This window comes from Genypterus blacodes, unplaced genomic scaffold (assembly GCF_046128005.1).
Source record: "Genypterus blacodes isolate CSIRO-AG114 ecotype Tasmania unplaced genomic scaffold, CSIRO-AGI_Gbla_v1 ptg000154l_1, whole genome shotgun sequence".
In the NCBI taxonomy this organism is placed as follows: domain Eukaryota; kingdom Metazoa; phylum Chordata; class Actinopteri; order Ophidiiformes; family Ophidiidae; genus Genypterus; species Genypterus blacodes.
In genome coordinates this window covers 1,431,738-1,503,826 of record NW_027466956.1, presented here as the reverse complement: position 1 = coordinate 1,503,826, position 72,089 = coordinate 1,431,738, and the positions used below count along the sequence as shown (strand labels likewise).

General features: G+C 40.2%; 1 protein-coding gene across 2 annotated transcripts; it reads left to right on the top strand.

Moving 5' to 3' along the window:
- Positions 1–26,199: 26,199 nt before the first annotated feature.
- Positions 26,200–66,328, top strand: scfd1 (sec1 family domain containing 1). Of its 2 annotated transcripts, XM_076166028.1 has the most exons (25): positions 26,200–26,307; positions 27,181–27,251; positions 27,652–27,740; positions 28,928–29,018; positions 29,158–29,280; positions 29,626–29,713; positions 30,710–30,799; positions 31,210–31,265; positions 31,366–31,451; positions 31,622–31,721; positions 34,489–34,628; positions 34,763–34,853; positions 37,534–37,607; positions 41,588–41,669; positions 42,868–42,964; positions 43,222–43,292; positions 48,958–49,037; positions 50,220–50,282; positions 54,036–54,111; positions 59,191–59,244; positions 62,870–62,922; positions 63,118–63,151; positions 64,410–64,475; positions 65,781–65,849; positions 66,109–66,328. In XM_076166028.1, exons 1-25 carry the CDS (start codon positions 26,277–26,279, stop codon positions 66,130–66,132), a joined length of 1,899 nt encoding a protein of 632 aa, XP_076022143.1. In that variant the 5' UTR covers positions 26,200–26,276; the 3' UTR covers positions 66,133–66,328. The 2 variants fall into 2 exon arrangements, with proteins under 2 accessions (XP_076022143.1, XP_076022144.1); XM_076166029.1 differs by lacking the exon at positions 26,200–26,307 and having other exon boundaries at positions 27,182–27,251; positions 27,632–27,740.
- Positions 66,329–72,089: the final 5,761 nt, after the last annotated feature.

The following is a 72,089-nucleotide window of genomic DNA, read 5'->3' as shown; positions in this document are numbered from 1 at the left end:
ACGGCAGCAACCATGCAGCAAGGTGAAAAGATGGGTGCCGGGTCAGGGGTGGCCTCCCCTAGTTCAAACTGATGGGACAAGGCTTTGGGCTTCGTCTTCCTGGAGCCTGGACAGTAAACCTGCCGAGAACCAGAGCCTATTCTATTCAACCACTTTGCTAACTGTATGTAGTTGTGACTGGTCCAAATCATGAAGGGGTACTCTGCGCCATCCAGCCAGTGTTGCTACTCCCTACAAGGCCAGCTCCATGGCCTGGAGCACTCTGTTGTTACGGGGAAAAATTGCACAGGGATGCAACTTGTTATCAGTAGGTGAGTACTGGGAGAGGACAGCACCTACCCCTGTGTCGGATGTGTCTACCTCCACCATGCACTGGAGGGCTGGATCAGGCTGCTCTATGAGAGGCAGAGGATACTTATTCCATAAAGTAATGTTGTTTAAACCCCTGAAAATCAATACAAGGTTTGAACAAGCCATCTCTTTTACCCACAGAGTAATAACCTGCACCCACCCGTTTTTGGATTGTTTTTTCATGTAACTGTTCTTCTGAGCCTATAAATGTGCTTATGCTAATTTAGACTTTGCATTTGTGCCATTATTTTCTTGTTCTCTCCTCTTTCCAGGGACAAACAACCCTGTGAAGTGAGGGACACACTAGTTTCTGCTAGACTCAGGCTGCAGTGTGTTAAACTTTCCTTCCTGTGCCGCTAGTTCCTTTGTGTGTCCTCACTTTCTCATGGGCAGATCAGCTCCCTTGCCCTGGGACTGAATCTGCCATCTTTGTTTTCAAACCTTGGCAAAAACAGGCTACACCCTTGTGGACTCAAGTTGAGATCCGGACATAAAGACTAGTTAGAATGCGGGCAAAACAGTAGAAATACTTCTCAGATGGCTGGAGAGAAACTAACTGGATAGCTGAGTCTACAATCTGACAAGTTCGGAGAGTTTGGGCCGTATTTAAGGAAAGAGAGCAGCAAATTATGTGCTTGTTGGCAGCTGGGGATGCTGGAGACTCGACTCCTAATCCTACAATCACACACACAGGCATACACACATAGGCTAGGGAGCAGATGGCATGACACCACCTCTCTCAAAAATCCAGTCTTTTTTGTTGTTTTGCCATTTTGTGATTGCTAGCTAATAATAGCTGTCTTGTTTTATCTGATTTTTGACCTGGGTCAGTAGCTGGCAATGCCCTCCTATGGCCAACCCCGGGACTATCTCTCACTCACAAACATGAAATAATGTCGGAGGGTTTTATCTGATTCAAAACATTTTGCAATGGACACACACAAGCCTTACCACAGACATGTTTGTCCAAGTACGGACACATTGATGACACACATACAGTAGGGAGGGAGAGAGCAACCATTGAAACCTTGACATTGTGGCGCCAAAACAGACTAAATGTTTTTTATTTCCCACTGAGACATTATTCCATTCATACCCCTTACACACACACAGTCATTAATGACACAGGGCTTTGAGGCGAGGCCTGAAGACTGACAGACAGCTCGTTAAGATCGTCATGCTGAGGCCTTGTTAGAGCAACACACACACACTCAAGGCCTCTATTCAGCTGTTGTAACAAAGCCGAGGGCCTCACTCCAACATAAAAACCATGTGCAGAACTGAACAGAATGCCTTTTAAAAATACCTTAGAACACTTAAATCTAAAGGGTCTAAGAAAGATGAAAAAGACCATAAACCATGTAATGCTGCATTAAATATGAATGAATCAACCTTTTTTCCTGGACATTCAAAAGGAAATGGAACAAGATTCTACCAAGATTTAAGATAAACGTTAATTAAGTCTCAAAATGTAAGTCTAAGTCAAATTTGAATGGCTAATTTTCTAATAGTGTGAAAAATTAAAACAGAACATAATGCTGCTCTCAAAAAAGAAAGTTTAAATCAGCAGGTTTAATTGATGTAAACCTACAGAAAGAACAAATTAACAAAATATATATTATCGTTAATAGTGTTGAGAAATAAAATTGAATTCTAATACAGTATCAAACGTGCATGTATGTCTCCCCATTTTTGTCTAATCGCAGCAATGACAAATAGTCGTCGCATTGAGAATTGAGTGCATGTACACGTAGTGATTGCTATACAGTACACTCACACACAGACTGAAAAACACACTCAAGTTTGGCATACTCTAACAAAAGACCTCTCTCTCTCTAATTGGATTGAGCCATCAGGAGGTGTCAATCAAACATCTTTACAAACCACCAATCTCTTCAAAAAGCCATTATCTACACTAACGGACCCTGGGGGCCAATTCACGCACACACTCACACACACACACACACACACACACACACACACACAGGCCAGCCTGTGAGAAGGGTTTCTTGTGGCCTGGAGGTGTCAGAAGCACCCATCAAACCACTAACAACTAATTATTGCCTCCCTTCTCACTCTCGTTTGTGTGTGCATACGTGTGTGTGTGCATGTGTGTGTTTCTTGACCATGATCCTGACACCTCAGGCCAGCCCGTCTCACTTCCCAGAGGTCTCCGCTACAGTCTAGCAGTTGATTTTATCCCCTGCTAGAGAACTGAACCTGTGCATCAGCCTTTCACTAGTTCCACACATGCTGTGAGGAAACAAATTTACAGAGAAATAGCTTTGTTAATGAATCTTCATGAGCAGTGCTTTCACATAGAGAGTCAAGACTAAACCAATTACAATCACAGCCACAGACAGGCCATCAGAAATGTTGACTTTGTTTGGAACTTTTGTGTATTATGGATATGGGTTAGTTCAAACCAGGCTGCCCAATTTTTGAAAATTTCCTCCTAGTGCACATTCTCTTCTTCATATAATGGACCCCTCTCAAATTTGGCCATCTTCATCCATCCATCTGTTGTCATCACGTGGTTGCACTGTGGGTTCAGTGTCACAAACAACCAGCCAGGATGACACGACACAGCAAATTAGTTTTTTTTTGTTCAATTTCTTTGTTCTGCCACATCATGGCATTTAGGAATAAGGATAAAATGAGATGATTCAAACATTAATAATATGAAAAGGAATTCTCATCGCTCATCTTACAATTTTAGTGAGCTGCTAAAACACTAAACCCTATTCTTTGAACTAAATGCTCAATGATTTGAAAAAAAGGACTTAGCCCTTTTGTCAAATCATTCAAAACCTTAAACAAGTTCGGGTCATTATGCACTATTTGCAATTCTCTAAACACATTTCACACTGTGATGCACTTGAGTTGCAAAATGATAAACACAGGCAGCAAAAGTTAAACACAATTACAACAGAGTTGTCATGGCGCACACACAACTCGTAATTTAGTTCACAGTGTTGTTCAGAGTGCACATGTGGCACAGGTGCATTAAATGGTGATACCAAAAATGGATGGAAACAATCTGAGAGACAGAGGAGTAAGAAGATGTGTATGAGGATGAGGACAAGGAAGAGCAAGACCAAGAACAGTCATTTCAAATGTGGGCAACTGGGATTGACCATGTTCTTGTTCATGGAATGACAATGAGGCAAGTAGGACAAAGACTACAACCTGGAGCTGAAGACCCAATGCATTCAGCTAGCTGTTATGGTAGACCTTGAGTTCAAAGAGAATGGCATTACTGTGATAACGCCACCCACCCAGACCACACTTTGGCCGCCTAAGACCCACACGCTCATATTGTATTTTGCTGTTCTGCCCAATTCTAGCAGTATTGCTTCTAGCACATGCATTTGCTTTCTTGATTGGTACTTTTGTGATATTAAAAGATCCAAAGATCTAAATCAGCTTATCTCAGACATGTTTTGCAAGAAACTCTCCTTTAACCCAAATATCCATTCCCAGGTCCCAGGCAGGTCTACCACTTCAACTTCAATTCTGAATCTAGAGGAGTTTCTATTTTAATCAATAAAGTAATAAAAATGTTACCTACTGATGTTATTGCTGATAAAAAGGGTAGATACCCTATAGTTACAGGCACTCTGATGCAAACCAAAGTGTTACTAGTAATTGTCTATGCATCTCTAATAGATTACTTGGTAATAAACCTCATTGAAACAAATGGCAATCTGCAGGTTCTGCCAGACTAAAGGCTTAGTTATTAAAAGCTATGTACTTTTTTCCCCTCCTTTTTTATTTTTCAGTGCTTGTTTTGTTGTGTTTTATTGCTTTGTAATTGAATGCTTCTTTTCAGCCCATCCGACCTTATTTCCAAATAATAAACTCTTCAATAAAATTTTTGTCATCTAGAGTACTTACAGTAATGACCTTATATAACAAAGATATAACAACAGTGATGTCACCTACACTAGCAGGGTCACAGTGATGTTGCCAGTGCTGGCAAAGGTTTCCATTCTATTTAGTTTTCATTCTCTTCCTTCTTTATGTGTCTGATTATAAATTACTTATTATAATTGATTTATTTCCTAAAACTCTCGAAAACGTGGAATATCTGTATAATTATTGGTATGTCAACTGATGCTGTCTTCAATAAAAATATATTACTATTAGTAGTATATAATATACTACTATTACTGTAAATTGAACTTTATTGTAGTGTATGTTAACATGTACATGTTGTGTACTTTTCATTTTGAATTGTCTTTGTTCTTTGGACTTACTGTATTTTTATGCTGTTCTAAATATACAGACATTCTATACCAGGGGTCTCCAACACGTAGCTCGCGAGCTACCAGTAGCTCGCCACCCATTTCTGAGTAGCTAGCTAAAGATTGAAAGAATACATACATTTGACCACCCAACTCACTTGTGTGATTTGGTTAACCTGTTTAAATTTCTATCCAACCAAACTCACAGACATCCCGCCCCCTTCTGTCACAAAAGGATGATATGGCAAAATAGCCCCAATCAAAGGCTAAAAAAACTACACTATTTTCATGAGGAATTAAACATTTTGCAAATGTGAATGACAAGTTTGTGTGACTCATTTGCGGTGCAAGCGCGTCTATCAAGCGTGTCTATCAAGCGCCACTTCAACAAAGTCCACAGCAACTTTTCATGGGACTTTGAGGGTGCTAGCAGGCTACAAACAAAGAAGGTAAAGGAGCTCCATTCGAGTGAACTGAAGTGGATACACTCCAGCAGACACTCTCTGTCATCTCACTAACATCAGAAAAGACTGAATGCATGTAAGGTATAGATGATATTGCAACTACAGGGAATTCCCAAAAATAGAGGGAATGTGAAGGGACATTCTGACAGTGATATGTGGACAGACAGAAAATATAAAATATATAAATAAAATAGTAAAATAAGTAACATTGTTTTGTTTTATATGATATGAAATAGAAAACGCGGAAAAAGTCTGATCTTACTAATGAGCGTCTAGATAACATTATTGCTCCATGTATTTGCATCCTCTGTTATCAGGTTTGTCTGTCTTATTTTTACCGCAATTCTTTGGCCTGATTGTTGTCTTAAATCGAATGTAGTTTGAAGATTTATTTTTGTGTTTAAAATGTTGAGAATACGGGTAAAGGTTTTGAGAAATGTCTGCAATAATGGCACTGTTAAAGAAAGGCTCTACCCTCACAATTCCAGGACCATGAGAACATACACTTCTTGAGTCTGTTTACATGTGCATCTGTATGTATGTATGTATGTAGTTCCATTTATGTGTGTATGGGAGAGCTATGTGTGTGTGTATGTGTGTGTCTGTGCGTGTGTGTGCGTTATGGGGCCACCTGCTGTGTGTATGCTTATTCAGCTGCTCTCCCACTGAGTCTGCAGCCAAATAATACTTCATTAAAATACGAATAAATACTCCAAAAATCACTCAAACACCCACAGAGAAAGAAACTTAATTAAAATACCAATAAGCAATTAACTCAATTTCATCACCCGATAAATAACCAACTTCATCCAAATACCAAGCGGGAGCCAACTTCCTTCAATGCACAGCAGTCAAATGAGTGTGTGTTGGTGTGTTTGCTGTTTGTGCAACATTATAGAGAAAGTGTATGAGTGTGTGCGTGTGTGCGTGCGTGTGCATGATTTACATGAAAATAACTGACGGTTTGTGCTCTAGAGGTTTCTCTACCCTAAAGAATGAAAAGATCCGCTTTATTCTTCTTCCGTTCATCCTACGTTCATCTTCATCTCACAGCTGGACTTTTGTCTCTCTATCTCCTCCCTCCTCTTCTTTCTCCTTTTTTTTATTTCACCCTCCCCCCTTTTTTTTTTGATTGGCTGGTTTGTAGGAAGTGGAGAGAAAGATAAAACGACAAGTGAATTAATAGATGTCACTGAATGGGAAAGAACACAGAAAATGAAGAAAAAAATTAAGAATAACTATCTTCGTCTGTTCTAGTTCTCTATCACCACAGGTTGTCCGGTAACAGATAACAATTATAATTTTACATATGTAAAAGCCCTGGAAAAGGGGTAGTTGAGGAGAGGAAAGACGGATTGACACAAACTTTGTGTGTATTGACACAGTAATTTCCTTCGGGATAATAAACTTTTATCTTAACTTATCTTAACCTAAAACTCATAACCATGTAAATACAAATGCCAGTGCAAATCTCACAATATGTACAATACAATACAGTATGAACAACTTAATACCTACACAACGAAAATATTACAAAAGTCAATAGACCGAAATATTACCATTGGAAATGTACATCAAAACATATATTCTGACACCTGGCATTAGCACTTGTTTTTATCAAACAACATTGGCTACTAGTAAAAGTAAACATAGTAAGATAATCATATTCACCGTTCCAGAAAATATAACGGTACTGTAACTTGGCTTACTTCTACTATTCTGATAATATATTGCAGCTCAAAATTTAGAACAGGTCACTCACTCAGTAACAGTACAGCAACATTAGCACAGGATAGCCTCCACACTACAGTCCAAGGCAACCATCACATCCGGTCAGCATTAGCAACATCATTCACCACATCATCACAATACACAAACATACTGTATTACGGCAATTATTTTATCGCCTATTTACGCTGTTCTTTTAATTATTATTATTTTGAAGGTCTGTTGCTCACTAACTACAAATTGCGGGCCGATTACGCAACTGTTGGGTTAGGGTTAGGGTTAGAAAACTCATCTCTCACTGGAGACTACTGGACATCGCTGGGTAACCATAATTACCTCGGAGTTACAGTGCATTATATTGCATGGCATATCATGTACTGTAAATCATATCATCATATCTCACATCGCTGGGTAACCATAATTACCTTGGAGTTATAGTGCATTATATTGCCTGCTTTGTCTTGTGCTGCAATTGTACTTTTGACCTCTGATATTTTCAACCTTCTACACAGACGAAAAGGGGTCAGGGTATCTACACACCCCAAAATTATTCAAGACTTATTTCAGACTACGCCTATTTGCACTTCAAAAGGTAGCTGCAATGAGGTTCTGTTTTCCCACATCAGGGGGTGAGAGGGAATTTGTGAAACTCAGGTGTGTTGGATTGTTGGGGAATGGCTGTCTTGCTACAAACTGGTGAAATATTTGAAATTTGGTTCTTTTGCAGTTTCTAATTGCTATAGCTGCTGTCCTCAAAACCTGCTCATGTTATATGCAGAGTGGAAAGTATGCCACCTTATAGTATATAAAAGCCACAGCGAGCCATCACTGAGTAATTTCCTTAACTGTTGAGTGCAAGGCACTCTGGAGGTGAGTGATGCCTGTCATCTGCCACAACATTTTTCAATTCTTACGAGTGAGAGAAAGCGCACAGCTGGCGATAATTGTGATTACTCTTTTCATTTCTGCCAAGTCCAATAATAACTTCTTAATCCAAAACATGGTATATTTATGTTCCTGCCCTGATATGTGCCTAGTCCAAATTAGCTTTACAGGTCATTTAACTGAGTTTCAGTTAGGCTCTGCTGTCAGAAGAAGGAGAAGGATTTCACACAGTCACATCTAGAATGTATAGCCAATATGGCGGACTCAGTTCATACCCAGAAGCGGCAGAGATCAACTGACAGTGAGGTGGCTGTCAATGAGACAAAGGAAGCCTTTTGCAAACAAAATGTTTTATGTACTTACCTTGTATTTAGATAATTTATTTTTGAAGTACAAATAAAAGAAACTTGCAGTGCAAAGTGCAGTTTTGGAATATTGTTGTGATGCATTTGATGATGGCGAGCCACTGTTATGGATCTACTGGGATGACTACTGATGATTGAAAGAAACTTTTTAAGTGCCTCGAATTGCCTGGGAAAGTGTTTGTTTTTGTACTCTCTCATCTCACAAGTTCCTCAGTAGTGATGAAGATGCTGTCTCATGCATCATTATTACTATTATCATTACTCTGATGACTAATTCCATTACTGTTATCGTTGTTGTTGCTGTGCCCTTTCTGTGGGACTCTCTCTCCTCTCTCTTTCTTTCTCTCAATCTCTCCTCTCTCTCAATCCAATTGGCCAACTACCTAGAGCGGGGTCTGCTTGAGGTTCCTTCCCCTGAAAGGAATTTGTCTTACCGCTGTTGCCAAGGGCTTGCTTATGGTGGTATGTTGGGTCTCTTAAAATAAAAAGTATGGTCAAGATCTACTCTCTGTGAAAAGTGCCTTGAGAATTTGTTGTTGTAATTTTGGCGCTATATGAAAAATAAAAAATAAATTAAATTTAACTGAATTGCATTGAACTTTGCCACCTGCCAGAGTGGTGGTATAAATGTTGTATGGGGGTGTGCTGTAGCCATACTTTAAGATTCACGACACGTCTTTCTTTTTTTTTTTAGAAAACTGTACTGCTGGGTCTACAAGGACCCAACAGTACAGTAGTGATCCAAGGGTCATGTGCTCCAATCCAAAATGCATGTACTCCCTTTGTTCACAAACAGACAGGAAAACTACAGATCCCAGGATTGCCATGGATCCACCCCAAATTCACACCTCGATGTGAAAGTGTCACTGACGTCCCTGTCGCCGTATTGGTCAAATGTTAAGCCTTGCCTGTGAGGTCATTTGGGGGTTGTAAAAGGGCCCAAATCTCTAAATTCTTTCTCTCCCTGCTGATCAACTGAGAAAGATAGGGGAGAAGATCCATTGCCCTTGACTTTTGTGCTGGTGAACACAGAACCGCAAAGACCTATACATTTGTTTGCTTTCATCTTTTTGTCTGACCAATTCCTTCAGGCCCAGGACCGAAGACTTGGAGCAAAGCGCACCACAACGGAACAACACATCGACACACAGCGCAGCATACACTCACTGGTCAGCCTCCCTTGACCTGGAACTGAATTCGCCATCTTGGGTTTAACCCTTTGTAATTCAGGACTCTACCCTCGTGGGGTGTGTCAGCAACTCAGGCACTTCCTCTACATGCACACCCACATTGGGTGATACACACACACACGCACAAACACTCTCAAGCTTACTTGTTGAACCCTTTATTATTTGAACTTCCTGTTATTGTTTGTACTATTCTGGTTTATTATATTCATGGTTGTGATTCAGAGTTTATAAATATTTTCATATTATAACAGAGGTGTCTGGTTTTGTTTGTTTTGAATCTTCTGCCACGTCAAGACCTCACTCCTTCCAGACTGATTTTGAGTGTATAAACTAATCCTTAATTTGTTCCCCTTTAAGTTGATCATTTTAATTGATAATTAAATCAAAATTAATGGTGAATCCTTGAGTCCTTGAATCCTTGAATTTCCCACTATCTTTCCCCTTGTAACAAGGGGTGGTTCCCTGAGGACTTTAATCATATTAAAGTTATTACTATTACTTTATTTTATTTTATAGCGATATTTGACAAAAAGAGATTTCCCTTACAGTACAATGAAGTTACCTTCCTTGTCGGTTGCCAGTCACAGGCTGCTTTGACGTACTTAGAAAAATGTTACATAATTTCACACATTGTGCTGCAATCTCTACCATCACTTTTCTTATTTAAATTCTTGGCCTCTCTGCTTCCCCATTCTCTTTTTCCTATCCATATTGTTAACCTGACGTAACCTGACACGCAAATGATATGTCAGGGAAGGCACATGATCAATCAAACGGGTGCAGGTGCAGCCCTTTTTGCATGGGCTGCACCTGCAGCTGCGCTGGTCTAAGTGAGTTTTGTTATTGTGAACAAACTTGCCCTTTTGGAAAACCTGACTACTAAAGACAGTTCTCTATAAAACTGGAAATTACTTTTGCCTTTCAAATTTGTTTCACAGTGAAAACATTCAACAACAAAAAATCTCCTCTGTAGGTGCAACATGTTGTTGAGATAAATTTCACTGCATTTCGATGATTTAGCAGACGCTTTTATCCGAAGCGACTTACATTACATTACCACCCATTACAGAGGGGGGAGCAGTTGGGGGTTTGGTGCCTTGCTCAGGGGCACCTCAACAGGGACTCCAACCAGCAACCCTCCGGTTCCCAAGCGGAAGCCCTACCGACTGAGCTACTGCCTCCCTGTCAGTGTCATTTCACTATCCAATATTAAATGATAACTTTCATAAAATTTCCAGTTACCACCCCTTTTTTCAAGGGGAAAGTATAGCAGGTGATTGACCTAGCCTCAAAGAATTACCATACATTTTGAATATTCTAATTAATAATTAAAATAATCAAATTGTGCTGGAAATTTAGTTGAAGGAACGGGGTCCAAATTCAATCTTATAACTGTGGGCTTTACAACACGCAGGGTCATGGTCACTGACAGTAAATGTGAAGTATGATGTGGCAGACGATTCAACAGGAACAACAACATTCAGAAACAAAACCTGACAATTCTTGTTATAATACAACAGGGTTTATTACACTCGACAGCAATAGCATATTGTCAAAACCATGGATATAAGAAACACAAAATAGGAAATATTAAATGGATGGATGTGTGTGGATGTGCGTGTGTGGATGTGAGCGTGACACAAAATGGCTGACAACCCACGAGGGTTGAGTCTGTGGGTTGCCACGGTGTAAAAACTAAAATGGCGGATTCAGTCCCAGGACAACGGAGTTGATCAGCCCTTGTGCACACAAAGGATCTGGCGACCCAGGCGAGGAGGTTGAAATGTAGTTTTGATATGTGTTTATCACTCAAAGGAGACAAAAGAAAAAAGAGATCTTGCGCATACAAGGTCTAAACTAATGAACTATTTTAGGCTCTGAAGCAGAACATAGTAAAAACCAAACTAAACACAGAATCACAGAGTGTCCCTAACTACATCTGCCCAGATGCCAAGCCTTACTTGAGGGAATCATGCCACACAACGGGCTGCATGGTCTCTGGTCAGAGGCCCTCTTCACCTGAAACATCAGTGCCTTAAAACTGTCCTGATGCTTTATCATGGTTTACTATTTGCATCAGGGTGCGGGTGCTTGGACCCCTTCATACTTAATACACTTCATACTTGTCTAGTGGATATTATTGAAACTGACAGTATAGTCTTCAGGTGTCTCAACACATACTTGATGGACTTCATTTAATCTATTTTGGATAGTTTGAAATGGTTGTGGATTTTGGATAGTTATTGTCTCATCCAAAAGTCCTGGCAATAATAAATGGTTTTCAGAGATGTTCAACAGTAAGCAATTTTACCGATTTCCTTTTCATCGAATCGATGTTCGGTTTGTTCTCTCAAAAATGTATTGTTTTTGTTTAACAAAAACCTTCCTATGCTTAATTAAAGATATAGTAGCTTATTTTGTATTATGTTGTTTGAAGAAATGGCATATGGCTTATTATGAGATTATATTGCTGAAAGAATCAGTTCCTTAATAACTTCTTGAAATTGGGACATTTTAGTGTCAGAGATTTTACCAGATTTTAGAGTAATTTTTCCTTTTCTAGATGGATATTTTTTCCAGTAGGTTTAAATAATGTTAGTTCATAACATTCTCACAATGTTATCAAAAACATTTCTAGAGTATTGCCACAGAACATTTGTATAATGTTTTAAGAACACATTGTCCTATGCTAAAACAATAACATTCTGGGTTTCTTAAAAGCTTGCCACTGAAAATATTTTAGGAGTGTTAGGACATAACTTTCTGAGAATAATATGAAAACATGTTTAAAATGGTCCCTGAGACTGTTATGCTAATGTCAAGAAGAACATTCTGGGAACATTAAAAAAAAAACGTTTTTTTAAATAGCTAAAACATTACTATAACATTGCATGATAATTTTCACAAAACAAAAAAATTCAAGCAGGGATAATGACTTCATCATCACCAAAATTTGATGGGTTCTTCCATGGATGATGTCCAACCTACCCACCAAGTTTTGTAAAATAAAAAAAATATAAAATAAAAAAACATCTCAAAATCTTTTGAGTGATCCTGCGGAAAAGACAAAACAACCTACAAATGCAAAAACTAGTAGGTAGTAGAGAGTAACAGAAAGACTACAGGTGTGGAGAAAGGGTGAAGTGAATGTAGGAGGAGATTATATTGGAAATATATTGGAAATTATCCAACAAACTGTTGAGAAATAGCACGTGCATACACACATGCACACACACAAACTACATGAAGTGAAATTAAATGTCACCGTCCCTTGTTATTTCCCCACACTTTCAATGTTCCTCTGACAGCAGGGAATATGTGTGTATGTGTGTGAAGGTGTCTATACTGTCATGTAGGTGTGTTTTAATCGTGTCAGTGGGGTCGAGAGTATCACAGCTCACCGACATGGGCCGATAATCAAGTCCTCACACGTTGTATAATGGAGGGTGGGGGTGAGAGGCTTATGGTGGGGGGCTCTGAAGGACGACTGCAGCTAATCTGATGTGGTAGAAGTTATTGAAGTCTTGGCTGTCCTCTGTGTATGCAGAGCTACAACAGGTAGAGGGAGAGTGAACACTGAGATTTGAGAGGTTACAAGGTTCATTTAGGATCTCTGAGTAACAATGAAGAAAACCAGAAAACAAACCTAGCCGCTATCATGTTTATTCTCGCTGACACTTACACGTTTAACTTTGAAGCACATTAGGGGATTATATTCATAATGGTGGAGTTCACCAATGATCCATGTCAAATTCATCTTATTGGTGATAAAGCACTGTAATTTCCTGGAATTGGGAAATCTAGTTTAAATTAGATTGTATCCACCCAAACAAGCCTGGTTCCCGACTATTTGGAGCCAAAATAAGACACATTTTATGGAAACTATACCATCAGATTTCAATACTTCCACAACCCCCAGTCTCCACAACAACCCCCAATAAAGGTGACCGTGAATTACTGAAAGTGAAAGCTGAGGGATTTGGAGGTATTGCAAGAATTGCAACAGCAGATAATACATCAACTATTGGACATGCAATCCTATTTTCCTTTATCTCTTTCTTCTGTCTCAGAGTCAAATGAGATCCTTGTTGTTTGGGTTGGACCTTTATTTCAAAGAGTGTGGGCATCTTAGCAAGGTCGCTGTGTCACAGATAGACTGACAGATCAATCTGTGTGAGAATGTACAATAATTCAACCTGTATGCTGTCAGTCCTCACACATGCTCTGCAGGAAACAACCTGATGTGATGGCAGGAATGTAGATAAAGAGGTTATGTGTGAGGACCAATTTATTTTTCTTGGCAGGGTGGAAGGACCTCTGAGACACTGTTCTCGTGTTCAGGTGACAGCGGAAGTCTCAGTAATGAAATCTTCTGAAACATTTATATCAGGAGACTCTGGGCTCCATTTACACCTGCAGCTTCAGATGTGTGTTCAGTCTGGATAATGATAGTCCTACATTTAATGTTTATTTGCTCTCACATTGTATTGTTATGATCACATCTAATTTTTAATGTGTCAAGTGTCTTGATTTGGCTTCACATTATTACATTTTTGTCCATTTTGTCCAAGTTTGTTTATTTTGTCATGATGTGACGCTGTCAACCCTGATACCAATTCTGCGGAAAAATATGTTGTGTGCTACATAAAGTAACACACAAGTGAAAACACTGCAGCTCAGTGACTGTACTCGCTGTTTCCTCACAGCAAGAAGGTCCCAGTTTTGATTCCCATGTCAGCTCCTGGTCCTTTCTGTGTGACTGTTGCATGCATCCCCATCTCCCCATGTTTTTGTGGGATTCATAGGGGTACTCCAGAGAGGTCGACTATGAAGCGAGATTATGGGGTTTCACATTTTATGTCTGTCCACATAAAACTGTAACAATTTCCCTTCACATTCCCTATAAATTCAGGGAATTCCCTGTAGTTCCAATCTCATCTGTACTTCATTACATTACATTACATTACGATCATTTGGCAGACGCTTTTATCCAAAGCGACTTACATTACATTACCACCCTTCGCAGAGGGGGGAGCAATTGAGGGTTCGGTGCCTTGCTCAGGGGCACCTCGGCAGGGACTCGAACCACCGCCCCTCCGGTTCCCAGGCGGAAGCTCTACCCACTGAGCTACTGCCTCCCCATACTTCACATGAATTCAGTCTAAATTCAGTCTGTTCTGATGTTAATGAGATGACAGTGAGTGTGGTACTGTTTTCATGAGGAATTTAAATAGTTTTGGAATGTTCTTGCAGTGAAGCACGTTATCTGACGTATAGTTTTGGAATGTTTTTCTGTTTGGAAGAATATACACTGGATTGAGTGGACTTGACGACCTACTTCTGCAAATTCTTCATTCTGCCTTTATGTTGTCACAATTGTTAAAATGCATCCAATGCTTTTTTTACAGCTGTCACTTATCTCTGCTTCACTCTGTCCTGCTCTGTACATGTAGTTAGACCGTCAGCACGCCCCGCCCCTCCCTTCTCGATGTTATGATCCTTGTCTGTCCCCACGTGAATTGGTCGAACGCCACAACATCAATTCAAGCGTCCAGTCCTCCCCGTGTTCATGGCACGGAGTAGTCCATCCTATCATTCTGTTGTATTAAGTTGCAGAAAAAATAAAAATGGCTCTCGGACGGGAGCCTGCTCCCATCGTTCACCTAAAAGAGCCGGTCGTTGAGCCTGCGCGTTCGCCCAACAGCACATTACGCCCTGCTGGCAGTGAAAAGTTGATGTGGACTGTGGTGAAGTGGCACTCCACAGATGCATTTGCACCGCAACTTGAGAAAATAGTATATTTGTTGCCTTTCTTTTGGGGCTATTTTCCACGGTCATCCTCAAATCCGGCGTGCGCTTGCAAGCCAAATGTTATCTGTTACGGTGTCACATAATCAAACTTGACAGCAGCGTCATTTGTTGGACTGACAGCTGATTGGCTTATAATCGTTTTTTGACAAAGGGGGGTGGGATGTCTGTAAATTTGGTTGGATAGAAATTTTAACAGTTTTACCAAGTGACGCGTTGTCAAATGTACGTATTCTTTGAACCTTTTGCAAGCTACTCAGAAACGGCCAGTGAGTGACCTGTTGGAGACCACTGATTTAAAGACATTAAAGTTTGTGGGAAAAAAAATTGTTTTGAAAAAAATAGATAGAGATCCCTCCTATGAGAGAGACCACTACTTCAGACAAGACAGCCCTACCTGCAGATCTCGCAGACATGAGAAACATCATGAAGACCAACAGAAGTTCTCCACATGCAATGGCTCATCTGATCTCATCTGCGTGGTTACAGACCTTCAGCGAGAGATTATACTCAGTGTGGACGCTCTCCTGAACATTGGGGGGAAAGACAGCGTTCTCCAACTCCTGGACGTGTACGTTTCCATTCTCCAGTGAACTCCAGGGAGGCAGTAGCTCAGTGGGTAGAGCTTCCACTTGGGAACCGGAGGGTCGCTTCGAGTCCCTGCCGAGGTGCCCCTGAGCAAGGCACCGAACCCTCAATTGCTCCCCCCTCTGCGAAGGGTGGTAATGTAATGTAATGTAAGTCGCTTTGGATAAAAGCGTCTGCCAAATGCTCGTAATGTAATGTAATGTAACTCCAAGGATAACCAGGTAAACTACCACTAGCTGACGATGGGGGTCAATTGCCAGCTAATGACTCTACACAGACCCAACAGCAGGAAATATATAAATACGAGACTAACTCAACAGAGACTGTTGCTCGGATGTGTCAAAACAATATATTTCTGTTGTGACATTGTTGTTCATGCTTTTATTGACAGTGGACCTGATGTATCAATTATCAGTGGGGAATTTAGAATGTCAACAGCTGCCCTCCGCAGGAAGCCGGTGGTGAAACAATTTGTGCCCCTCACTGGTGTTACAGGTGATCCGCTTGACACTGTGGGCACTATTTCAATTAACTTGAGCATTGCTCAGAAGCCTGTGACTCATGCCCTTCAGGTGGTAAGAAACTGTTCAAAACCTCTTATTTTGTGTTGGGATTTTTTTAGTGCCTAATGGCATTATAGTTGATGCACGAAACATGTCTCTGTTAATAGATGATAAAGTTGTACCATTGTAAACTTATGTCAGTATGCTCCTAAACTTGTGAATGTGGCAGTGTCTTCCTCAGTTAAAGTACCTGCATTATTAGAGATGGTCATTACTGCAAAATTAGATGCTCCTCTCAAAGGACTTGTGCCACATGGTTACGCTGGTGTGTTTGAACCACACTGCACTGATAATTCTAATACAGGTTTTGCATGGAAAGTGGAGAATGGTGACATACATGTTAAGGTCATTAATCCTTGGAAATGACATTGCATTGTGGGACTCTGATTGCAACTTTTCACTCTATATCAAGCAATGAACAAGAAGGAGTATACAGTAATGGGAAGCTCTCTTTGTAATGTTGACAGTCAGGTGCCTGTTTTGTCCACTTCATCAGGCTTGTCTGATATTTCAAACCCAGACCTCACTAACATTCAACAAAAACAGCTAAAGGATACATTGGACTCATTTTCAGGTGTATTTAGCCAGCACCCACGTGACTTTGGGAGGTCCACCATGGTCACACACAAAATTGTAACTAACTCCGACACACCCTTTTCCCAAAGAGCCTATCGTACCTCTCATAAAATAAAGGCTGAAATTCACTGCCAAGTGGAAGAGCTTTAAGCTCAAGACATTATTGAGGCACTAGTTCCTGGGCTAGCCCTGTGGTAATGGTGAAAAAAAAAGGATGGCACATACAGATTCTGTGTTGATTTTCGAAAACTAAATTCTGTCACTATCACTGATGCACATCCTCTGCCCAGAGTTGACGACCGCCTGGACGCCCTGTCTGGCTCCCAATTCTTCTCCACCATGGACATGTCAAGCGGGTACTGGCAAGTGGAGCTGGATGCTGCCAACAGACACAAAACTGCTTTCACTACTGGAGAAGGACTCTGTCCCTTTGCCGGATCAGAAGGCTTCTACAGTTGCGCAGATTCTGTGTGAACGGTACATTCCTGAACATGGCATACCTGAGGAATTGTTGTCAGATCAAGGTAGACAGTATGAGTCTGAAATAATCCAAACGATCTGTCAAAGACTGCATATTAAAAAGAAACAGACCTCGCCATATCATCCCTGTGGTAATGGCATGGTTGAGAGATTTAACAGAAAGAACAGTTGGCTAGTGTCATACATGCCTCAGGTGGTGAATGGGACCAGTACCTACCATCTGTAGTACTTTCTTTTAACGCAACACCCTATTCCAGCACAGGCTATTCACCATATTTCCTTGACCATGGTACAGAGCCTCGCTTACCTGCAGATGTGCATCTCTCCACACCAGCGGTGTCAGACACACCACAAAACTATGGATCAGAACTGGTGGAAAGGCTTGACACTGCTTTTCGCATAGTTTGCAACCTTCCTTCTTTCTGTCTATCTCCTCTTCCCCCTCTTTCTATATAAAAAATGATCTCCAAAATATCCTACAACTGTATGCGCAATGTCATGTACAATGTTTGCTTCAATAAAAACAAATTGCAAAAAAAACACACTGCTTTTCGCATGGTTTGCTCTCATCGTGACGAGCAGCAGTTGAAGCGTGAGCATTTCTACTGCTTTACAGGATATTGGATTTGAGGAACCCCCAAACTGATTTTAACTATTCATTATGATCATTTGAAGCCCTATCGGTCTTCTGGTGATACACGCTTTGCATGCCTCCCCCCTTCTTCAGGTGGACAATCCTCCACTCTTCACTACGGTGGATGGCCTAGGGATAATCTTCCCAGATATTCAGCATTATCAGGTGAGAGAACCTGATAATGCTGAATATCTGGGAAGATTATCCCACAGATTGTATCACAGATTTCCTGACACAAGGCCCTCTGCCCCTGTTTGCCCCTGCTGCGTAGACCCTCAGGTCCGGTCCCTAGAGTTACATCCCCCAGCAGTCGCTCCTTTATAAGCTGGTCGGGCGCAGTACTCTGAGACACACTCTACTCGTTCAGGGCGGGGGGTTCGGCAGCCACAGAGTTTAATGCTGAAAAAAAATTATTTCCAATTTAACAAATATATTCTGCAACTATTTATGGTTTAGATGTATTGTGGAAATAATTATGTTATGAGTGGTGCGTATTGTTTGAAAAACGAGGAAAACGAAGGGGGGAAAAAATGTGTTGTGTATTTTTTAGGTAACTTGTTGGAACTTGATCTGGTATATTGTCTTCTGTTTATGGGAAGGTCTGACATTAAGGTTGAATACCTGTTGTAGTGTACCTGTTTGTTCCACTTGACGTTTTTGTATCCGAGATTTATTTTGTTTTGATCATTTTGAAATGAGGACATTTTATTTTGAAGAGACTTTGATAGTTGTATTTCATTTAATATTCTAATTAACAATATTTATTTTGGTTTGTGATACATTTATAAGGGACTAGTTATTTGTCCATAGGGAACGTTAATTGTAGAGTGCTAAGGATGGGGGAATGATTTAGGGAAAGGACGAGTAAAGGTGAGCGTGGATGTACGTGATGGAGCATTGTTAATGCTGAGTAAATAAAAGAATTAAAGAATGAGAAGTAGTCCCGTGCCTTGCTTGACACTCAGCCAAAGAACAAGACCTTTGAAGATACTAATAATATCGATCCTTACAATAACATCAAGCAGGGAGGTGCAGGCCATGCTGATTTACCACAGGTACAGAGCAGGACAGAGAGAAGCAGAGACAGAGAGAAGTGCGATGACTGCAGTGGGTGAAAAGATGAGTGACAGCTGGAAAAAAGCAGCATTTGGGTGCATTTTAACAATTGTGAGAACTGTGCATCCAACAGTTCAGTTGGAAGAAAAAGGGCAGGCTAGCATGCCTGCTACTGTCAGTGCTTATACAACTGTTGGGATTAAAAAGCTCCACCCAGGCTCTCAATCCAGTGTATGTTCTTCCAAACAGGAAAACATTCCAAAACTACCTTAGTTCCTCATGAAAATAGTACCACACTCACTGTCATCAGAACAAACTGAATGCATGTGAAGTACAGATAAGATGGGAACTACAGGGAATTCCCTGAGTTACAGGGAATGTGAAGGGAAATGGTGACAGCGATATGTGGACAGGCAGAAAATTTGAAATATGAAAGGTATAGCATTAGTAAAATAGTAAAATAAGATATAACATTGTTTTGTTTTCTATGAGAATAATATGATGTGAATTTATTAGTACGAGCTTTACACACTGAAAAAAACATGCAGAACGCTTTGATACAAAATGAGTGTTGGATATTAACATTTTGTAAATGTTCACACAAAAGACGCTCATTTAGCTGGTTTGGGTGGAGAATCAGCCATGAGGATAAATGTTTCTAATAATGTAAAACACAAGTAGCTCTCGGACACTTTTGTTTTGTCAAATTAGCTCTCAGAGGAAAAAAGGTTGGAGACCCCTGCTTTAAAGTGAAGAGATTTGGTTGCAAGTGAGGACCCTGGATGCTGGTGTGTAGATGAAGGTCAGTTTGAAAACAACAAAGCACTCTAAATAGCACTTGCCTTTCATATGATATGCCTATAAAGATAATCTGTAGTGATTGATGCAACTTTAAAAACAGTTTGATCAAATTTACACATTTATTTAATGATATGAGTTCATGCAGCACTTCCTGCCTGGACCACAAATAACTGAACATGTGGTCACGTTGGCAAGAGTGTGAAAAATCTAGTGTGTAATTTAGTTTTTAATTAAGTTTAATGTTGCTTCCCTTTTCCCAAACGAGCTGGGTCATAACATGCGTTCTCATCAGGATCTACAGTATGTCCAGGTTGCTGAATCGAATAGGAATCGCACCAAATATTGTGGATCAGGCAGCTAAAATTATTAAAATGATTTAATACAAATTAGAAAATGTTTTATTTCCCAAAAAAAGATAAATAAAACAAATACCTGATGGCAACTGAATTGACAGGCCATTAAAAAGGGTCAAACCATAAGTCTACTGAAAAATAAGGTTAACAAAAGATCAGTAGGGTGACCTGAGGGAACATACAGTACATACTGGTAAATCAACCCAATAAACACACACAGGGAAGGACAACCTACCACAACTACCATTTTGTTTCCAGAAGCCACCCCTTTTATGGGAGGGCAGACATTACAGATTACAAAAGCCAATGTCAACCAAGCAAATTGATTACCACCGTGATGCCAATAAAGGCTGATTGCTATGTTTAGGTTTTGTCAAGCCAGCTAATGCAAAGAAAGCCTGGCTATGTTAAGCCTCCTTCAAAGTACACCCATAAGTTCCCCCACCCTCAAAACATGTATAAGGTGAATTCTGCTTATTGCCCTTGACTAAACCATAAGGCTGTAGACCCCATTAATTAGGTTGGGTCCAATGCAGATGTGTGAATAATATATGGTTAAAATGTCCAATGTGCTGTTTGTGTGTTCTGATTTTGTACCTGCAGCAGGTATCTCTCCTCTCCGTTCAGGTTAATAAAACATGCTCAGTTCCATGCTGTGACAGTGGGGGCGTGTTGGGGGAGTGTTTGGAGTGTCTGTTTGTATAGTAGACAGTGTGGAACATTGAGCTACAGTCTAATTGCAACTGCATGTAATTGCAAAGGCTGAAGGTAATTGTCATTCAGGCAGTCCCTTTTTGTATTTCTTTCCAAGAGACTGCAGTGGTGCCTGCTGGGTGCATGCTGACAGACAAACCAGGAAGCTGATTGGCTATAGTTTAGTTAGGAAGGCTGAGAGACTGCTTTCCAGTGTCTAGTTAGGAAAGCCAATAAGCTTTCCATGTATTTAGTTAGGAAGACTGGAGAGCCTTCTTGTGTGATAAAAGTACTTTGTTAGAAGTTCAGTTTGTTGGAGTATTTAGCACCATCAGGCTCTTATTTGAAGTATTATTTAATCCTGCGGTGAATCCTTCCCCTACAAATCTGTGTGTGTATGCACACCTCTTATGACAGGCATGTAACAAGCTTGTTGTTGCAACATAAGGCCAAAATATAAAGATGATGGTTTAACTGCAAAAATGTATCTATTTACAGAATTAAGGGGGTGAGGAAAATCAGGGAAAGGGTTAGGGTTCCCTCTGCTGGCGGAAGTGGAAGTCAGCCGGTCTCCGGGAGGAATGGCAGGAGGTTAGGCTGAGGACTAATTTGCACTCAGACTGCAGTTTGCGCCTTCAAGGAGCAGCTATCCAACCTGTTACACGTGCAAATTTAATAGACTTTTGTGGATACACATGTATACTGAGGTACTGCTTATATGAAGCCTTAAATATAATGCTTCTATAATACTGTCTTCTCTTGATCCACTGGAAGAGCTGGGCCAGCCAAAAAAACATTGATTGATTTTTTTCATTAGATTTAAAGGGTAAACTTATCCATGAATTCAAAGAAAAAGTTCACAACTCATCAACTGAGTGAGTCATCTGTGAGTATCCATGGAGATAGAGACAAATGTGTTCCACAGCTAATCTTGTATAGACCAGGGGTCTCAAACCCAGTCCTCAGTGGGACACCTGGTGAAAGTAATGGAAAAATAGAAAGTCTGCAGGGGTCTGGCTAGTGGATCTGCTAGCCTGCTAGAGCTGCACGTATGACTTCACTCTGTGATACCTGTGTTGAAGGAGTCATTGGTAAGCTAAACTCTGGTTGGGATCTGTGAAAAAGGCCTCGAGTTTCCAAGTCGGCGCTCTAAACAGGCTAAATAGTTTAGTTTCCCCACTGCTGTTCCATAGTACTCTTTCAAGTAGGAAATATTCAAGCTAGTTGTCTGGAACGCAGCATTTACAGTGTGGATGTTTTCTGTGCTGTTAACTTAGCATATTTGCAATTTTTTAAAGATTTGCAATTTTTTTTTTCAAAAAGTTCACATTGTCAGATTGAGGTAAAAATACCAAAGCCTGCAGTTACTTCACACATAACGTAGAGACACTGAAGAGTCAGACAGTTTGCTTGCTTTTCTGTTTTTTGTGTTGCCTCTGTTTGTTTGATTCTTAGGTTTGAAATCCCCCCCCCGCCCCACACACACACACACACACACACACACACAGAGAAAAGGTGAGTGCAAAAGCAAATCCAACCGTTGTCTTCAAACATCTTCACATAACTATCATGTAGCACCAAAAGTTTGTTTTTTCAGCTGGCAGGAAATTGCTGTGTATTGAAAGCTCAGAACAAATGCCAAAGAAAGCATTCCCCCACACACACACACATATACATATATCTCACCGTCCATGGTCTTCTACTCCATTATCAAAACCACCGTGTTTTTTGAGTGCTTGTGTGTGTGTTTTGTGGTGGCGGTGTAGCCGACACCCAGTGGGAGAGCCCAGTTGCCTCCAGGGGGACTGATGGCTGTAATTATGTTATTTTTACCTCCTCCAGGAGCTGTGCTGCCAGCTCAGGGAAATTAGCATCACACCTGTGTGTAATTGGCTAAATGAGTTTGTCGAATTGCAGGGTAAGTCAGAAGTGGACCATATATACTGCAAAAATATCCTCCATTAGATAGAATTCAAATATTCTATGATAGATCAAATCAAGGGTGCTGACATAGGACATTTTTAGAGATAGGCCATATTTTGTGAGTGCTTTTGCTCATGCACCACGAGTACAGGTCAGTGGCAAGATTGACACAGTTTTCTGCAAAATGTCTGCCCCTGCGACAGCTTTGCTTTAGAGTTTTCACTGTTTGTTGTAGCTTGCCGACTAACTTAACACAAATTGCTGCTGTTCGTGCGTGTGTATGGGCTTTTTTCTTTCCCCTTAAAAGCTAAAATAAATACATAAACTGAAACTAAAACAGACTAAACTAATCTTGAAATAAAACGTAACACAAGAAATGTAGCTAAAATGACCTTGATTCCAATGCTGCAAATAACTCAAGCAATTGATTAACTCAAGACCAAGTATTGTGGAAAGACTCCAATAATCAAGGGCAGATTGTGGTTGATAAAATTATCATCCTCAGAAGAAAAAGATTTAAACCTCATTAAATCTGGAAGAGTCAATTTCTGTTTTTGCAGTGCAGGTCTGTTTATACACACACACACACACACCTCATGTGTGTCGGGGAAGAGGCTGTCATGGGAACAACTTGAGTTGTCACAACTGGAAACAAAAATGTCACCTGCAGCCAGAGAAACACAAACACACAGTCACACACAAAAAGACAATTTAAGGACAAACTCTGAAGAAAAAACACAAAACAAACAGCAAGCAAAAACCAAAATACAGCAAAAGATCAACATACAAATGAAACAGATGCAAACGTAGGTGAGCATGTAAATTATCAGTTACTAAAACTGATATTAAGCAATTTTGTCTTTATTAAGGCTAAAAGTCATCATCAAGTTGATCAACAAATTGATTTGCGTTTTGATATACATATGTACACGTACATATATACAGTATATAAAAACAGAAATCAATTTTTTTCGGGAGTTTTCATCTTTCCCGGAGAACAAAAATGATTTGGTTACCAGGCACAGTGCGGGACAGTGTTTCCATCTTACCTTACCAGGGACCCATTGATGGACCAGTGGGCCCAATGCTCAAGACAATAAGTCACATGACCAGTGTTTAAATGTACTCAGCCTGGTGTGTGAGCAAATCCAGAGAGAACAGGACAGACCTTGATTGGTTGTTGTAAGGGGTATTGTTTGGCAGTGCCCGAAAGCACATCACTGAAACATGAGCTTGGTACCAAATAGCTGTATTATTCTCAAGTAAACAGGCAGAACAAAAGTATGTAGCAGAACAGCAAAGTAATCTCAATAACTAAATAGGAAGCTGTTGTATGAAGTGTTTCACAATAGAGATTGTGCTCTTTTCTTTCTTTTCTTCAGTGGACGTGGAGCTGATACTTTTTACCAAAAAGCTTTCATTTTGTTTGAACTATCCAAAGCACATTCTCCCAGAAGCATCCTGGCTTTCTCAGCCCCAAGTTTAGCAAACCTTTCAAAGGTGAGCTCGCTTTTATTTGGAAAGTGGCTGATGCAACCAGATTATTGTACCTTGATCTTGAAGGTCAACTTGTATCTGTTCTTTTTAGTTTTCCTTGTCTCTATTTCCACCATTCAAAATACCCTACTGTTCAATGTGGGGCCAATTTTCCTCTAGTGGCCACATCCAGGCAGGTTAGCTACTGTCGAGAGGAACTTAACTTAACTTAACTTTCCTGATAATATGAACAACTGTGTTCACAGGAACATTAACCTGTAACCTCGGAAATGATCCTTGTAGCCTTTACCTTGACAAAACTTTGCAATTCTTTACTTCCTCTTTGTGTAGGCTGCGTGACTGATTATATGACAGGAGACACCTGTGACACTTATTGAATTACTACAACTACTACATTGCTACAATGGAAGTATCACTTTATTCAGAATAATTATCACTTGAAATTTTGTCCAGGCAATTTTCCTTATTCAAAATACGTTACTTTGTAACGTATCATTATTTCAAATAAAACTTTTTTAATTGAGGTACCAACAGTTTTAGCCTTGACTGTATGATAATAATAACAATAATAAAAATAATTTTAGAGTTAGACAAACAACACCAAACTGAGGCAGTTCACCAACTCCATCTACATCCAAACCAAACACAGTTGCGCATCACAGCTCCAACTGTACCTCTATGGTGATGAATTGCTTTAAGAGGCTCATCTAAGTCTAAGTCTCATCACCTCTTGCATCCCTCTGATGCAAACCAAGGTGTTACTGGTAAATGTCTATGTGTCCAATTTCGATGGCGTTGAGTTCCCCAATAGATTACTTAGTACTATTCCTCACCCCAATACCCATCGGCTAATATTTGGTAGCGATTTCAATTGCGTACTGCAACCAATATTAAATTGTTCTCATCCCCGCACTTTATCCCTGTCAGCAATGGCCAAAGCTTTTTCTGACATTGGTTTTCAGAATGGTTTGGTCGACCCCTGGAGACTTCGCAATCCCTCGATCAAAAAGTTCTCATTCCTCTCCCAGGTACACAATTCATACTCTAGATTATTTCCTTATAGACAACTCTCTCAAATCCTGTGTCGCTTCCTCTGACTAGGCATCCTAATATCTGACCATGCACCATTATTATTAGATATCCAACTGTCTACATACAAATCAAATATTGCTATCAAAAAAAAAAAAAAAAAAAATTTAATTAAATTTCGCTCAGGGAACCACCCCTTATTTACAAGGGGAAAGAGATAGCAGATAATTGACCAAAGCCTCAATGATTCACCATAAATCTCAATTATCAATTAAAATGATCAAATAAATTAATAAATTAATCAAATGGGAACAATTTAAGGATTAGTTTTGCGCTCAAAATCAGTCTGGGAGGGTGAGAACTTGGCGGCAGAGCTTGAATCATAGCAGCATTCATAAACAAAATCACTTCTGTTATAATATGAAAAGATTCATTAACTCACAATTACACGGAATGCACGGAATGTGAAGGGAAGTTGTCACAGTGATATGTGGACAGACAGAAAATGAGAAATATGAAAGGTATAGTATTAGTTAAATAGAAAAATAAGTAATAACATTGTTTTGTTTAGTATGAGATTAATATGATGTGAATTTTATTGGTGTGAGCTTGACACTGAAAATGTACACAGAAAAAAACAAGCTCATGTTGCTGAATTGAAGTGCATTTTGATACAAATGGGAGTGTTGAGTGTTGGATATCAACATTTTGTAAATGTTCACATAAAATAACCTTTTTCAGCTGGTTTGGTTGGAGAATCAGCCATATCAGAATATGTGGATTAATGTTACGAATAATGTAAAACATGCGTAGCTCTCTCTCTCTCTCTCTCTCTCTCTCTCTCTCTCTCTCTCTCTCTCTCTCTCTCTCTCTCTCTCTCTCTCTCTCTCTCTCTCTCTCTCTCTCTCTCTCTCTCTCTCTCTCTCTCTCTCTCTCTCTCTCTCTCTCTCTCTCTCTCATGCTTTTCCTCAGCTGGAAACAGCTCAGAGTGAACCCGCTTCCTTTCTATGCGCCTCTTGCCACGTCACCACCAACAACATCAAACATGGCGGCGTCCGTGAGAGAGAAGCAGACGGGTATGATAATCTGCCTATCTACTGTTTTGGGGGCCGAAATAAGTGACAATTAAACAACATCTGACAAAAAGGGTTGATACAAGACTGGCTAGCTAACCATGATTCTTTACGCGTAGGTAGCTCCCAGTTAACTGGCGTTTCTCGGTTATGGAAACGCAAACGCTTCGATTTATTTCTCAAACTGAAACAAAAACTCATCTCACTGAAATAATGCCGAAGTTAAAAGGAAACCATCCGCGCTCTTCGATAGCTAAACCTGTCGTTGGTTCCACTTTAGCCGCAAATGACTGGTATTAACCTGCAAACTGTGACGGAATCGATATGTGACTTTCTGGAATTACCACGTATCTGTACCGTAGCATAGATAAAGATAGCACACTCGCTTGTAACAATGATATTGTCTCTTCTACGACAACGTGTTCATGGCAGAGAATATGAATAACTCTGGCTAATGCTTCACCAGTATCAGCCTACTACTAATCCCTGTCACTGGCTCCATAGCGGCCAATCCATTTTCGTTTGGGAGTTGTTTTCCGATTTCCGTTTTGGAATGCAATAAGCCGATATACGAAATATGACGTTTTTTCGATTTCTCTTTTTATGTTCAGTAATGGGTTGACAATTTCGTTTATTTGTTTTCGCCGGAAGTTCAACATGGGCCATCGTGTATTTAACAATCTGTTCTACAGATCATGCCACCCATCCTTTCATTTCTGAGTGCATTTGACATGTTCAAACAGTGAAATGTTTATGATTTCCTTGAGCCCGTGTAGGTGTGAATTTAAACTCACCTGATCACAACCTTGCTTCTTACCAAGTTAATGTCATACAGATTTGCCATCACAACACACTTTGATTTGTTTGTTCCTGCAGTTGCTCTGAAGCGAATGCTGAACTTTAATGCTCCCCCTCTGAAGAATACAACATCTGAGCCAGTATGGAAGGTACATGCACACACAAAAACCAACATGAAGTATGGAAAAAATCTTTATAATTAGGTTCTTATCTACGTAATCATGTTCCTTTAAGTGAAACATACAGTATACTCCTTGGAATTTTACAAATAAACTTGCCTTTGCTGCTCCCGGTGGCATGTGTGGCATCACATCATGTAAGGTGTAGATAGGTCAAACTTGGAAGATGGATTAGCTTGACAAGATGCAACGAAATATGAGTATATGCGTAACATTTCAATTCTATTTATAACTATCACTTCAAAGTTAGTTGCATAGAATTGTCCACCTGCTGTTGTGTTTGACTGTCAGAGCCATATCACTCATTCAGATTTGGGTGACTTATTTATTTCTCTCCCGTGAACTTTCAGCCCTGTATTTGTTTGTGTAGGTGCTGATATATGACCGTTTCGGCCAGGACATCATCTCCCCTCTGATGTCTGTCAAAGAGCTCAGAGACATGGGCATAACTCTGCACCTGTGAGAAAACACACACACACACACACACACACACACACACACACACACACACACACACATACACACACATGTTTTTAGGAAGGACTGGCTGTGCGTTTGGAGTGTGGACAGTGCATGAAAGGTGTCAAACTGTGCTAGGCAACGCATCTCAGCTTGACACACACACAATTCAATTCAACTTTATTGATATGTGTTTATTGTGTATATATATATATATATGTATGTATGTATATATATATATATATAGAATATATTATATATAGAATATATATATAGAGAGAGAGAGGGAGAGAGGGAGATTTGAGCGGGACACAGTCTCTACAGGACAGGCCTTCACAAGACCCTGTAAGAAGAGAGTTCACAGAAAACTGAAGAACTTAAGTTCGTGAAATGCATTAATGGAACATGGATATGCAGCGATAGAGAGGAGCTCAGTGCATCATGGGAAGTCCCCCAGCAGTCTAGGCCTAAAGCAGCATAACTAGAGGCTGGTCCAAGGCAAGCCTGGCTGGCCCTAACTGTAAGCTTTATCAAAAAGGAAAGTTGTATGTCTACTCTTAAACGTAGAGAGGGCTTGTCAGTCTCCCGGACTAAATCTTGAAGATGGTTCCTCAAGAGAGGAGCCTGGTAACTGAAGGCTCTCCTCCAATTTTACTTTTGAGTTACTAGGAACCACAAGTAAGCCTGCCGCTTGGGAATGCAGCTTTCTACTGGAGCTCTTTAAGATACAGTATGATGGAGCCTGACCATTAAGAGCTTTGAAAGTGAGGAGAAGGATTTTAAATTATATTCTAGATTTGACAGGAAGCCAGTGCAGTGATGCTCAAATGGGAGTAGAGTAAACTTAGACTTTATTGTCATTCAAGCTATATCTTCTCCGCAGATGCTTCCACTCTGAGGCGTTGCAGTCTCCAAACCAGATAGAGATGCAGCTGGTTAGCACGCTCATTATGGTGCCTCTGTAGAACGTGGAGAGGATGGGATAATATGATCTATATAACAAATTGAGAAACAAATTAGTTTTTCTGCATTGTTTTGAGACTGAATATGCTTCAAACTCAAATCAGATTATGTATTACTACATTTTTTATCACATATGCATGTCTCTCATTGAAATATAGTTGTACATAAAACGTCATTAAGCTCTGTGTCTGTCTGTCTGTCTGTCTGTCTGTTTGTCTGTTCAGGCTGCTTCATTCAGACAGAGATCCTATTCCTGATGTACCGGCCATCTACTTTGTCATGCCCACAGAGGAGAACATTGACAGGATATGTCAGGTATATACACACACCACACGCATATACAGTGCTGGAAGAACTGGTGTAACTTAGTGTTATCTCATTATTGGTTTACCAACACTCGTCTCTTGAAACCAATAATTGTGTGCTAATGCAATTTGCGTGTGTGTGTATGTAGGACCTGAGGAACCAACTGCACGAGTCGTACTACCTGAACTTCATCTCTGCCATCAGTAGAAGTAAACTGGAGGATATCGCCAGTGCTGCTCTTGCTGCTAACGCCGTCAACCAAGTCACCAAGGTTACCATAGTTATCACACTTACAACCATAAAGGACCCTACACAGATCCCAGGTGGATGGATGGATGGATGGGTGGATAGATGGATAGATAGACAGACAGACAGACAGACAGACAGACAGACAGACAGACAGATAGATATATAGATAGATAGATAGATAGAAAGACCTTTGACAGGTCAGGATGCTATGGAGGGGATGCTCGTTGTTGTCAAAGATGTGTAATATAATGATCTGCTGAACAGCTTTCTGTTTGATTCACTATGATCAATAGCGTAGAACAGTATAGGCAATATGACACAATGATTTCTCGAAATGTGGAAATTACTGTTTGTGTGTGTGTCTCAGGTGTACGACCAATATCTGAACTTCATCACCCTAGAGGACGATATGTTCATTCTCTGCCACCAGAACAAGGAGATCATCTCCTATCATGGTTTGTACGCACGCACGCACGCAGGCGCACACACACACACACATACACACACACACACATTATTGATAAGTATGGCTTACAGCCCATGAAAACCCCAAATACAGTATCTTAGAAAATTCCAATATTACAAAAGACCAATAATTAAAAAGATGTTAGCCTTCTGAAAAGTGTGTTTATGTATATGCACTCAATACTTGTTCGGGCCCCTTTTGCACAAATTACTGCATCAATGCGATGCGTCATGGAGGCGATCAGCCTGTGGCCCTGCTGAGGTGTTATGGAAGCCCAGGTTGCTTTGATAGTGGCCTTCAGCTCAGTCTTTTGTGGTCTGGTGTCTCTCATCTTCGCATCTGTCGACACGTGTTAGTGTGGCGGCTCTTGATGCACCGTCCACTCCTTGTGTAGCTCCTCCAAATTCCTGAATTGGTTTTGCTTGACAATAGGGCTACGGTTATCCCTGTTGCTTGTGCACCTTTTCCTACCACACTTTCTATGGATATGCTTGGATACAGCACTCTTAACAGCCAGCTTCTTTAGCAATGACCTTCTGTGGCTTATCCTCCTTGTGAAGGCTGTCAATGACTGTCTTCTGGACAACTGTCAAGTCAGTAGTCTTCCCCATGACTGTGTAGCCGACTGAACCAGACTGAGAGACAATTAAAAGGCTCAGGAAACCTTTGCAGGTGATTTAAATTAATTAGCTGATTAGAGTGTGACAACGTGAGTCTAAAATAATGAACTTGCTCACAATATTCTAATTTGCTGAGGTACTGAATTTGGGGGTTTAAGAAGCTGTAAGCCATACTTATCAAAATTATAATAAATAAAGAAATATTTCTCTTTGTGTCTAATGAATCTAAGATATATGAGTTTCACTTTTTGAATTGAATTACTAAATTACATGAACTTTTCCACAATATTCTAATTTATTGAGCTCCACCTGTACATACATATATATAAATATATATACTCTGACTGTCCTCTGTTTACCTGCAGCCATTAACCGAGCAGACATCCAGGACACAGACATGGAGTCCATCATGGACACCATTGTTGACAGTCTGTTCTGTTTCTTTGTCACTCTGGGTGAGTTTATCTTTGCTGCATTTTACTACCATGAAAGTGAAAGGCTGAGTAATTTTTACAGTTGGAATTAGCCTTTTAATGAAAAGAATGGGAAATTACTCCAGACTGCAGGTCAGTGTAATACAATATCATACCACTAGAGGGAAGCATTTCTTGTGTTTTCCAATTTAAATTAGTCTGGATTAGACTGTTGATGTTGTCAACCACTAAAATAAAAGCCTTTTGTAATAATCGGTGTAGCATAAGCTACATTGAAAATTGTTAGTAGGCATGTTCATCTGCACACATATGGAATACAAACATGAACTCATAGTTCCCTTTTTATATACAGTAGTATTTCTATGCATTATAAGTCAAGGATCCTTTGCAAGCAGGAGCAGGTTTAACAGTTAAAGTGTGTCGTTGATCAGGTGCAGTGCCAATCATCCGCTGTCCCCGTGGAAATGCAGCGGAGATGGTTGCTGTGGTGAGTTCTTTCTGATTGCATCCACTGGCTAATACTACAGTCAGGTTTAAAATAAATTTCTCCAAAAATGAATGCTTGTGGCTATGTGGATGCTTTGTAGAAGCTGGATAAGAAGCTTCGTGAAAACCTGCGTGATGCCAGGAACAGCCTCTTCACTGGTGACAACATGTCTGCCGGACAGTTCAGGTAAACTACAACCTACAGTATATATTCTTCATGTGGTTGGTTACTCCTTCCATGATACAGGAATGATAGGAGACAGGAAGCAGTATTGGCACTGCTTAACCTTTTTCTTCAAATGTTGATGACTCTCTGCTCTTTACTTAATTCCTTCTCTCCTCCTTTCTCCTCTCCAGTTTCCAGAGGCCTCTTTTCATTCTGGCAGACCGTAACCTGGACATGGCCACACCCCTCCACCACACCTGGACCTATCAGGCACTAATCCATGATGTGTTGGTGAGCTGTCAACGCCCTGTCTGTCTCTCATTCAGGCCATTGGACGACAAAAGAGAACTTCTGTTTCTAAAAATGCACAAATCAGTCTGGATTGAAAGCTTCTTTTTTTTCAAAGCGTAAATAATTCAATCAAATGGGTTTTTGAAAGAAAATGCCCGAATAGTGCATAAACTGGACCAAAAAACTACTGATAAGCCAAAGACAGGTTCTTTTTAGAGTCTGTAACATCTGTTTTCTTATTTAGTAATAGTTCAAATAAACAGTAATCACCATTTTCTTTAGCTGACTTCATGGAAATTCACTTAAATTTATTTTTGGACTGAGCACACAGGGAGGTGGAGACGAGGCAAAGAAAGACAGCAGGGCGAAGATGAAAATGAGAGGACAAAAGAGAAATTTAGATGACTGAAGGGGTCAGATGAGGTGAAAAAGAAATGAGGGAAGGAGGAAGACAGAGGAGGAGGGAAATAGATGAGGTAGAGGTTCAGGAGATGAGGTAAAGAGAGTAAAGGAGGACAAAGAGGAGGGATCGGAGAAGAGCCAGGCGCAGAATAGGAGATGAAGGAAATGAAAGGGGAGAAGTTACTGTATGAGGGAGAGAGGATAGAAAATGAATAAGGGGATAGTGTGAGGAGGATGAAGATGAGAAGATGAAAGATATTTGGAGAAGACTGGGCACTATGAAGAATTTAGAAAAAGGGATAACTGTTGTTTGAAAACAGCTACTGATGCCGACATGACCAGCTGTGACCTTTTCCCTTTGAATGTGTGAAAAAGTCATAAGTCCAAAATGTGTGTAAAGAAGCCGATTAGCTCAGATAGTTCCTGGAAAACGTCCTCGCCTCGAAAAGCAGCTTCCTAGTTAGTTTATATTACAAAAACTAATCTACTTGGCGATTAAAACGAGTCTACTTGGCTGTTTAAAAAGAGACTTTGCCTTGCAGATAGGAAAACAGATTTTATTTATCTTATCCTGTGTTGTCCTAACTGTGAATGTGCTCTCAGATCCAATTTCTGGTGTCTTCAGCTTTGCAGTTGCCTCTGCCCAATTGAAATGGCAATGTGTCGGCCAACTGGCCTTACTCCTCTCTTTCCTATAAACATGTCAGAGTTAGAGCAGAGCTGTCTACCACCCAGCTGGAGACTAAATCCCTTCACTAAATCTCTCCCATGTTTCCTTTGCAGTCCTCATGACGACGGTGATATTATGATCCAGAGCTGGGTTGATACTTTGTTTCCTGTCACTCTGTGCCAGTAGTCAATGTGGTATAATTGGTAGTGATATGTTGTTGAATCGACCACCAAGACAACGTGTCTTTTCCCACAACAGCTTGGTCACAGTTTCACTCTTCACATCTGAAGGAGCCGCCTCAGGCTTAAGCGATCACTCTTAGACGTCTGACTGACTACAACACTCAGAGCCTGAAAGTGAAATTAGATAAAGGCGCCTTGGTGTTTTTCTTTGTGGTTATGCCATGGAACAAACCAATGCAAGGGCCCTTTGAGATGATTTGATGCAAGAAGCACAATTTATAGCACAGACTATGACGTTATGTGACTGCTTACTGCTGCAGTCAAAAATAACATGCGGGGTTTGAAAATGTGCCTGTCTGTCTATCTGTCTGTCTGTCTCTGCATTTGTGCGTGTGTGCGAATAAGCGAGCCAGCACAGTCCCTCCAACCCAACACTTGCCCCAACCTCCACTGACGTAAAACTTACAGTTATCATCTAACGTTATCCAAGCTAGGCAGATGATGTACCGCGAGTGGTAAAGTACGCTTAAGTAACATTACGTATCAACGATATGTTACTTATGCCAGTGACAACATGTGCATGTGGATAATCATTCTCTGCCATGCACAGGCCCAAAACCTTGTACCCAGCAAGTTCAATAAAAGACTCACAGGACTATTGCTAATGCGTGGTCACTGCAATCTTATTTTGCATCTTATTTTATGCCATTTCAGTGAGCCAGGAAGTGAAGAAGTGGAGGAAAATGTTCAATTTCACCCACACGCATAGAGAATAATAGGTTATTATAGAATATACTTAGGGAGGCAGTGGCTCAGTGGGTAGTGCTTCCGCTTGGGAACCGGAGGGTAGCCGGTTCGAGCCCCTGCCGAGGTGCCCCTGAGCAAGGCACCGAACCCTCAATTGCTCCCCCCTCTGCGAAGGGTGGTAATGTAATGTAAGTCGCTTTGGATAAAAGCGTCTGCCAAATGACCGTAATGTAATGTAATGTAATATGGATCAATGTCTAGTCGTGTATAGTTTTGAGTTTGAGAATTTATTTTTTGTATTATACAGTTGTGTACATTTACATTGTGTTTCTGTTAAAATTAGTATAATTTATCTAAAACCACCTAACTTAAATCTAGTTTAAAATGATGAATAATGAAAGGGGACATTTTTCACCAAGATACTTTTACAGCTCATTGAAGATCTTTATATTGCCGGCAACTTACAATGCTTTTAACCCCTTATTTAACTAAGTATTGACATGAAATTCACAAATATGATGATAACACCCTGACACACAGACGCTGTTATTGAAATCATGCTACATACTGTACTGTATATACAAATCAGATATGTGTTACATTGGCATCAGATCTGCAGATCCACTTGAGGAGGTGTAGCAAGTCCAAATCATGTCCAAATCATCAAAGTTTCTAAGTCACAAAAAAAGTCTGAGTGGTCCAAAAAAAAAAAAAAAATCACTTTATCACAGAATGAAAATGTTTTTTTTTTCTATGTGTACTCCAGGATTTTCACCTGAACAGGGTGGTGATGGAGGAGGGGCTGGGGGCAGAGGCATCTCCTGCTGGTGCCAGACCCAAAAAAAAAAACAGGAAGGCATACGACCTCACTGCCGCTGACAAGTTCTGGCAGAAACACAAGGGCAGGTGAGTTCCTGAGTTAGAGGAGGAAAGAAGGTTAAGGAACTTTTCCATTTCCATATACAGAGAAGAGTGAATGTGAAGGTCTCTGACTGGTTACATGTTGAATGTCCGGCTTTGTGATTGGCTGTGTGTTCCAGTCCATTTCCAGAGGTAGCCGAATCAGTCCAGGAGGAGCTGGATAACTATAGAGCCCAGGAGGATGAGGTCAAACGTCTGAAGAGCATCATGGTGGGACACGCATGCGCACACAGACACACCAAACACACACATCTCACTTTCTAATTTTGATCTGCAATGCAGAGTAATTATTAACCAACCTATTAATGTCAAGGTGTCTTATAGGCCCATAGTCATTCTGCTGTTTTTTTTGGTCCTTCTTCATTTTTATGTCATTTGTCCGTGTCAAAGCTAATTTAGACACTAAGGGCATGTCCAAGTCACAAGGGCATATTCTAATCACTGAGGTCTTTGTCAACAAGGTCTTATCCAGGTTCCAGAGGTTATGTTTGAATCATGGAAATCATGGCATGGTTGTGACTGTCATTTCTTTTTTCCAAAAATGATTCAAATTCACCAAGGGATTCAGTGGTCAAAGTAAAAAGCCTAACACTATAGACCGCTTACTGTAGAACTGTAGAACTTTCTGCCTTTCTAGGGCACAAGCTACACTTCTATCCCTGGCCTGACAGTTAATTAAAAATCAATCAACCAACATATACAAAATGTACATATAAATACAATTCAACAATGGTGTTAGCGTAACACAACACAATTAGCAACAATTTTATCAGCCAGAGTTAAAGGTTAAAGATGTCTGCATACAGAGGTTTGGAGGCAAGATCTGATGAAGTCCCTCCTCCTCTCAATTGAATATACTTGTTTTTTCTCCTCCTCGTCAGTTGGTAGATACTGTTCCACCAAGTCCCCCTCTGTCTTGACAGCTCGAGCAAAGAAAAAATGGGGTGCAGATATTTCTGGAAGAGACCGGGTGTTATTTCTTCAGCATATTGATATTAAATGTTTGAAGTGGTTGTTTTGTTTTGGTAAGTCACCTCACCTGGTCTCTGCTTGACCTGGTTAGGGCCTTGCCACCTTGCCAACAATTTGTTTTCTGATTTTGGCATCAAAAGCAAACCACCAGGCACAATGCTCAGCTTCCTGGCTGAACAGAAATTCCATTCTTTCTGTTTGGCCTGGGCCAGTAGATTATTCCAAGACAGGGATTTGGTTTTTTTCAAGTTTCGCCCGCATCTTTAGGACAAAAGGGAGAATGTTCACAGTCATTGATGGATCAGCCTTCTGACCTGACCGAGCCGTGAGGTTAGCTGATTCTACCTGTACAGGTTAGCTGGTTTCTAAATCTAGCCTGACCTTGTTCCTTGAACCCAGCCCCTCAGACTTACCCCTAGTGGTCTGAGCTGTCCTGCAAAGCGGCAGGCTCCTGGTCCCTTGTGAACGGTCACATAGGCATTCACTAGTTTGGCAGCCTCTGCAATCGTGGCTGGATCGCCCTTTGACCCAAGCCTTCACTTCTGGGAACTGCACCCTCAGATACTGATCAAGCACCATTTTAGCCATCATCTCTCATGTATTGGCCTAGGTGTCTCTGTGTCAGCAGGGGAACTCAAATACCCATTTACAGATTTTTATGAAGTTTGTGATTGATTCTAAATGGATTTTGTGGATTTTTATGTTGATTTAGATCATAGGTCTAATGTTTAAACCTATGATCAGAACGCTAGTATATACTGCCAAACAAACAACCACACAAATTTGTGTTTGTCAGATTATTTCTCTGTTGTAACAATGCTTCCTGGCAATTCATTTTATACCAGGAAAGCCTGTTTATTTCCCTTTTAAATGGTTCTCCATTTGTAAGGAACATGCACTTGTGGGATGAGCAGCACAGCTGAGTATGTGGGTAGCGCTCATGTAAAATTTGCCAAATCTTGTCTGCCAATGCCAAACAGTTTATTCTGCTGTTGCTATTGACTCTTGTTTGGTGTTGTTTGGTGGATTGGATGATTGAAGTCTATCAGTAACAAGAAAGAAACAAGACATGTTGGCAATTTTACAATTTATTCGTTTAACAAACAGTCAGGAGCCTCAGTAGCATGTGGAAGAACCATACACACCCGCAACAGCCTGTCACCTCATGCTGGTCACCAGCCTGGTCACACACTGCTGTGGGATGGCATTCCACTCCTCAACCAGTCAGTCTAGCACGAACAGCACAGCTGATCCCACAAATGTTCAATTGGGTTGAGGTCAGGACTGTTGGCAGGCAATTCCATTCTCTCTACTCCCAAATTCTGGAGGTAGTCTCTAATAAACCCCGCTCTGTTGGCGTGAGCATGCCAATCAGGTTCCAATCAGGCACCTGATTGGCAGCACCTGGAGGTACCAGAAGCTCAAAACAAGAGCCAATAGCAACAGCAGAATAAGCTGTTTGACATTGGCAGAGAAGATTTGGCATATTTTTCATGAGCGCTACCCACATACTCAGCTGTGCTGCTCATCCCACAAATGCATGTTCCTTACAAATGGGGGACCATTTAAAAGGGAAATAAACAGGCTTTCCAACGATATATAATGTATTGCCAAGAAGCATTGTTACAAAAGAGAAATAATCTACCAAACACAAATTTCGGAACTTTTTGTTCAATGTTTATATGTATAAATATTTCAATTATATAAATATATATCCAAAATTTTAATTTAAAGATTTATATAATTGAAATATTTATTTATATATAATTTTCACGCCTTAGTGGATGTTTACTTGCACAATGTTTTCGTGTTAGATTTTTCTTAGATCAGGAATGTAGTGTTATCAGATACAACTTACTAAGTCTTTGTTATTTCTTCCATAACTCTTAAAACTGTTTTGTTGCTCATCTGTCTATAGGGTTTAGAGGGTGAGGATGAAGGAGCCATCAGCATGTTGTCAGACAACACTGCCAAACTTACGTCTGCCATGAGGTACGTTATGTTACAATGTAAATGATGGGTAATGTAAGTCCTGAATAACTACAGAAATATCAAAGTACGATGTCCACTCAGAATTTAACCTTTTATTGTCTTCAATCTGAGTAAATGTTCGAAGTATCTGCGGCATGAAATTGGAGGATCAGTTGATCAATGAAAAGAGACAGCTGTAGTTTTCACTCCAGTTGTTTGTCTGACTATAATTAAGTACCTCTGTAAATTTAAAACATGAACTGACAGACAAGGACTAATTTCATTTATGGTCCTGGTCTGTTTCCAACATTTAATTCTGTTCAATAACCACATGCTCATTGTTATGTCATCCGCTGCTGTTTTAAAAAAAAACAAAGACAAAAGCAGAAATTCAAGTTAAGAGGGGGATGATGTGGTATGGTGCAACAATTTATTAGAGAATCTCTTGTGGAGGTTATTATGGTCCCCTCTGCTTTCTCAAAAATGATTTTGCATTTTTTTGTCACTTTATTGTGTTGTCTTTTTTTTTTTTTTTTTTTTTTTTGCCGTAACTTAATGGCAATTTGCTACTTTTGTTTTATAACTTTTCTCGTCTTTTTTCACACATGTCTGTAACTGAGAGTTGCATTGAGCGGAGTTGGTCAGTTGACTTGCGGAGCGAGGCCGTTAGACCCACTCAAAGGACATTTCTTTACCCACACGAACAGCTGATTGCGCTCAGTAAACCACCGAAATTGCCCGGAGCTAGGCATGACATCCCGGAGGAGCTATGGAGACGCTGCTGGGGTTGCAGAGCTTGAGTTAAGCGGAGGGCCAAGAGGAGGACATACAAACTTTCCATTCAAGCCATTATCATGGGAAACGTGAGGTTACTGGGCAATAAGATGGACGAGCTCGGCGCACTGACCAGGACACAGAGGGAATACCGTGAATGCAGCATGTTATGTTTAACGGAGACATGGTTGCACGCACACTTCCCGGACCACAGTGTGACCACGGCTAAAGGACTGTTCGGGCGGACAGAGATGTTAATGAGAGTGGTAAGAAGAAAGGAGGGGGGGTTGCACTGTATGTGAGTGAACGCTGGTGTAATCCTGGACATGTTACTCTGAAGGAACGTCTCTGTTGCCCGGACATTGAACTGTTAGCTGTGGGGCTTCGTCCATATTACTTGCCGCGGGAGATTTTGTATGTTATCGTTGTGGCTGCATCCCTCCATCAGCTGATGCGGAAGAGGCCGGTGAAGTCATTCACTCAACGGTTGCTAAACTTCAACATCCCAATGCTTTTATTATAATTACTGGTGACTTTAACCATGTCACTCTGGGTAAAACCTTACCAGCGTTTCACCAGTATGTTAACTGCCCCACCAGAGACAATAGAACATTGGACCTACTGTATGCAAATATACCAAGGATGCATACTGTGCCATTGCCCTTCTGCCCCTTGGTAGGTAGGACCACAACCTTGTCATGCTGACCCCAAAGTATGTCCCCCTTGTTCAACGGCTGCCTGTGTCCACAAGGGCTGTGAGGAAGTGGACTCAGGAGGCTAATGAAGCACTGCAGGACTGCTATGAGTCAACTGACTGGGACTTGTTGTGTGTGCCACATGGGGAGGACATCAACAGCATGACTGACTGCATCACAGATTACAATCAATTTCTGTGTGAATACCACCCTGCCGACCCGGACTGTACGCTCGTTTCCCAACAACAAACCCTGGATCACCAGTGACCTGAAGGAGCTTCTAAACAAGAAGAAGAGCGCCTTCAGGTCTGGAGACAAGGAAGAACTGAGGAGTGTACAGCATGAGCCGAAGGACAAGCTGAGGGTGTGCAAGGACTCCTACAGGAGGAAGCTGGAGGCCAAACTCCAGCAGAACAACACCAGGGATGTGTGGACTGGATTGAAGATAATCACTGGCTTCAAGGTGAAGGAAGGACAACAAGGAGGCAGCATTGAGAGGGCATTTGAGCTAAACTGTTTCTTCAACAGGTTTTACTTCACAGCCATCTGCTGCCCCATCCACCTCGCACCCAGGCCTCCACACACCTTCACTGCTCCCAATGCTCATGCCCCCCCCCCCCCCCCCCCCCAAACCCCCCACTCAGCTTTACAGACGGGCACCCTTCACCACCTGACCGTGACTACTGGCCAGGTTAGGTATGGTATCAGGTACAAGGGTTCTGAGGACCTGTGCCAGCCAGCTGTCTGCTATCCTGTGTTACCTCTTCAACCTGAGCCTGACCCTGGAGAAAATACTGGTGCTGTGGAAGACGTCCTGCCTGGTTCCGGTTCCAAAGAAGTCGACTCCATCTGGCCTAAATGACTATCGACCAGTTGCCCTCACATCTCACATGATGAAGGTGCTGCAGAGGCTAGTCTTGGCCCGCCTTAGGCCGCTGGTGAAACCATGACTGGACCCTCTGCAGTTTGCATACCAACTTCACATGGGAGTAGACGACGCCATCATCTACCTGCTGCAGCAAGCCCCCCCATATCTGGATGGAACCGGTTGCACTGTGAGAGTCACATTCTTTGACTTCTCCAGTTCATTCAACACCATCCAGCCATCACTACTGAGGGAGAAGCTGCAAGCAATGAAGATAGCCACGTCCACCATCTCCTGGATTACGGACTATCTGACTGACAGACCACAGTTTGTCCGACTTCTGTACGAAATGGTGGTTAGTTAAGCTGGAGCTCAACAGGGGACCGTGCTGTCTCCCTTCCTCTTCACCTTGTACACCACTGACTTTCAGTACAACTCTGGGTCTTGCCACATGCAGAAGTTATCTGATGACTCTGCAGGGGTTGGGTGTATTAGGGATGGACGGGAGGAGGAGTACAGAAAACTGGTCGACAATTTAGGTAGGAATCATCATTTTCTGAATGTGGCCAAGACCAGGGAGATGGTCATCTATTTCAGAAGGAAGAGGATGGTTTTACGGCCCCTGTGCATTCTGGGTGAGATATTTTTTGGACTGTGATGGAGAAGAGGTCACTAAACAATCTGGTATCCATCATGGATAACCCTGATCATCCTCTCCATCACCTGCTTGACAGACAGCGGAGCTCCTTCTCTGAGAGACTGATCCAGCTTCGCTGTCACAAGGACCGATACAGGAGATCCTTCCTGCCCGCTGCTATGTCCCTTTATAACTCCCCACTATCTATCTATCTATCTATCTATGAATATTGAAATAACTTTTTCATTATGTTGGTACAAGGAATATATGGAACCTATAGCGATCAAGACAGATGACCGCCCACCTAGTGCCCTGTTCTGCTTGAGGTTTCTTCCCGTTAAAGTGGAGTTTTCTCTTGCCGCTGTCGCCAAGTGCTTGCTTATGGAGGAATGTTTGGTCTTTTTTAATGCTCTATGTTGAGGTAACCATTAAGTGTGGTAAATAATGATCAATTGAATTGGATTGAAAAGTAAGAAACTTCACACTGGCTTCATATGCAGTTCTTAAGCCATGCTGCTGCACGACTGTTGCTTGCTTTCACACTGGGGGCCAGATTTGCCGCCATGACTGCAAATGCGCCGCCTTGTTTTCAATTTAGCAGGGTATTCACTAAGACCAATTATGTAAACGAGCATATCTGCAGTGAGTTTATTAAATGCACTGCCGGTATTAAAGACATGTGATGCATCTGTCAGGAAAGCAATGCAAAATGGCCTTTTGGTTTGAAATATGACATAGCCTCACCTTTGATGCAGCACAGCTTTCAGCACTAGGGACAGCACATTTAAAAAATGGAGGGCATTTGATATTCCAGCTAATGTAGCAACTGTGTGCTGCAATAAGCAAGAAGCCAGGGAATGCAGTGAAAAGGAGGAAAGTACTGTTGTTAACAAGTTTTGCCTAATGGCGACACGATGGCTCAATGGTTAGCACCTAATTCTGGGTTTGATTCCGGGCAGGGCCTATCTGTGTGAAGTGTGCATGTTCTCCGCAAGTTTACAGTAAGTACATTGCTCATTCTGTCCTGCAGCTCTTTGCCCGAACTGCTGGAGAAGAAGAGGCTGATTGACCTCCACACCAACGTCGCCACAGCAGTGCTCGACCACATCAAGGTATGCTGCGCCCAAAATGCCAGTGGAGAACCTATTTTCTGTTCCCTGCCACTGTAGTTGGTTATCTTTCAAGTCAAATCCTGATTGTAGTTAAATATGTGAAGGCTCAGTGGGTCAACTGTAGTTTGTATTTTTAATTTCCTCATTCTAGAAAATTTCACTTTCAACTCAATTTCAGAAAATTCTTAACTGTTAAAACGACACATATAAAAGAAATTATGTTGTTAATTGGGATATTTGCATCAGTAAATACAGAGATTGGCTATTTCACTTGTTTGTTGGTGAGTTTGAGCCTTGATTTTCTTTAAAAAGTGACATTTTCAGTCCTGCTCTATATTCAGTGCCCCGGGTGCATATCTGAGGCCCAAAGCTGTTGTTTGCCCGACACAGTCATCTGGAACCCAGCTGTCGTGAAGACAGTATGCAGTGGTACCCATTCCAACACAAACCACAGTGGCAGCTTTGTCCTGTTGCATTCATACCAAATATGAAACAAATGAACGGAAATAGCTCCTGATCCCAAACAGGAGCTGACCAGCCAGAAAAAAATGGCAGCAAATACTGTCTAAACAAGCCCAGGAATGAAGCCAGCTGTGCTCTAGTCCCCCAAGTATTTTGTAAATTTGCTTCCCCTCTTTCAAATCCTAGGAGCAGTCTGAGTTTTCAAACTTCAGACCCTTTTTACACCCTTCTTAAAACGTGATCTCTATCTGGGCTTGCAAGTTAGACCTATTTGAAATGAGTGCTGTCTGCTTTGTGAATGGATCCTCTGTACAATCTTTATCCATGAAAGGATAAATAGTTCTTTTGTAAATGGGCTGTCACCGTCTACTTTCCAGGTGCAGGCAACTGAAAATTGAACTGAAATTGAATTTCTGAGGCTGTCGAAGAGCAATATAACCTCTGAATCTGAACTTTAAAGCATTTTATTCTTGACTCATTCAAAATCAATGAATTTGAATGAATTCAAAAATCCAAATTCAGTTTGCAAATAAAATCCAGGCAACTCTTAGGACAAACAAAGTCTGATGTAACCAATAAACTCACTGTGGTGCTAGTCCCACTTTGGCTGCATGGTCCTGAAAGTCTCTTTAACTTAATAAGTCAGCTTGTTGTATTCGAATCATGAAATTAACATTTGACTTGACATCTGTTATCACACGTGGTAGCACCTAATTTCTTTATTTTTATTTTTAAGAGTCGTAAACTGGATGTTTACTTTGAGTATGAAGAGAAACTTATGAGCAAGTCGACTTTAGACAAATCACTGCTGGACATCATTAGTGACCCAGACGGTAGGAATACACACACTCACATACACACTTATCAAAATGCATTCTGGGAATTGTAGGGGATTCCTCCCTGTAGTAGGACACAGGCAAAATTCAACTTGAGTTGCACACACACACACAGTATTTCTCTATGCCATTGTATTCTCTATTATATATATTTTTCTCTATTCTATTCTATCTGAGGACATACGGAAATGATGACAAAGGTACTCATGCACACAGAAATGGTAACGTGTGTGTACTTGCGTGTGTGTTTTCAGCTGGAACTCCAGAAGACAAAATGAGACTGTTCCTCATCTACTACATCACTGCCCAGCAGGCTCCTTCAGAAGTAAGCGTATTTACTCATTTTCCCATTGTCAGCCCATGCTTAGGTGGCTGTGACTTTTGTGTGGCAAGACACTATATACACGGTCCCCCATAGAGTTGGAATGATTGTTTATTCCAACTTAATGGCTCACTGTGTACTTGGAGTCTGTTCTGAATTTTGTGATTAAATCAAACCGAGTAAAATACTGGCATGACATTGTCTACCAAAGTCATTGTGTGTTTTGAATTCCTGAAAATTTAAGATATAGTTGGAAGAAAAAGCTTCTCCTCTTCACAGTTCCTCAACAGTTCAACAACAGGATGTTTTGTTCTTTGTTAGATTTGTGCAACCACAGAAACCGTAAAGCATGTGTTTGGTGCCCACACTGAAATATGTTCCATGTCATTCAATGTGTTTTCATTTCAAGTCAAAAGAACAAATAATTCTTCAGTTCAGTTCCATAATCACTTAAACTCCAGACTGCCAAGCTGATGAATGTTATTCTCGACAGACTTCCTGGAGCTGTCGTCATATCTGATGCCCGGAAAATCAGAAATGCGTTACTATAAATCACAGATGAAGTAAGATTAGTTGTCGGACTGACTCACACTACCCCCTGCACTGGCTTAATTCAAACCATCATCACCTGGCTCTGGCATCTCAATTGTTTTTGGTGAAAGTCAGTTATTGATTACTGATATGAATATATAATATATGATACTGAATTCAAGCGCCAACTGTGCCAGCCCGCCCCGGGTGGGTGGGGGGTAGATGTCCTCACCCCGACATAAACAAGAATGGGAACATTTTATCACTATAAAAAGGAAGAAGCTAGGCTGTCTTCTGTGTCTAATATAATTTACATTTAACATTTATGGCATTTGGCAGATGCTAACACAAAACAGCTTACAGTACTGATCAATACCACCAGAAACAATAAAAGATGACGTGACAATAATTGCAAGACATACTGCAGGAAGTCATTAGGTAGTATTGAGAAGGATTCAGCTGTATTTTGAGATTAGCCTTTTTCTTCCCAATTCGGAGTGGCCTATTCCCCTCCCTGTTCCAGTCTTTGTCACTGCTTGGCCATCACTGTCCTCTGAGGAGAGGGGCCAGCAGCATGACACATGATGTTGCCATGTCTAAAAAAGTAGCCCGAACCCCCTCGGCGAAGGATGTGACTGGTCAATTGGTATCACATGACAGGACTATCATACTTATTTCCATAACCATTGCCCTAAAGGCCATCGTTGTGACCATAAATGATCCAGAAAGTCCATGATATGTTGAAGTCTGATCACTGATTAACTGAAATTCTTATTTCCAGTAGGCCAGTGAGAAAGGTTTTAGTGTGTTGTGTTCCAGGACTTCTAACTCTTAATTAGAGGAACAACATGTCCTGCCAAAATCTTGATATTTATGAAGCTGATCTAGATAAATACTACATTCTATGACCATGCAAGTGATCTGGGTGTATCACTTCCAACAACAGCCAAAAACTGTGGAAACATGGGATCTGACCAAAGCAGCCCAAAAATATGAGCTGGAAAAGGTACGGCAGCAGGTTTTCAGGATGCTAGGGATTATAAATGGAGGTTATCTCCCAAACCATCAGGTGATTGCTGGATCATCAAATATTGCCCTCAAAGGCAAAACATTTAAAATAACTTTGCTCTCTCAGCAGGACAGTGCACCTGCACAGATGCTGTAACCATGAACTCTATCCATGATTTTGACTTAGAACTAGTTCAACCTGCCTGATATGTCCCTTCTTCGAGTTTTGATTCTTGATCAAATAAAAAAAACAAACACCTGATGTGTATCTATCAACCCTATTAAATTGACTGCAGAAATCTATCTTGAAATAAGAACTTGACTTGGGCTCTTTTTTAATGAAGGTGAGAATAATAATCCTGTGAATATCCTGTAGGATATAAGAAAAAAAGAAAAAGCTTGAGGAAGAAAAGCAGAAAGCCCTTTGTTATTGAGTTGAATAAGAGTTGTGGGGGGCAGAGATGATTCAGCGGTGAGATGGGGATATGAGGGTTGTGGTTTCATTTGTCGTAGCTCTCCGGACCACTTCTGTCAGAAAGCCCTACAGTGAAAGAAAACTGTCCCTCTGGGGGACCTGGAATGTCCTGTGATCCTCTTGCGGTTCACTGTTCACTTCCAGAACAAGAGCTAAGACACTGAGGAACATTAGATCTGAGAACTGGAAAAATAAGAAAATAACCACGCACAATGCTGCTTCTTAGTCAGTTGAACAAAGACATTCCTCTGGCAAACATTTGGTTCTTACACCTTCCAAGGTGAAGACGAGGTTAGTGCCCAAGGAAATGACTTTTTTTCTTTATCATTTTTTTATTTCATTAATCATTTGTATTTGTTGATGAGTAGAGTTATGGATCATTTCTGTGGGGACTTTACAAGTTCTCCCATGTCCCTGGGCTCCTGCTAGTGCAAAGTCAAATGCAGAGGGCAGATTTCCCTGCAGGAGCAATTAGACTTGAAACATGCTGTCTCTTTTTTATTTTTTTATTCTTTTATCTCAAATACACTCTGAGAAGCAACTAGCTGTTTTTGTGTTTGTGGCATAGGCTTGTTTTTATTTAGTTTTATTTATTGTCTGTTAGTTGGTCCAAGGGTGAAGCTTATTTATTGTCTGTTAGTTGTTAGTTGTTATTGTCTGTTAGTTGTCCAAGGGACAAGCTTCATTGCATTAGAAGGCACTGCTGCACTTCCAACAGTAAAATGAACTTAACATTTCTAGACAATACTAAGCTAAAGCCAGGCCTCAGCTTGTTGGCAGAATTTTACTAATTTTTGACTTTGATTTGTCCTCTATGGGTGTAGAGACGGTGTTTGGTTCTGAGATGGCTGACTGTCCTGTTTAGATTTTTTAAAGTCTCAACCAACCATCTGAATTAAACCAAAAACCCACTGGATTCACTCAGAAGATGTTCCCACTTTCTCTGGTCTCCTCTGATATCCTGCCAGGCGTTTTCACCGATACTCAAACTAACCCAGCACTGGGGACACTTAGATCACATCCTGTGCATTGGCAGACACTCAAAATGGTTTAGACAGATGGTTTTAAGTCAGCGTTGTCTTTGTGTCCTCAAACCACATCACACTGATCAATAGTCATATTCTGGACATGTTGTATGAGAAGCAACGTCTTGGCTCCGCCGTATTTATAATTTCATTATATGTCAGTGATAGAACAAAGACAACCCAGCCGAAGCCCTTTGAAAAACAGAGGACTGCATAGATTCATTGGAACAGCTGGATAAGGTTTAGTTTGGCAGGAATGATCTCCCATCCTTCATGAAGTGACATCGAGTGTGATTGCTATAATAGTTTTAATGTGCTGTGTAGTTTTATTAAAAAACCCAAAATATTCACTGTTGTTATGCCAACAAACAACCAAACACACTGGCATAAATACAGTCAGCTGCTCCGATCACTCCAGAAAATATTTACATTGCAAGGAGCATTTATGTACCCTTTAGATTGCAGTCGATATCAGTCAGGTAAAACTGCTGCATTTGTATAGAGCTCTGGTTGGAGGGCTGCGGAAATAATATTTACACAGTTGTGCAATTCTGTGTGTCCTGCTGAGTGTGTCTATATGTTCTTGAATAGGAAATTTGTTTCTGTCACTGTGTTGTCCACACCAAATCACATGGCATTGCTGTGTCACAACAATGATTCACCCGCACATGTAGAAATGTGGATTGAAGACGGACTGGAAAGTTTTGGTGCAACATAAATCAGGACATTTTTCCTGGAGTTTAAGTGAGGCCTCTGAATTAGCATAGCAAACAAACAAAATTATCATGGCATAAAAAAAATAAAAAATTAAGTATGATAAAAAAAATATCCCAGACTTTGCAGATCAGCGTTTTGTTGACATTAAAATGCTAGAACCGCAGCAGCAATAACGACACATAGTACAAGACTTCTGACCCCATGAGCTTTGAAAGTATTGCATATTGCATAAATGTAGTGCTAATTCTAGACGATAAACTCAGACTCAGTGTACATATAGTGTAATCCTGTATTAAGGAATTCCCTGAATAGTGATGGTGATTCTGACCTGGAAACCTTTTACAATGGTGTTGGTGTTAGATCGTCTACACCAGGGGTCTCCAACACGTAGCTTGCGAGCTACCAGTAGCTCGCCACCCATTCTTGAGTAGCTCGCTAAAGGTTCAAAGAATACATACATTTGACAACACAACTCACTTTGTTCACTTGGTTAACCTGTTTAAATTTCTATCCAATCAAATTAACCGACATCCCGCCTCCTTCTGTCACAAAATAATGTTATGCCAATCAGCTGTAAGTCAAACAATTTGTGTCATTTGCGGTGCGAGCGTGTCTATCGAGCGCGTCTATCGAGTGCGTCTATCGAGCGCGTCTATCAAGTGCGTATATCAAGCGCCACTTCAAAGTCCTCAGCAACTTTTTACGGAACTTTCCAGCTGCTAGCCCGCTACAGACAGAGAAGGTAAAGGAGCTCTATTTGAGTGATCATCACTAACATCAGAAAAGATTGAATGCATGTGAGGTACAGATGATATGGCAACTACAGGGAATTCCAAAAATTACAGGGAATGTGAAGGGACGTTGTAACAGTGATATGTGGACAGACAGAAATATGAAATATATAAGTAAAATGGTAAAATAAGTAATAACATTGTTTTATATGATGTGAATTTATAAGTGTTAGCTTGACACACCGAAAATGTTAACGGGAAAAAAACGTGCTCATGTTGCTAAATTAAAGTGCTTTTTGATACTAAATGTGAGTGTTGGACATCAACATTTTGTAAATGTTCACACATTTGTGGAAATAAATACCTCAGAAGAAGTATTATTATTATGGTATTATATAACTTATTTGAAAACTGGTTGGTTTGAAGCTGCTCTCAGATTTATTTTAATTATACCATAAAAAAGTGACTGGTGTTTTAGGGAAGGACTGCAGGACAAGGGGGCTGTTTGTTTTTTGTGCTGTTATGTTACTGTTTGTATAAAACAAAATGGACAGTGGTGAAAAATAATGCTGTGACAATAAGGACACAAATACCAAACAGATAATCAAAAATATTGTGGATTTTGTGGACACCTTCATACTGTACATAATGTGTACCTATTTATTTAAAAAAAACACCTCTATCTGTTCTATCCTGTTCTTTCTGGACTAGAATTAGCTTGTGTTGCATTTAAATTTCATATCTACGTCGCTTTGGTTAAAAGCATCTGCCAAATTTCAATGTAATGATCTATGCTTTCATAAAGGTAAGATAGAACAGCGTGACTATAAGAACTAATGCTATTGCCCCAACCTTTGCCATAAGTTGAGTAGAGAGGGACAATTCACCATCTGACCATTTGTCTGTGTCTGCTGTCCTCTAGTGGCATTTTGAGATTGTTGTGGTCCTGTGCGATTTGTTGCATGTGTGTGTAATCAGATTTTCATCCACCAATCACAACTTGTCTTCTGAGGTGCAAAAAACATTAGCAAAAACGTTTTTATTAAATTATGAGCCTTTAAATGTTTCTGAGTTTCTTTTTTATTTTGAGAAATTTTCACTTTTTGATGTTGAGCACCCAGCTTTTAGTTTGCTGTGTTTTGTTTTTTTAGTACTTATGTTTATATTTATGTGTGTTGCAGTCTGACTTGGAGCAGTTCAAGAAGGCTCTATTGGATGCAGGCTGTGACCTGTCACCTCTCAACTACATCAAACAGTGGAAGTAAGACAGCCCATCTGTGTTCAGTAATCATCATCATATTTAAACTACAATAACAATGTGTGCAGTGTGGGTCCCATGCTATTGTCTCAAGTCTTGGGTCTTTGTGTCAGTATGTCTTATTTCTGATGGGCTCGGCCTATGAGCTCTGATTGCATGGTTCATCACCACAGGACAACATGTGCTTCTGAGACAGAGCATGAGCTGAAGTACAGGAAAAATATATAGCTATATCAAGGTGTCCAAGCACATAATGCTGAAAACCTATTGTTTTTGCTATGGTTGATGTATATATATTTTTTTAGGACTAAAACTGAATCTGTGGTCCAAACGTGTCATGCAATTGTGAAATTTGGAGGGTTGGTAAAGGAGGAAGAGATCTAACCACATGTGAAAAATCACACTTGGCTACCATAAGGGGGTGCTATAAAGTAGCAAAATGTGTAACAGTGAGGCACATATTCTAAAAATTCAGGTCAGCATGTTAGGTCAGAAGAGCTGCAACTAATTGCGAAGGCCACGCCCATTTTGCCTCTTTTTTTTCTTACAAATATGCAAAAACTTTACATATCCATTTTTGAACAGTTTGGATCAGTTAAAATACTGCAACAGTGATGATTGTTAATGTTAGCTGTTCCATGGGATTGTTTAAGCCAGTACCTGTGCATCGTATAACTTTCTGCTAATCGTTACTCGGATTAATAGCTGCCATCCCTGGAAATGTATGCTACAGTCATGGCTTTCTGTTTAATATATAGCCCAATAGATTTACATCTATAATTTAGGTCTATATACAGTATATTGGTCTATAAATTACATATTCATGTATATACATACATACATACATACATACATACATATATATATTTATATATATAATATGTATATTATATATAAAAAAACTTTCATTCAGATTCTATGGTAAAATCACTTCTTCTAATCGACCCAATTTTCAAAGTTATTTATACTTGACATACTGCCCTGCATTCTTATCATAATTTCACAAAATCTTTTGTGCCTGCTCTGATTGTAATGATTTAGAAGTGTTTGGAGAGCGCAGATTAAATTGACAGGTTGGACAAATGAACATAGTATGATGTTTTGGGTAATAAAAGTGACAGAGCAGAGGTATAACTCATTTACCATTTCAAAGTCACATTCTGTTTTTTTCCTCATCATTTCCAGGGCATTCACCAAGATGGCCACCAGCCCCGCCAACTATGGTAACAGCGGAGTCAAACCGATGGGGTAAGCTGCGGCACAAACATCAATACTTGTCACATAAGTTCATAAAAACTTAAAAGCAAACAGACTCTTGTGTCAAAACAAGGCTGTCCTGTCAACAGAATATTTTAGTACTAATTTATCAAGTGAAAGCATTGCTGTAAAGTTGAGTTAAAAGCAGTGATTCACTGTCTTTGAGACTGTTTGTCTGCTGACAGCCGAATACCAAAAGCCACCTGTGAGAAGTGTGTTTGTTGGAAGTATCTTTACTATTCAGTGTCTTAAAACCATAATCTGGCTGCAAATCTGTGCCTGACAAATGGAAACATGCCCAGGGGGCTGATGACACAAGTCTTCTTTCTCAAATGGAAAATGGCACTGGGCTCTTGAGTTGCCTCTGAGCAAGGCACTGAAGCTGCAACAGTGGCTAGAACAGGTAAATCATGTGCTTATAGAGGAGATGGGAACAGGTTTTCTACCTAATAGAATGATAGATCATTTTAGAATTTTACTTTTCATCAAGCTGCACCATCAAAACTCATTTAACAGACAAGTTGGCAAATGTTTGGCTTGTTGTTGTAGTGGTAGTACTGTAGTTATCGTTGCTGTACCACTTGTAATAGGAACTGTGGTAGCAGTGATAGTTGTGGCAATGGCAGAGCAAGGGCTGTAGTGGTAGCAGCACCAGCATTAAGTAAAACTAAAATGAGCTAAAGTTTTTGCATAAGTAGTGAATAGTTTGTTTACAGTTGAGTCTTTCATGGGATACAGCAAGTTTTGGCAAATGAGCCACGTCCATTCAACTTTTGCAGCCACTATCAAAACAGTAAGGAATATCAAAAAATACTTTGGAAACCAAAATACATATCAGACAACATAAAGGCAGAATTTGCAGAATTAAGCCGTCATGTCCACTCAATCCAGTGAATGTTCTTCCAAACATTTACGTCAGATAATGTGCTTCACTGCAAGAACATTCCATAAGTATTTTAATTCCTCATGAAAAGAGTACCACATTCACTTTCATCTCATTAACATCAGAACAGACTCAATATATGTGAAGTACAGATGAGATGGGAACTACAGGGAATTCCCTGAATAACAGGGAATGTGAAGGGAAATGGTGACAGTGATATGTGGACAGACGAATGTGAAATATGAAAGGTATAGTATTAGTAAAACCATAACATTGTTTTGTTTTTCTTTGAGATGAATATGATGTGAATTCATTAGTGTGAGTTTGACACTGAAAATGTATACAGAAAAAAAGAAGCTTGTGTTGCTGAATTGAAGTGCATTTTGATACAAAATGTGAGTGTTGGATATCGACATTTTGTAAATGTTCACACAGAAGACGCTTATTCAGCTGGTTTGGGTGGAGAATCAGCCATGTGGACAAATGTCACTAATAATGTTAAATATGAGGACACTTTTATTTTGTCAAAGTAGCTCTGGGCAAAAAGGTTGGAGACCACTGCTTTAAATACACAATAACATGAATCCAACATATGGTAGTGGATGGATGAATGGAGGCAGAAAATGTTATCTTTCATCTATTACCAATGTGTGTCATTTGATCTACTGTGCTGTCAAACGAATCTATGAAGCCATCAAAACTGCAGCGTCACTTGGAGACAACCCACAGAAAAAGACAAACCTGTTGAATACTTCCAAACTAGTCTCAAATCCCTCCAAGGCCAACAGACATTGATGAGAAAATCTATGTTTAAACATGGCACTAGGCCCAGTTCGATATAAAACACAATTTTATACAATATAGTAGGAGGTCCCCACTCCATCTCTCCATCAGTTTGGGGGTCCTTGGCCTGAAAAACGTTGAAGACCCCTGCTTTAGTTTAATAAAGAAATCTTTGAAATAGATGCTAGTAGCATCTCAACCCATTCTATGATAAGGGAAGCTTATAAAGCAACATGTTGTGGTTGGCTAATTAGTCACGCCCCACAATACAAAAAATTATTTCAAAGATTGAAAAGAATTGAGGCACTAACTGTAGCATTGAATGCCATAGAAGCACAAATACAATCCCAAAAACTAAAATATCTAATTGAACATTGTTAAGGCTCAGACAGAGCTTGAACTACTACTCCACTCAAATTTGCTTTATGTTCACTTAAATCAATGAATTATGACATATTGCAAATGCTGGTATTTTTACGTATGATCCTTACCATTCTGTCACCCAATAATGAGATACTTACGGAGCCACCTCTGAGCCATGCAAGATTTTAGGAATATATTTCCAAACTATACACATTTGAATGTAACCCCTCCCAAAATACACAAGATTTTATTTTTTTAAATATCAACCTTCTAAAACTTTCAACAGAAGACAAAGCATCCTTGGAGATATAGAGATTTACTCACCAGAGGTTGTCAATCCTGTCAACTTAATTAATAGTAAAAAGGCTCCAGATGAATATTTGTTTTTCAATTTCACAAAATAATTGTGATGTTCTAAAAGACCTGTTACTCAAGATTTGAGTCAAAGCAAGGGGGGTCACTGTACAGTTCACTGAATACATCCAGATAACATTATTACTTAACTTAACATGTTGGAATGCTGCAGTTTGAGGACAAGTACTAAACATGGACAGTAAATTATTAAGTTATATCCTACTGAGAGATTGGACAAGGTGCAACACAAATTGATTCAAAATCAAAAAATTGGATTTGTCAAAAATTTGAATTAGGTAACTCTTCCCCCAACAGGGGCAGTTCCCATTGAAACAGCATTTGATTACATGGAATGGACATATCTGATTTAAACCCTGAATTTCATTTAAGACCACAATTTAGTAAAAACAGCTATTATACAAATACCCAAATGCAAACATTTGCATTAATGCCTTAGCATTAGCTGTTTCTCCAATCCAGAGAAGAACTAGCCAAGGCTATGTGCCTATCCCCTTCACTTTCATCATTCATGGTTGACTGAGGTTCAGAAAATTTCAACCTTCAGCAGTATGTCTGGGTATAAGAGCGACTTATATATTAATATTAAATATTAAGTAAGGGAGACTGTATGAAATAAAGGTGGCAATAGTAGCAGTCTTAATGACGATAATAATGGCCACAGTGGAGGCGGTTTTGAACAGTCTGCAATGTTCTATGTGTATGTGTGATTCTATTTTTGTGTGACCAATGTGAGTATCTGTTTTCTGTCTAGCCATATAGGTTGTTTGCTTTATATTGATGTTACTGGAACCATGGTTGTATATCTGTGATGACTACAAAAAAATGTTAGGAGTATCAAAAAATAAAGGTTCACAATTAATCCAGCTTGATCCAGACATGGCATGTGTAAAAATAATTCACCAAAATTGTAGCAGGAGAAGAGTTGGAATGTCTAGTTAGGTTTGATTATAGTTTAGTTAAAGGTTATCGGCCAAAATGTAAAAGTTGTTTTTGCACCGCCACCATCAGACGGACCAATACCACAACTTAATGGATTACTTCCTACCTCTTGCCCATTCTGCGCCAAGTTTAATTTAAATCCGTCAATAACTTTTTGAGATATCGTGCTAACAAACAAATGCAACAGAATACAGTATTAGTAGAAATAATAGCAGTAGTAGTAGTAGTAGTAGTAGTAGTAGTAGGAGCTTTCATAGTATTGTTTTATTCGTGTGTTTGGCAAACAGTGTTGATGTTCAGATTGCCAGCCTAACCCTGTCCTCCTGTTTTGATTTTCTCTTACTCCTGCTCCCTTCATAATCTCTCCCCCTGTCTTTCTCCTCCTCCTGTCTCTTCTCCAGTCTGTTCTCCAGAGTGATGAATACTGGCTCCCAGTTTGTCATGGAGGGAGTAAAGAACCTGGTGCTCAAGCAACATGTGAGTAACACACCTCCCTTTATACAAAAACACAGTAAAACGTGCCAAAATACACCAAAACCAACCACTCTCTAAAACTGGACGGTCTCTATGTACTTGCTGTGCTTGGACCTCTGCCACAACAGGAAGAGAACACAGGAAATGGGTTGAGGACTGTGGCTTAAATATTCAACTTTGCAAAATATCAAAGACACTGAAAGTAAGGGTTACGTTTAGGGAAGTACAAAATAATTCTACAAACAGCTGTAGTAGTTATTACTATGTTGCAGTAGTAAGCACTAACAGTGTTGGTTGTACTAAACTGTAAGCTCTGGCTTTGGTGTAGAAAGTACAATCAGGATGACTGCTATAAATCATAATTTTTCCAATAAGTACTCCACTAAATACAAGACTTCAAATTCCTTCTACGCATTTGTTTTTATTTCTACTTTGTCTGAAGGCATATGAAAATCAGTCAAATTAGAGTGATGACAGATAAAAGAGGGACCACACGCTTTGAGATCTACTTTTCACCCAAAGACAACTAAATACTACTTTAGTTTGTAGTATTTAGCTGTGGTGACTGCAATGTTTCAGTGGAAGTACCTGATGAAAGTTCCAATTCTAGGAAGGTGTAGCAATTCATGACTCATGCCGTTTCTAGAGAAAATCACAATAGAAGAAGGAAAACTAAAGGCTCCATTTAGATGTGCCAGTAAGACGAATGGAGTGCAGCCATTTTTACCACTGCAAAGGATGTTTCCACTCATGCCTGTGATTTCTGAAAAAGTAATTGATAGATTCTACTTTTATACCTTGCTCTAACATGCCATCTGTATCCATATATTGAGAATAGCATGTACTGTAAATTCATGGGGTAAATGCTCGCTCAACAGAATTGGGATTGGAATGCTGTCTGATCTGCTAGATCAGATATGGTCTGAATCACATTGTGATCAGCTTTCTATCTTAACTCTTCAGGTGTTAAGAAAATCCATACAGCTGGTATACATTCATATAATCCAGACACAAGTTGACCCCCCCCCTCTCTCGTTACTTAATTAATAGATAGTTGTGACTTGCTTTAAATGAGTACCTATACCTGGAATTTGCACAGTGACAGCCCTCCTTGTGTTATTTATATTGACATTGTCACATATTGTAGAAAATAACAGATGTTATACAGCATAAACCGCTTTTACTTGTAGTTCATTCATCCCTCGTGCTCCTATACAGATGAGGAAAAAGATCAGGGTAAAACAGATTTGTTATTTGTTATATTAAAAATGGATGTGCCTGAGTATGCAGCACAGCTCCTGGTACAGGCTCTTGTCATCTCAAGCCATGACTCCTGCAATGCCGTACTGCCAGGTCCACCGGCATGAACTTTCAAGCCTTGCTAATGGTCCAGAATGCCATGGCTCTTCTAGTCCTCAACCAGCCAAAAACAGCACACATTCAGGTTTGTCCTCCCTCATGCTCACTCTGCTCTGCCAAGAAACGGCGCCTGGTGCTGCCACCCCAACTAGGCCCTAAGTCTCTTGCTAGACACTTCTCCTTTGTGGTCCTTCCTTGTTGGAATGAGTTACCAAACTTCATTTGTTCCACCAATTTCCAGCTCTTTCACTAACACCTTCACACTCTAATGTCTGGCATAACGTTTTGTATCAAAATGAATAATAATAATAATTCACTCTCTGTATCTGCCTCCATGGTCTGCCTCTTGGTAACTACAGTACAATATGTCCTGTGCACTTACTGCTACTACTATTACTAGTTGTTCTCCCTTGACTAGATCCTTGCTTGTGTTGCACATCTGGATAAAAGCATCTGCCAAATTAGTAAATGTACATGGATAAAGAGCACCCTCAAAGCAAAGAAAAAGTATTGGTTTTAATCTTGCAACAACCTGTTTACTGTGATCCATTCACAAAGTAAGTAGAATCCAGATATCCAGTTGTCAAATGTCATTATCCAGAAACTTCACATTTCAAAGCTATAGACCCCAATACTAATGGCACATTCAGGTTCCGGTCATCTTGCAATGGACTATCAACAGGTGTAGTTCAGCCCAGATGAGGATAAAGAAGAAGAGAGGAAGAACAATAGAAATCTGTCAGGCCTGTAAACTCATTCTCCTTCCGTGGAACTGTAGCTCTGAGTGAAGGTTCTGCTATCTTTTTCTTTCAACTATCAATCGAAAGAAGAAAAATGAGAATGGAAATATCATTGTGTTTCTCTCTTTCTCCTCTCTTGAATTATAATATAATCATTTTCGTTTTCTTATCTTTGTCACTTCTCCAACATGGTCACTGTTAGAGAGCGGACCAATATTGATACCTCAGGTGGTCTCTGTTGTGTTTTTTTACCTGTGGGTTTTTGGATTTGCATGCTTTACTGAACCTGTTTCACTATCCAAACACCAGGCTCAGCCTGTCTGGCTCCGGGCGGGGGTAAAGCAAGCGTACCTAATGTGATGGACTTTTAGTTCTTGGAAAGCACCAATGATGATGACAGCAGGGATCATTGTGAGGGGGTGTTTCAGGGTGAAACTGGCTTGAACATTAAGTAATTTATAATCATCCAGCCTGCCTGACAAAAACTCCTCCTCTGCAGGATTAGAAGAAGCAGAACCAGGACTCAAATTTGGTTTTCATTTTGAGTATGTAGTGAAATTTGCTCAAGTCTTCACATTATAAACAGAGTTTTACTGTCAGGTGAAAACCTGGTGAATCCAGGTTTCAATGTGATGAGATGAACTGAAGGAAAACAGAATACATGAAATACAGAAGGAGAAAAACAAAAAAAAGGGGGAAGAATGAAGGAAAGAAAGAATCAAGAAAAAAAGAGCAATAGAAAATGGAGAATGGAAAAATACAGGAAGAGATAGAGTAAACAAATGAAAGGTGAGTATCAGAAAATGGAGGAAAGAATAACACAAAAGGAATGAATTTAGCTTGAAGGGGATGAAAGAATAAGTGGTGACATGACTCAAAAATGAATAATAACTATTTGTCAACCTCATTTTTATTTAAAATGTGACTGTAAACACACTAGTTACCAAGGTAACTAGCAACTCCGGCTATCAGATAAATGAAGTGTTAAAGTATGACCCCCCACCCAGACAATATTTTAGAAGGAGAATTTGTTCTTCCTTCATGCTTTCTCCTTTTTGCATCTCTCTCGCTCACACACACATGCACACACAGTAGTCTGTTATATCCATAGAGAAGCTGAAGGGAGCCCTGCTCAGTCTGAAGCAGAATCTTCCAAAGCATTACAGCATGTTTATCTGAATAATACTGTTGACACTCTATTAGTGCAGGATATTTAGAGTTTTCTTCCACACTCGCATCCCTAACCTCAGAAAACCATTTATTATCCAAAGTCTTCATCTCCAGCTCCAAACTAAACACACATGTCTCATATTAAAATTTTGTGCATCTGCAGAGGAAAAACAGAAAACTCCTCTCATAATGCCTTAAAAAAATGTGTAACTAAATTGAAAATTTCATATGAAGCTCACTTATGACATCTTTTGATAAATATTGATGAATATTATGATAAATACTTGTAGATGAATGTAGATCAATTTCTTGGTGAATGGCCCTCTAGGGGGTTTCAAAGGAAAAACTTGTTTGAAGATTATTGAAATCTGTACTTAAAAGAAGGTAAAACCCTATTGTTTCAATTTACTTAAACATTTCATTGCCTATTTCTCCTTCTGCCTACACCACCCTTTCTCTCTCTCTTTCTGGCTCTCTGCCTCGCTTTGAAAAAAGTAAAGCAACAATAATAATTAGAACAAATACACAACCTTCTTTCTTTTCTCTGTCTCTCTTCCCCCCATCCCCCTCTTTCTGTATCAAAAAACGATTTCCAAAATGTCCCATAACTGTATGCCCACTATCATGTCAAATGCTTTCTTCAATAAAAATAGCAAGGTAACAAAATCTTTTGTTTAGGGTCCAAAGCTGTGAGCATAAACCACACAAAATCTTTAATTTAAATAAAATGTAAATAAATATTTATTCACAGACACTAGATGCTACAACTACTAATCTAACTAACATAAACACTGAACATCAAAACAAGATGGCTGTCTAAACACACACATACACACACAATACCAAAAATGGAGGAAATATGTATAGAAGGAGCAAAATGGACTAGGAACTTGGATGCCTTTGGTAGTAGAGAAGTTTGCTGGAACAGAGTGGTGGAGATAGTCTTGATGGAGCAGGTCAGATGATGGAGCGGAGTGGAGAATCTTGTACCTGATTTTGACAAGGTCAATGCTGCGAGTAGATTCATAATCAGTAAATAATAAGTTTATGGTTGGCTGCTCACAGAGCACAGAATTGCGGTGACCTGCGACATGCCTGGATAATAATTAATGAGCGAAAGAAATGTTTTTTAACTTGTCTTGAATTTTCTCAGTTATCCAGATAATGGTATCCAAGGAAAGTTAATCTTTCCTTTTATGTTCTTTCTTTCTGTTTTTTAACTTAATGCACTATTGCTGCTGTCATGACCTACTGTCATCCATGACAGTAAAAAGGACACATGATAGCCGATCTCTCTCTCCTTTCTCTCCCTGTGTGATCAAATTCCTTCATTGAGCACTGCAACATTTACAACTTCTTGTCCCTGGTGCTTAAAGACATCCAGTGTCCACTTCTACTGTGCATTTGAATGAATCTCCGTGAGACCTGACCAAGGAGATGGACCGTGATCAGATTATATTTGTATTATATTCAGTCAACATGTCTCATACCAGAGTGCGTCCGCGCATATTCTCTGTCATTGATCACATGTGCATCATAATCAAGAGAAGAGAAAATGGAGAGTTGAGCTGAACTCAAGTGCAGAAAGAAATGCTAATGTTAATGCAAAATATTGATGGGATCTCAGTTTACTGCACATGTGCATGATTTTCCCACATGTTCCAATGGTTTTGGGTGCCTGAGTGCCTGAGTGCCTGTGTGTGTGTGTGTGTGTGTGTGTGTGTGTGTGTGTGTGTGTGTGTGTGTGTGCTCTGTCTCATAGCAGCGAATGTGGAATTTAAGGTAATTTATTTCTTCTCTTCTCTTTCTCCAGAACCTTCCAGTCACACGGATCTTAGACAACCTGATGGAGATGAAGTCACATCCTGTAAGTGTATGTGTGTGTCTGTTTGTGCGTTGTGTTCACACAATACATGTGAATATTTGGGGGTTTTCCCATGAATTTCAGTCAATTTTCATGGATTCACTGTCAAGTAGAGGTACTGCACCTTAGACTGAGTATTTTTCAAGGTTTCATGTGGAGGGTTACATGGAAAACACAGTAGAAGGTAAATCAGTAGTATGTGGTATTACATGCTATAAACTCATTTACAGTCACATCTGTCCTCAGATCGCCCCTCCGCTTCCCCCCACACACCCACACACACACAATCTGTTCAAACAGGAGGTCCAGTCTTCTCTTTCTCGATGTCTAAAGTTACACACAACCAACAAAGATCCTTTGTTGTCATAGTCAGAGAGAGGGAGAGAGGGAGAGATTCAGAGATTATTTCTCTATAATATTGTCGGTGGAGGGGTCATGCTTTAACCCTATAAATGGTGACTGTGACGGAAAACAAAAACCAAACTAAGAGAGAAGTGCATTTTTTCAACACAATGAAATTAAGACCTGTTTCAAGCTGATGGTGTTATTCTGTGGCACATTATTTGGGTGATGTTTGAACCTGTATTTAGTTCATGTATTAGATCAGAACTCAGCTAGATATATTCATCACTGATAAGTTGCACATTTTAGTAAGATTGCACCACCCCAACCCATGCTGTGGGAGGAGATCGAAGTAGAGCGGAGGTGATAAACACAGACCTCAACTCTCAGCTATAAAGCAGAGATTTGAAGCCACCTTTGCTTGTTTGACATTTGTCTATTTTTAAATCAGTATAAAGTGTTGTTCTGAAGTATGCAGCAGCTCATTATCATGCTATCGTGACCTTCGGTCAGCTTGTATCTGTTCTGAAGTTTTCCACGGTTCCTTTTCCACCATTTAAACCAACAACAAATTACCAACAGCACAGAGAGGACATTTCTCTATTTAATTGGCTAAACTTATAAATTGAAGGTTATATGTTACTTATTAAAGGAAATGGTCTACTTGAAATATTACTACAATCCAATTATTTATCATTACTTCTCAGGGGTATCAATATTTTTGTTATTTTATTACTTTTGATTATGTTTTGTATTTGTTTTGCAAGCCTCAAGTAAGTTCTGAAGTTTTGGTGCTCAAATCTCACATCCCACGCCCCCACTAGACTTTGTATTTGTCATTTTATTGGACCTTGTTGGTCTTGAAAAACCAAAAATATATTTAATGAGCATAAAGACAAAAACACATGCTGTGACAGGACACAGGAGTGCAGGTAATTGCATTTTACTGAGCATTTAAGTATAGGCATGAGTGATGATTCTGATGAGGTGACACATAACATTGAAAGCCTAAGAGCTAATAAATCTTCTTTGACTTTACTCTGTATGTCTGTTAAAGGTTCTCTTCTTAAGTGTAGTCCAGGTCACAGCTGAACTTTGGCACATAATGATGATTTCTGTTTTCCTCTTTAGACTGATTTATTGCTTAATTATTAGAAGAAGCTCAGTGGTCGTAAATAACCATCAACACACGAAAAAAACAAAAGAAGAGATCATAAAACCCTGAAATTCCCCCTCAAATCTGTAGCTTATATTCCATTACCTTTCTCCACACTGAGGTCAAGGAAATGCCACTTTTCAAGTTTTGAGCTCCAGCTACAGAAACATATTTGCCTATAGGTTGTTGTTCCTTATTATGCTCTGATTAAGTTTTCTCATAAATAGTGTCTCAAATGCAAAAGCAGATTCATGCAAAAAGTTAATTTACATATTTATTAACTTATAATGAAGGATTATCAAACTATAACAGACTTTAGACTTTTCTAAGCTGATTTTCATAGAAATGAAGTGAAGGCTGTCTGGAATGTATGAAATCAGTGTGAAATTGATTTAAGATAAGATAAACTATGCAAACTTGGTGATTAAAACAGGACTGTCTAGGAGGCTTTGTCTGGAAAATATAGGCTCAGTTTACTCCTATGATTTGAATTACTTTTATGACGTAGAAAATTCCGGCTGATACTTAAAACTTAAAGAACTGATGACAATTGAGATCTTAAAGCCTTTCAAAGTTATTCATGGGACACTGTCAGTGCTTTCAAGAAGAGGTTGCCCATGCCAACTACAACATCCAATCAGAAAGAACTCAAAGGCCCAATAGAAAATTGAAATTTTCTGTATCTGCATCAAAATCCACAACTCAAAATGCCAAAATGCGTTTAGGCACAACGACAAGATTTAAGATTTGAAGATTTAATAAACTTTATTCTTGGCATTTTGCATGCAATTCACGGCAATCACATACAATTGATATTTGTCTTGCACCCCCTACATATCACACACACAAACGCATACACTACAGAGGGGGTGCAGGGCAGCCACTCTACGGTGCCCGTGGAGCAGTTAGGGGTTACGTGCCTTGCTCAGGGGCACATTGGCAGTGCCCTGGAGGCAAACTGGCAACTCACCAGCTACCAGTCCACTTACTTAGTCCATACGGGACTCGAACCGGCGACCCTCCAGTTCCCAAGCTGAATTCCTATGGACTGAGCTACTGCCGCCCCCGCACAAGGGCATAAGACAAAATATTTGGCTTTTATAGTTCATTGAGTCAGTTTAGTCCAAAATGCTTAATATAGGGCCACATTGCGCCACTATCAACACATCAAATTAATTCAAAGTCAATCATAAAAGTCTTGCCAAACTCAAAAGTAAATTAAAAAGGAATAAAGGAAATTTTGATAATGTTTGTAAACTTGGGGTCAAACTAGAATCCAAGAAGATATTTTTATTTTTAGGCAATCCTCTCTTACACACATCTTAGGAAACCAGACAGTTGTTGTTGTGAAGTGTAGTGTAGCTAGCTGACTGTTACTCGCTTGAGTCATTGTCTCAATGGCAGGCATTTGTAGTTTTCACAACACCTGGATATTTACTGAAAAATTTTAATTGTGGCTGTAAACGTCCTGAAAACAAATAGGCTCTTATAAGTTTGTACTTGCAGACTCATGAATGTCCACTTACAGGCCACACACTGGCATAACAAGTCTATTTTATGTTCCTGTTTGAGTTCTTGTATAGTACTTATCAACTCACTTTGCCCAATAAATGTTGGACTGAAACAAAGATGCCCAAAGAACAGAAGGTCTGAACTAGTCTTTCAAGAGATACCTAAGTCAACTGAGTTAAAATGCTTCATTGTTGCACTGTCTTCACAAAAAAAAGACTAATCACTGTAAACCAGGGGTGGGGAACCAGCCCGCCAGCCGATCCGGCGATCCGGTTTTTGGTGCTCAATCGCCGAAATTTGACATGTATGACTTAATTTTAAAAATGAAAGACTTAATTCAAAGTATAGCCATGAAGAATTAGACCTAAATGCATGCAACATGACACCAATAAAGTATCTTATCTTATCTTTTCTTATCTGCTTACTCTGTCGCAAGCATTTGCTCCATGTGAGCTTTACTGACCTTGTACTGACAAGTGTCAGGGTTTCTGCATGTAAAGCTGTCAGGTATCTTGCAGAAGTCACACACACCCAGTGATGCTCATGTTCCACATTTAGTTGCATGTGTAAAATCATTATTGCCCTCTTACCTGATATTTTCTCTCTCTGCTCTTCCAGGAAACAGATGACTATAGATACTTTGACCCCAAGATGCTGCGTGGCAGTGAGAGGTACAACATCACTTTTTATTTCAGTCTGACATATCAACAATCCAGTGTCTAATCAGTTCATGTCTGTGTTGTCTAGCTAATCATATAAAGTGTGCATGGTTGGTGTCTGTTCCCCTTTTTGAGTAAAATGCTGACTCATGTTGACTGTCAGGAATGTCAGGACGCTAATCGTCGCCTCCTTTTCTTCTTCCACAGCTCCATTCCTAGGAACAAAAACCCATTTCAGGAGGTGAGGCGTTTTGATTGTTTTCAGTAAGCTGTCCTGGAACAAATAGAAGTTAAAAACAAGATGTCAAGAATGTGCTGTTAAGCAGACCAGGCATCATAGCTGATCCCATAAAGCTACGACACTGAGACACAGACACCTAACTTCCAAGCCCAGAGTATAGTCATCCTTTCAAAATAAAATCTCTCTGCAATTTAACAGAACATGAGAAGCAGAAACAATGCGTTGTCATCAGCATGTTTAATAATGCAGATACAGACACTGGAAGCCAGAGCTGGCCCATGGGTCTCGGGGGGGCTATGTGAGACCTTGATTATGGGCCCCAAGCAACATGAATTTACCCCTACCCAGTACAATATGCTTTGAAACAGGTTATCATAGGGCTCTGCATAACTTTTTATTATGATTAATCTATTGATTATATTTTATTACTCAATTAATATAACAATTAATTCTGCCAAAATAAATTTGTCTCAATATTTACATTTTTTTAACCACCTTCTCTTACAAACAAATGTACCCAAACAACGTATATACTTGCATTATTCCACAACAAATAATAGCTCTGGCAGAAATTGTGCAGAAATTACTTTCAACATGGACAGTTACAAAATAAATTTCAATTGACTACTACAGAAACATGTTGAAACTCCTAATATATCATTCTTGGTGGGCGGGGACACAAAGTAAACAAGATTTGCGTTGCTGTCTCGCTGCCGCCTTGACAACGCAAATCTGGGATGCTTTTGCTTTAGGTGTTCATGCATACCAGTTGTACTACTGTGAAAAGCCATTTCTATTTTGCAGAGCTTTAGATTATTTGGTGTCTGTCTGATTTACTCCCACACTTAAGATCATGCGCAACTTTTTTCACCGCAGCTTGTTCTCCGGTTGTTGTATTTACCTGGTGTAGCCATCTTATGTCATTGTGACGCATTGACGCGCGTTTCTACAAATGCGATATAAACAGAATAAGCTTCTTTTTTTTTTTTACTGAAGTGGTGGTCTAGTTTCCAAATCAGTTCTTACTGCCTCTGATAACACAGAAGGCCACTTGCTTGGGTCAGGGGCCTCTGGAGGTTGGAGCTTTTGTAGGGTGAGGCACTGTTTCAGGCTTAGCTTCAACAGAACGACAACAGGGCACTAGACAGGTTGTGCTTATAAGAACTTATCGAATGGAAACTGTTTTTTTCCCCCCCCTTCTCATACATGAGGAGTTGTGGTGTTACTCACTTCCCTGTGTTGATCTGTTGTGTTTCAGGCAATTGTGTTTGTCGTGGGAGGAGGAAACTACATAGAGTACCAGAATCTTGTGGACTACGCAAAGGTACATCAGCATTGCCCTAAACACTTCTTGTACTGCTGCCAATAATATTACTATAAATTAAACCTTGGCTTTACTGTACTGTCCCTGGTGGAAAATTGTGTTCGCAGTACTGTAAACTCAATCAGTCCAGGACATAGGAATGCATCAATACACATGGTTGTATGAGTAACGAGATAGGTGGGCTTTGTTATAGAAGCCCAGAACTAAAGCTAAATTGTGTCTGTTTTTTTCAATTGTGTTTGTCCCTGAGCCCAACAATGCATATCAGGCTGTCCTGCCTGACAACTGCTGAACCAATTAATAGTACATGCTATTTCCTGTCCTAACCTACCCTATAACTCAGTCTGTCAGTTCTTGCATCCCATAACTCCCCTCTTTGCCTGCTCCCACACGTCCAATCTTGCTCTGATGCAGATTTTTCTTTCGCCTACCCGTGTATTCAAACAAGAAGATAGGCAGTCAAGAAGTCTGTAGCTGGTATTGAAGAAACAACATCCCCAACATTGGAAGTGAAGAAATCCTATGAATATCCAAACATTTAATTTAATTTTAAATAGCGCTAAATCCCGACATAGTTTATCTCGAGGCACTTTACATACAGAGCATTTAAAGAAACATCTAATCTAGGTGGGCGGCCATCTTCCTTGACCCGTTGGGTTTGGAGAGTAAGAGAGAGAAAGATAGAGAAAGGAGAGAGAGACCGACACAGAGAGGCACAGTAACAATTACGTTAGTACAAATGTAAATATGACTAATGATATTATACAAATAGAATGCGGGGTTTATAGCAGGACAGGATCTTCATCTCTGCAGGACAGGCTTACGTACGAACCTGCGAGACAAGAGAGCACAGAAAATTCAGTGGTAGAAGTAAAGTTAGTGAAATGCAGTAATGATACATGGATATGCACGGATGGAGAGGGGAGGAGAGAGGAGCTCGGTACATCATGGGAAGTCCCCAAGCAGTCGAGGGTTAACTGTATAGCAGCATAACCAGTGGCAAATTGCACCCTTATATACAGTAGGTGTCAAAAAAATGTCAACAATTAGTCTCCATATCATGCTTGCTAGTTTGTGATCATGCAACTTGTGTAAACTTCCGCAAGCCTCTGGGATTCCATAAGGCTAACCTAGTTAAACTAAGAACAGATTAAACTAAAGATAACTGATGCTAATCTACACAAGCAAGATGGAGCCACACAGACACAGCCAACAAAAGGCCGTTCAAAATACCATGAATACTTTTGTTGTATTTGTTGTTGAAAATTGTAATTGTAATTTTGATTTTAATTTAATTATTTCTAGTCCAAACAGGGGAAAAAGGTGGTTTATGGCTGCAGTGAACTCTTCAATGCTGCTCAGTTCATCAAACAGGTGAGCAGAAACCACAGTTGTATTGTACCTACCTGATGTATTTTAGAAGAAGAACCTGTTTATTTTGTAGTACAAATATAAAATAAAATGTATTCTCTATTATGTATTCAGTTTCAGATAATAGCAGGTTCTAACGATGTGTTTTGATTTTTGTTTGTTCACAGTTAGATAACAGTTACAGCCTTAAGAAGTAATTAATAGCACAGTAATTGGGGGGAGAAAAAAAGGTTAATTGTTTTTGTACTCTTATTCTCCACAGCTCTCCCAGCTGGGCCAAAAGTGACCAGGACACGAATGACCTGTGGGAACCCCGCCCCCCCCCCCCCCCCCCCCCCCCCCCCCCCCACACACACACACACACACACACACACACCCCACCCCCTCCTTACTGTAAATGGACTTAATATTTTCAGATTTTCTCTTTTGGTGGTCATTTTAATTTTCTCCCACTCTTCAGTAATAAAGTTTAACACTGTTAACTCCATGAAGAAGCATCTCTTACTTTGGACCATTGGGACATTTCTATGGTACAACCGCTTAACTTTTTCATTCCCAGGCGTATCTACTCATATCATGTGGTTTCTTCTCTAGTATCTTGCTCTGCTGACACTTTCATGTAATGCATTGAAATTATTTCTGCCAGCAGACTAGGGGCCTCATTTGTAGTCCTTGTATGCATAAAATGGGGCCTGAAAAATGAAATGAAACCAGATTTCACAGACATGTTGACGGTGTAGAAGAATCACTTACACAGCCTCCACGACAGAACAAACATCCACACCGACAGTGTTAATGTTTACTGTATGTCTGAATTTCTGTAGTTTAATACAACATTGGCTCCCAAACAACTCCGCTCCATAGTCAATCCATTTATGGTTCAAATGTATAATGTCTTTGTATAAAATCATTTCAATTCAGAGAAGCAAATGTATTATTTGTAAAGCTATATTTGCCGATGTTGCTTGGCCTAAATGCAGCATGTAAAAACAGGTAGGCTACATTACAGAGAAGTCATTTCATTTGTAGTGGGTAGAGAATAGTGGGCTGTTTGTGTGTTTTTTGCACGTACAAACCTTTCCACAGTGTACTGTATGCAGTGTTTTAGTCACGCAATGTTTCGGTCCTGCAATGTTTTATAATTTAGGCCCCTAGAAGTTTTGGAAAATATTTTCTGCAATGCCAGCTGTTGGAGCATATATCATATCTTATTACTGTAATGTTGACCACTGAAGATGTTTACTACCATTTCAAGCAGCTTAACTACACTCAAAAAAATAAAGGGAACACTTGAACAACACATCTTAGATCTCATTTAATGAAATACTGCAGTTGTAAATCGTTATTCAATACACAGTAGAGTGCGTTGAGAATAAAATAACCAAAATTATCATCCCATGGAGGTCTGGATTCAGAACCATACTCAAAATAAAAGTGGAAAATCACATTGCAGGCTGCTCCAACGTCAGCGAAAATTCCTCCAGACAAGTCAAAATGACGCTCAGTAGCGTGTGTGGCCTCCACGTGCCTGTATGACCTCCCTCCAGCGCCTGGGCATGCTTCTGATGAGGCGCAATGTTCTCCTGAGGGATCGCCTCCCAGACTTGGATTAAAGCATCAGTCAACTTCTGGACAGCCTGTGGTGCAACGTGGCGTTGGTGGATGGAACAAGACATGATGTCCCAGATGTGCTCAATTGGATTCAGGTTAGGGGAACAGGCAGGCCAGTCCATAGCATCAATACCTTCATAATGGAGGAACTGGTGACACACTAAAGCCACATGAGGCCTGGCATTGTCATGCATTAAAAGGAATCCAGGGCCCACTGCACCAGCATATGGTCTCACAATGGGTCTGAGGATCTCATCGCGGTACCTAATGGCAGTCAGGGAACCTCTGGCTAGCACATGGAGGGCTGTGCGGCCATCCAAAGAAATGGCTCCCCACACCATTACTGACCCACCACCAAACCGGTCATGCTGGAGGATGTTGCAGGCAGCATAACGTTCTCCACGGCGTCTCCAGACTCTGTCACGTCTGTCACATGTGCTCAGTGTGTACCTGCTCTCATCTGTAAAGAGCGCAGGGCGCCACTGGCAAATCTGCCAATATTGGTGTTCTCTGGCAAATGCCAATTGCCGTGCACGGTGTCGAGCTGTAAGAACACGCCCCACGTGCACTAGACGTGGGGCCCTCATACCACCCTCATGGAGTCTGTTCCTGACAGTTTGAGCGGAAGCATGCACATCAGTGGCCCGCTGGAGGTCATTTTGCAGGGCTCTGGCAGTGCTCCTCCTGTTCCTTCTTGCACAGAGGAGGAGGTAGCGGTCCTGCTGCTGGCTTGTTGCCCTCCTACGGCCCCCTCCACGTCTCCTGGTGTACTGGCCTGTCTCCTGGTATCTCCTCCATTGTCTGGACACTGTGCTGACAGACACAGCAAACCTTGCCACAGCTCGCATTGATGTGCTATCTTGGATGAGCTGCACAACTTCTGTTGGTTGTAGACACCGCCTCATGCTACCTCCAGGGCTGAGAACACTAACCAAATTCAAAAGTGACCAAGACAATAGCCAGAAATGACGAGAACAGAGTAATGGTTTGTGGTCACCACCTGCTGAACCACTCCTTTATAGGGTAGGGTAGGGTAGGGTAGTCTTGCTAATTCCCTCTCATTTCCACCTTTTGTCTGTTTCATTTGCACAACAACAGGTGAAATTGATTCACATTTAGTGTTGCTTCCTAACTGGACAGGTTGATTTCACGCAAGTGTGATACACTTGGAGTTGCATTGTGTTGTTGAAGTGTTCCCTTTATTTTTTTGAGCAGTGTATTTTGTACCACTACAACAACCAATCGACTTAATTTGACTACATGTCTGCATGTATGTATAGGTATGTGACAAATAATATGGATTCTTGAAAAGTTGATGTTAACAGATGTTACAAAAAGTGCATATACCAGCATGAATTTACTGGTTTTCTTTTAATATCACCTTATCACAGATATTTTCATATATGTTGACAGATTTAACAGAACAATTCCAGCATAAACATTTTTTATGGGCTGAAATTGTGAATGAAACAGGGTGCAGTGGAAAGCAGAAAGACGAGAGCAGAAAGAATAAATCAGCAGTACAGCAACATCTTGCGCTGACAGACGATGAGAAAAATGCAGTAGCTGTGGAATTAACCCTGGTACCCTGACTCTGCTTCAGCAAGAATTACTATGCATCCTGCCTAGGTTGCATATTTTTTCCTTCATCCAACGTCACACTGAAGTGGTCATCATGACAGTGCAGTTTATACACTATATATTATATGGTCAAAATCAAATATGTGTCATTTATCCATCTGCATTCCATCAACTTTATGAGCTTGGCTTGCCCACCAGGAGACATGCAAGATAGCACCTCTCCCAATTGAGCCATTTTTCAAATTTATCACCATAAATTGAGATCTAAGGTTAGGGTTAGAGTCTTAGAGTTAGAGTAAAAGTTGACATACAGTGGCAGCACAACAAATGTGTTCCCTCCTATTGTACTCATGGAGTGCAAGAATTACCTCTCCCAAAGTTTACTTCTTTTTTCTTTATACAGTTAGGTTTTCTTGCAAGTTTTTCCTCGTCATTCCAGAGAGCTTTGGTTGGGGTTGGGAATTTCCCCGTGGTTGAGGGCCTGTAAAGCCCTTTGAGACATTATATGTGATATTGGGCTATACAAATATAATTGACTTGACCCCCGTTCAATCTTTCTGCTGAGTTTGGAGGCAAGTGGAGAAAAGCACTGAATCGACTGTAAACATAGCTTTGAAAATTGTGTATCATTCTATAAAGGTTTAATCCTTTAAAACTGGAACATAAATAAAAGTACAGTCAGGATTAAATTTCACAAACCATCACTCTTATCTTCAGCGCTGCTCAGTGGCGACATTGCCGACCTTGTAACAGAAATGCAGAGACTTCCTCCTTTCAACAGGTGCTCAGTGCAAGTACAGACAAACAAATAAATGTACAAAAAAACAGACACACGCTCTCCAATTATAAGCTATATAATATAGTAACATAAAATAACTTAACTAATGGAGCAGAGCGCTGAATCAGCAAAATGCACAACTAACATCAACAGATGTGCACGCGATTTCCAATTGGTGCTTTAGCGGTCGTTGTGTCCCAAGCCAGCGACAATATAAATACCTCTCACACAGGTAGGTACACATACTACAACAAGCTCTCATTCACACAGGTACAAGCTCTCACATACACAGGTACGCACACACACTACAATCACCTAGGATTCAGACCGGTGGGATTGCACATAGTGATAAGTGTGAGCTTTCCTTCGTGTATGTGTGCTTTTACTAGTATGTGTGTGCAATTTCACTAGTGTATATGCGGGTGGTTTCTCATTTGTGTGTGTGACAGGTGCATTTATAGGTGCGTGTGTGTTGTTTCACTAGACTCTAGTTACATGTTACTAGTATCATGTTACATACTATATATGTTACATATATAGTATGTAACATACTCACATGCTCGAGTGACTAGAGCATGTGTGTATTTAACAAGGATTTTGTCCTAAACTGTGCTGTGTTCAAACAGATCTAATGGCAGTTTGATCACAATTCTGTGAGCATTTACACCTTGCAGTTGAAGTGGAGGACAAGTAGAGGAGTAGGTGGAGGAGGATTGTGGTAAAAGGAAAGAGACAAAAAAGTCGATGATGAGGAAGAATTCCGGGGTTTAAGATGAGGAAAGAAGTAAACTGGGGAAAGGCAGCAATTTGGAGATAATCGTAATGATTACCACCTGAGGATTCCCTCTAGTGACCCCCAAACCCCAGGACAAAATGTGCATTACAAAACTATTTTCTGGTCTTGCTAGCTTGAGGTTAAACTTGGCTTCTTTAGCCCACCAATGTTAAGGATCTAATAGTTAAGCCATTAGCCATTTTGCTTTCATTGATGGGGCTTCTGTTGAGCGTTTAACAGTAACAGAGTAAAATCTCCCAAAATCTTTTTCTTATACAGAGTTGAAGGACTCTCTGGACAGAGTGTATATGGAGTCCAGTCCTCTGGTGGTTTGTACAAAGACCTGATTGTTCTTTTAGCATTCAGTGACACACATAGATCAGGTGTCTTTTTCTGTTTGTTGGAGCTTTTTCTATGCTGCTCTGCTGGAAACGAGAGACCACACTGTCTTTCTGAAGGCCTTTTCATTTATCATGGTAAAAGTATTTGGAACATTCACACTTTTTAATTTTTGAGGAAGATAATATAGACATTCATCTAAAACTACTTTTACAAATAATCCCATTGCACAAGTTTTACATTAAATCTCTAGTCTAAAGACACTCTAAATATCATAAACAAAAGTCTGAGTCCGCCTGCACAGATCACTCTCAGAATGAAATGGACAGTAGAGTTGATGGTGGTGTGGTACCTCACACTGCTATGCAGCGTGTTGAGGTTGAAGGGTGAATACCCATCTTCAATGTTTGTTGTGATCAATCATATTTTTGGATCTATTTTGAAAATTATTTTATGCATGTCTAGATTGGGTAGATTTTCCAATGGTCTATTTTGGGTTTGATCGAAAATTCTGTACCTGTGAAGACTAGACCTAGTTTCTTGGATGACCAAGTCAGAGGTACATCACTGGGGATCAGTCCCACAGATATCTGCTGTGGTAGGAGTTAAGGAAGCACAGCATGTGAAAAATCAGATTTTTAGCTGATACTGTATATGCAGGCAGAGCAGAGCACCGCACAGCACAACATTCCTGGTATTTCAAATACAATTCCTCTCTGATAAAGGATTTACCAGCAACACCATCTCCTCATGATCTGCTGCATGGAGCCTCGGAATAGTAATAGGTAATAACACCACATCAGCTACACGATAGATATGACATAGATATGTTTCACACAGTAACTTTTTATCCGTGTTGTGTTCACACTTTCTCATGTTTCCTATGCCATTTCAGCATTTTATTGTACGACAGTCAAATCAAGACATTTCATTCATGGACAAACATCAGCCATGTCTGTCTGTTGCTTCCCCTTAAACAATTATAATAACTATTATGGAAAACAACAAGCCAGCTCACTCATGCTTATTGGTCAAACATTTAAAAATGCATCAAAAATTATTTTTGGTGGACTTGAAATGATCCCAAATGAAAGCCCACAGCAGCTGCTTCCACGCATTCGGAAGCAGCTGCTAGGAAGAATTCCCCTTTAACGTGAAG

Excerpts from the sequence above, each read along its gene's own strand:
- scfd1 (XM_076166028.1), top strand. The coding sequence starts at position 26,277 with ATGGCGGCGTCCGTGAGAGAGAAGCAGACGG. Across the intron at positions 31,266-31,365 it reads CAGCGGAGATGGTTGCTGTG|AAGCTGGATAAGAAGCTTCG; the intron begins GTGAGTTCTTTC and ends GATGCTTTGTAG. Across the intron at positions 59,245-62,869 it reads TGGAGATGAAGTCACATCCT|GAAACAGATGACTATAGATA; the intron begins GTAAGTGTATGT and ends CTGCTCTTCCAG.